This window comes from Perca flavescens, chromosome 19 (genome assembly GCF_004354835.1).
Source record: "Perca flavescens isolate YP-PL-M2 chromosome 19, PFLA_1.0, whole genome shotgun sequence".
Classification (NCBI taxonomy): domain Eukaryota; kingdom Metazoa; phylum Chordata; class Actinopteri; order Perciformes; family Percidae; genus Perca; species Perca flavescens.
In genome coordinates this window covers 10,469,395-10,541,483 of record NC_041349.1, presented here as the reverse complement: position 1 = coordinate 10,541,483, position 72,089 = coordinate 10,469,395, and the positions used below count along the sequence as shown (strand labels likewise).

At 39.6% G+C, this 72,089-nt stretch overlaps 2 protein-coding genes, 1 long non-coding RNA gene and 1 pseudogene across 4 annotated transcripts in view; all 4 read left to right on the top strand.

Moving 5' to 3' along the window:
* LOC114546031 (uncharacterized) overlaps window positions 1–457 on the top strand; it is a 3,048-nt gene extending 2,591 nt beyond the window's left edge. The window contains exon 3 of the long non-coding RNA XR_003690975.1: window positions 172–457. This is a non-coding gene — a long non-coding RNA (uncharacterized LOC114546031). The remainder of the gene's footprint in view (window positions 1–171) is intronic.
* A 2,388-nt stretch (window positions 458–2,845) lies between these two features.
* On the top strand, window positions 2,846–17,361 carry LOC114546019 (uncharacterized). 2 transcript variants are annotated; one of them, XM_028564662.1, is made up of 10 exons: window positions 2,846–3,070; window positions 5,119–5,172; window positions 7,252–7,394; window positions 9,138–9,285; window positions 11,493–11,525; window positions 12,778–12,857; window positions 13,014–13,104; window positions 14,614–14,720; window positions 15,250–15,424; window positions 16,386–17,361. In XM_028564662.1, exons 1-10 carry the CDS (start codon window positions 3,040–3,042, stop codon window positions 16,445–16,447), a joined length of 924 nt encoding a protein of 307 aa, XP_028420463.1. In that variant the 5' UTR covers window positions 2,846–3,039; the 3' UTR covers window positions 16,448–17,361. The 2 variants fall into 2 exon arrangements, with proteins under 2 accessions (XP_028420463.1, XP_028420462.1); XM_028564661.1 differs by having other exon boundaries at window positions 14,614–14,733; window positions 15,251–15,424.
* A 13,030-nt stretch (window positions 17,362–30,391) lies between these two features.
* On the top strand, window positions 30,392–44,040 carry LOC114546006 (myosin heavy chain, fast skeletal muscle-like; annotated as a pseudogene).
* Window positions 44,041–55,696: 11,656 nt separating this feature from the next.
* LOC114546027 (myosin heavy chain, fast skeletal muscle) lies at window positions 55,697–65,752 on the top strand. The gene is made up of 39 exons (XM_028564671.1): window positions 55,697–55,905; window positions 55,981–56,124; window positions 56,221–56,377; window positions 56,479–56,506; window positions 56,593–56,689; window positions 56,794–56,886; window positions 56,976–57,039; window positions 57,121–57,219; window positions 57,306–57,409; window positions 57,503–57,641; window positions 57,755–57,873; window positions 58,016–58,165; window positions 58,269–58,439; window positions 58,530–58,830; window positions 58,965–59,035; window positions 59,146–59,233; window positions 59,358–59,475; window positions 59,555–59,678; window positions 59,995–60,131; window positions 60,222–60,477; window positions 60,563–60,805; window positions 60,890–61,066; window positions 61,150–61,295; window positions 61,386–61,476; window positions 61,577–61,966; window positions 62,077–62,203; window positions 62,293–62,411; window positions 62,501–62,697; window positions 62,968–63,151; window positions 63,261–63,426; window positions 63,555–63,679; window positions 63,789–64,097; window positions 64,191–64,394; window positions 64,501–64,626; window positions 64,711–64,881; window positions 64,968–65,072; window positions 65,169–65,264; window positions 65,376–65,507; window positions 65,717–65,752. Exons 1-39 carry the CDS (start codon window positions 55,699–55,701, stop codon window positions 65,735–65,737), a joined length of 5,796 nt encoding a protein of 1,931 aa, XP_028420472.1. The 5' UTR covers window positions 55,697–55,698; the 3' UTR covers window positions 65,738–65,752.
* The last annotated feature ends 6,337 nt before the right edge of the window (window positions 65,753–72,089 follow it).

The window sequence follows — 72,089 nt, the reverse complement described above, 5'->3', positions numbered from 1 at the left end:
ACAAAGGCACACAAGTAAACCTCGCTGTGCCACTCTCTGGTGTGATCAGGCCTTTTATTTATTCATAAAATGTTCTGTAAATTTTACACTCATGTTGCATTTTTGTGGCTCACCTGTCGTGTCTCTCTCTCTCTCTCTCTCTCTCTCTCTCTCTCTCTCTATCAACCACAGACATTTCATTGGTGGGAGCTGAAACGTCCTCCAGCTCATTTACAGCTATCTTCAACCCACTCTGTCTGGTCTATGTTCTCTTGCTGTTGTTATGTTAGCATAGTTAGAAGTTTAGATATTCACTCACATTCAACTGGGCAAAATAAGGATTTAAATTGCCTCTATTGTCGTACAGCAAGACTCATTAAATGGGTCACCCAATGCTACGCCCTTTTACGTCCTGCTATACCCTGCAGTGCCCTGCTACGCCCTGCTACACCCTGTAATGCCCTGCAGTGCCCTGCTATGCCATGAACTACTACAACTACTATTTCTAGTCACTGATCCATTATCTTTATTGTGACTATTATTGCCACTGTTCATCACCCCCCCAACTGGCACCGTCAGACACCGCCTACCAAGAGACTGGGTCTGTCCGAGGTTTCTTCCTGAGAGGGAGTTTTTCCACTATAGTCGCACTAAATGCTTGCTCTTGGGGGAATTACTGGAATTGTTGGGTCTTTGTAAATTATAGTGTGGTCTAGACCTACTCTATCTGTAAAGTGTCTTGAGATAACTCTTGTTATGATTTGTTACTATAAATAAAATTCAATTGAATTAAAACCATTAATTTCCTGCCAACCTTAAAGTCCCAGTTTCTCATTTTATCTTATGGTAGCCTACGTGTCTCCTGTGGCGTTGTTTGACGGCAGGGATTGCCCCGCTTCCCAGCATTACACACCACTGTCAGTTATCAGTTTCTCTTCAATGGCCACTGATAAGAGAAGAAAACAGGCTCTGCCCTCCGACAGCATCTGATTGGACGAAGGCTTCACGTGGGGGCTGTCTGCTCCCCCGGATTTCAAACCAGACCATCATGGCGGCTCGTTTGGAAACTTTCACTTATTTTACGTACATAGATCACTGAAATGGGTTTCTGTAGTGGCCTGGATTCAACGTTATGCAAATTGGTTGTATTTATTGACTTACTCTAGGTTTGTTTGCTGTAGTTTTGGATAAACAGTATATTTTGTGTATGTGTGTGTGTTATATGTCTACATATATTGCTTGTTTTGTTTTTGTTGAGTAATTATATCATTCTCATTTTTGTTTTGTTTTGTGGGAGGAGTTTGAAAAATTACTTAAGGCTGCCTGTCTCTTTTGCACTTACATTTGCTTTTTCTCCCTATGATATGGATTTTTTCATCTTCTTTGTACACATGAACTAAACTAGGCATAATAAATCCTCATACACAGTAAATACAGAATTATTGTGTTGTGTGTCTCTAACTACAATTAACATTTTTTGCTCATAAGTTTTTAGGAATTCATGAGCAAACGTGTTTGATCACTGGATATGATAGAATCTCTGATATGTTTCTCTGATGTTGATTTAGTTCTGTTGGTTTCATGTTGCCGTTAGAGATCGTCTGACTCTGAGCTGCATGTTGACGCTTCAAACATGACAAAGTGCTCGGCAGGTTCTACTGCTGCGTTACCATGGTGAAGCATCGAAAACTGAGCTCGCATCCTGTCTGTATCTGGGGCTGACGCTGCGGTCAGTGACTCAGTTCCTGACTGATACTGAGAGATTGAGGGGGTAGAGAGACAGAAGGGGGGGGGGGGGGGGGGGGCAGAGAGGGGGGGGAGGGGGGGGGAGGGAGAGAGAGAGAGAGAGAGAGAGAGAGAGAGAGAGAGAGAGAGAGAGAGAGAGAGAGAAAGGGAGGTAGAGAGACAGCGAGAGAGACAGAGAGAGAGACAGAGAGGGAGACAGAGAGAGAGACAGAGAGGGAGACAGAGAGGGAGGGAGACAGAGAGAGAGAGAGAGAGACAGAGAGAGAGAGATAGAGAGAGACACACAGAGAGGGACACAGAGAGAGAGGGAGAGAAAGAGAGTGAGAGGGAGGCAGAGAGAGACAGAGAGAGAGAGAGAGAGAGAAAGAGAGAGACAGAGAGAAAGAGAGAGAGAGAGAGAGAGAGAGAGAGAGAGAGAGAGGGTTGGGCGAGACGTTGAGAAATGGAGGGAGGGGGAGAGGAAAGATTAGGGTAGAGAGAAAAACAGAGATTGTAGAAGACGGAAAGTACCAGAGGCCAAAAAAATATAAAAAATATATATATATATATATATATATATATATAGCAAGAGGAAAATATGATACATGGCCAAAAGTATGTGGACACCAAATATAACGACCATATATGTGCTGCCAAACTCTTTCCAAAACCACGTGCAATTAATCTGCTGCTTCAGCACCCTCCACTGTTTGAGATGTTTGGAGCTCAGGCTGAAAGGATGTGATCCCATTCAGAAATAAGAGCATCTGTGGGAGGTCCAACACTGATGTCGGTTGGTTGGTACTAACTATTATTGTAATTATTCTATTCTCTCTCACTGTTGTATCATCTAAGGAGGAAAGTTGAACGAACAATGTATTATTTTATGATGTAGTATCGTCTTAATGGGCTTTCACTAAACTACTGTTCTCTGTCCGCAAACTTTTGGCCATGTAGTGTTAAAACAGACCAAAAAGAGAGACAGAGAGAGAGATAGAGAGAGAATGAAGCAAAGAAGAAAGAGTGGCAAAGAGTGAGTAGCAGGTGCGATGAGAGATGAAATAAGAGAGAGAGAGAGAGAGATGGGGGAAGCAAAAGGGTTGAGCGAGAGAGAGGAAGAAAGAGAGAGAGAGAGAGCAAAGCAAAAAGCTCATCAAGAAGTGAGAGTTAAAGAAGAGGAAGAGGGTTCGTGGAAAAAGGAACAAAATAAATTAAAATAAAAGGACACTCAAACAGCGAATGAGTCGATGACCTTCCATCATCTTTAAGAAACGTTTCAAGAGACAGAGAGAGAGAAAGAGAGGGAGAGAGAGAAAGAAAAGCAAATTCGTCACAATGAAGTTGTGCAGTCGACTCTGCTTCCTCGGTGAGTTCCGCCTCAGATTTCAAACTTTTTTGTTTACTCATGTTGCTCTCCAGGGTGGAAACTTACATAAAACTTAGATTATATTAGTAAAAAAAAAAGCCCAAAAGGACCGCTAAGTTTGTTGGTGAATTTGTAAGAGTCTGCACTCGCTCACAGTTCAAAATTTTCAAGAAGTGAGTTCAGATTGTTTTCGCAGCCGTTGAATCGGACGCTGCAGAAAGCCTCGTGGCTTCACTCCTGATCGCGATGATGAAATCTCCGTTTCAGCAGCCTATCACTGCCTTTCATTTCACTTAATAAACACTTCCAAGGCTTTGATTTAGAGTTAAATCTACACTTGGATCTCTTTGAAAAGTCTTCAAAGTTAATTCAAGGACTCGGAGGGGGGACTGACGTATGCAGGAAGTAACATTCAGCACACAAGTGTGGTGATATAAGTGACAACTTAGTGACAAAGGGCCCTATCTCGCACCCGGCGCATCTCGCATCTCGCACCCGGCCCTATCTCGTTGGGCTTTGCTCCGTGCCGTGCTGCGCCGCGCAGCGCAAAGCCCAACGCAAGTGTCTTTGCCAGTTTAAGACCGATGCAGTTGTCAGTTTCCCCGTCCATCTTTGCGCCCATGGGCGTGCTGGTCTTACAGGGAGGTGTGTTCAGGTGCATTCTGGGTGTGCTGGTCTTACAAGGAGGTGTGTTCAGGTGCATCCTGGGCGTGTTGCTATCTTGAGGCAGCGAAAAGTGATCGCACCATTGACCAACAAAAACCCGGTCTGAAGTCAGTAACGCAGCATTTCATCGTTATTTTAACAGCAAATTAGTCGAATGCTCCTAGGCTTGTGCACAGCGCGCGCAAACTATGCTTGTTACACACACAGGGACGCACAGCAGCACACACACACACACACACACATGCAGAAGATTACAAATAAAAATATTACGGTGCAAATCCTCCATCATAACAGCAATGCGCCAAGGTCCAAACGCGCCTGGCTTTTAAAGGGAATGGGAGATGATCTCTGATTGGTTGATTGCATGTTACGCCCAAAACACACCTCTGATTAATGAAGACACTAAGAACAACCCTTTTGGACCATGCGCCCGGCGCACAGACCATTTTTAAAAAAGGGGATTTGGACACGCCCTAAACGCACCTGCGCCAGGCGCTTTATGGCCCTAAAAGTATATTATCAGGAAATTAGAAAGAAAATAGAAATGTCCACGTTATTTATTTTCTTTTTTACACGCCAAGGCTCATTTCTCCTGACTTTTATACCTAACTGAAATGTACAGTATAATGCAGGTGTTGCCAAATTTATTGATATTCTCTATTCGATATGACACTAAAAACATATATATTCCTTATAGAGGCATCAAGCAATCATTTCATCCATTAACTTCTCAACGAGTCTGATATGTTAAGCCACAGATAACATGAGACCGTGGGTAAATAAGAAGCATTTTTCTTGTAAATATGGGGCGTAAAACTTTCCTCCATTACATATTGAAATATAAAATGAATCAGATGATGTCAACGGATGATTAGGTTCCAGTTTCCAGATCACTTAGCAACCGACAGAACAGAAGTCAAAGGTCGGAGGAAACAGTCGGTGGAACAAATGTGCAAATATAGGATTTGTCTTCTCTCTTCCTTATCTGCTCACATTTTCACACCAGCGTTTTCACACGTTTGAAAACTTGTTGCAGCAGCGGATCTGTGAAGCAAAAGTACAACCTTAGCAACAAACAAATAGACCTTTAACTGCAGTGTTGTGGTCATTTAAGTTCCGTTTTACTTTAGCTTTAGCATTAGCCAGAATCTAAGTATTTAAAGGCACACTATGCAACTTTAACAGCTTTGGTCCCCCTTCAGGTTGTCTCATTGGAACTACAACTTGCGAGCTGCAGTTCCAATGAGACAACCTGTAGGGGGACGAAAGCTGGAAAAGTTGCATAGCATGCCTTTAATATACACTCAGTTGTGTCCGGTACAAAGTACAACATCATGTCCAATGTCCCATTGTTGTTTCATGATTCTATCTTTCTGTCTCAGTTTTAGCAATTTCTTCAATATCCAAAGGACAAAATGGGACTGCAGTTACTCCAGGTAAGGAAGGAAGTTACAGAAACAACAGACTTGACTAACAGTTAACTGTCCCGTCATTTATCATCTTGTCCCGTCTTGTCCTCTTCAGCGTCCTGTCCTGTCCTCTGCTGTAGTAAACTGTCCAGTAGTGGAAGAAGTACTCAGATCCTTTACTTCAGTAAAGTACTAACACCAAACTTTAAACATACTCTGTTACAAGTAAAAACTCCTGCATCGAAAATGTTACTTCAGTAAAAGTCTGTTAGTATCATCAGGAAAATGTACTTTAAGTATTAAAAAGTAAAGAACAACCCTCCCATTTTAGAAAGTGTAAAGTTTAATGGTCTAATCCTTTCAGCTGGACTTGTAGGCCGTTATATTGTTGGCTAGTTTAATTTATAATAAAACATCAGATTTCATAAACTACATGTGGTTTGTGTGCAGAAATCTGAATGTGTAAAGTAACTAGTAACGAAAGCTGTAACTGATGAATGTAGTGGAGTAAAAAGAACAATATTTTCTCTGAAATGCAGAGGAGTAGAAGTAGAAAGTGACATGAAAAGAAAAGACTCAAGTAAAGTACAAGTACCTCAACATTTGTACTTAAGTACAGTACTTGAGTAAATGTACTTAGTTACATTCCACCGCTGAAACTGTCCAGTCCACCCCCACCAATGTTGTATTGTTTTGTACTGTCCGGTACTCTCTTGTCCTATCCTGAACTTTACAGTCCAGTCCCGTATCGTATCGTAATGTACGGTATTTTGTAAGGCTGCCCCTGTGGGAGTTGGTTAGTCGACTAATTGATTCATTTGGTTTTAGTCAAAACGGGTTTTCTCCGGAAGGTACGTCCGGCTGGTAGGAGGCCTTGGGGAAGACCCAGGACTAGTTTGAGGGACTATATCTCCACCCTGTCCTGGGAGCCTGTCCCCCTACTATGGCCACGCCAAGACCCGCCCTTCAATAGCAGCTTGATTGGTTGGGGTTAGGCATTTGACCTTGGGTGTTTAAGGTTAGGAAAGCCGATTGGTCAGGGCATAGGACCTGAACAAATCGTGTTACGTTACCTTGCGTAAGCATTGACACCCGGCCAATAGTAATGTGTGAATGCTATTGAAGGGCGGGTCTTGGCGTGGCCATAGTAGGAAAAACAATATCGCATCCTGGGAACGCCTCGGGATCCCCCTGTCAGAGCTGGCTAATGTGGCTCGGGAAAGAGAAGTTTGGGGTTCGCTGCTGGAGCTAGGTAAGGGCTACTAGCCCGTCAGAAGCAGAGTATAAGGGCTTGCCCTGACAGTACCTAGGTAAGGACTACTAGCCAGTCAGAAACAGAGTATGAGGGCTTGCCCTGACAGTACCTAAGTAAGGACTACTAGCCAGTCAGAAACAGAGTATGAGGGCGTGCCCTGACAGTACCTAGGTAAGGACTACTAGCCAGTCAGAAGCAGAGTATGAGGGCTTGCCCTGACAGTACCTAGGTAAGGACTACTAGCCAGTCAGAAGCAGAGTATAAGGGCGTGCAAGGCTAGCAGCTAGGCGAGTATTTTAACGTGTGTTACAAAGTGACCTCGTTTGTCTCTGAAGTAAAGGCTGGACTACAATAGAGCTGTTTGGAGCAGTTGGTGAACAGTGTTTTCTGTTGGAGATGGTAAGTCCCTTTGGGGGGGACTTTGGGCTTTTTCACTTTGTAAACCTATAACATGCACAAAAAGATATATAACACAATAAAGGAAAGGGAGAAAGCCAAAAAGCATAATATGAGCACTTTAAGACTCAACGTAATCACTCAGTTAAAAAGTTTAAAGTTTTCAGGGGCCCAGAAATGCCAGAAAATTGTGGATCTGAGTCAAAAGATATTTGTTTTTTAAAATTGTAGTATGTAGATGTAGCCCTAATGTGCTTTTACACGTACTATCTGTCGGTGCTGCAGGCCTTGAAGTCACCTTCTGCATCTATTCTTCAGTATCATCGGTCATGGTGGCAGTGCCCACATCCTGCTTCTGTTCTGTATCGGTGTTTATGGGGGAGGGGAGGGGAGGGGAGGGAGATGGTCTGAGGCCTTCTGACTGATTCTGTGTGTCTCTTTCACGTCTGACACAGAGCCTCTTACCGCCCCTACTCCTACCCCGCGGTTGCCATCAGATGAGACTGTAAATAAGACTGATGGCGCCACGACGCCCACCTCTTCTCCTCAGAGTAACACATCAGCGAATGCAACAGATCTGCCTTCAACAATCTTCACGGTAAGCCACCCTGAGACAGTTATCCTGCAGTTTAAACTCTCTGATTTACGTTCCGAATTCTCAAAGTGAAACAAAACAACATCCAGCTTGGAAAAGAATGATTATGAACAAAAAATAACCTGAAGTTATTTTCTCACATTAAAAGTAGCCTTTGTTTCACGTTAAAGAAATGGTTTGACATTGTTTTGTGAAATATGCGTTTCTCTTTCCTTTCTCTGACAAAAAAAAAAAGTTTGGACAGTTTATTATCGAGTGATACCGAAAGGAAACTTTTCTAGAAGATGGAAAATGTAACTAAACATCTGGCTCACTCGCCGGATGTCGGGCAAATATCCTGGAAATGTACTTGCATTGATCCAGACTACAGCAATGCATCAAATTTCATAAGATCATCATATGTTTGTAGCGTCGCTGTTCCGTGAGAACCACGTATCTCTAAAAAGTTTTAAAACTTTTCATGGTGTTAGAAAAACAGCCCCGATTCTAACTTTGTGATGATGAATTTTTTTCCCAGCTGATTCAAGAGGCTTTTTAAAGACTTTACTTAGGTTAAAGGAACACGCCGACTTATTGGGACTTTGTCTTATTCACCGTATCCCCCAGAGTTAGATAAGTCCATACATTCCCTTCTCATCTCAGTGCATGTTGTGACGCACCCACCACTAGCCTAGCTTAGCTCAGATCCTGGAGGTAACTGGCACCAACTAGCCTAGCTTAGCACAGATCCTGGAGGTAACTGGCTCCATCTAGCCTACTGCTCCCAATAAGTGACAAAATAACGCCAACATTTTCCTATTTACATGTTGTGATTTGTATAGTCACAGCGTGTACAACTAACAAAGTCACATGAGACACAGCCATCTTCTAACCATATATATACTAAGAACTATATTCTCAAGAACTTTTTTTATTCTCAGAAGGTGAAGCACTGCTACTTGGGGCGGAGTGATTAGTGCAACACCTTAAAAGCACCGTTTTTTACTCTCTGCTCCTCACCACGGGGCTTCTCAGGTACTGAGAGCAAATCACTCCGCCCAAGTAGCAGAAGTAGTGAATAAGCTATAGTCCCAATAAGTCGGCGTGTTCCTTTAAGAAGGAGGAGAGTTTACTCAACACATAAAGGAAGACTTCATCCTTCAGTTTATCACACACATTCAACATCAACACATCTGGAGATACAAGCTTTTCACTGGACAGGAAGGGGAGGGAAAAACTATCATCTGAAAAGGAACTAAAGCTGTCAAGACAAATGTAGTGGAGTAAAAAGTACAAGATTTACCTCTGAGATGTAGAGCAGTACAAGTAGAAAGTAGCATATTCAAATAAAAAACAATAGTACCTCTAATTTGTATGTAAGTACTTGGGAGTACATATACTTAGTTACATTCCTTCACTTCTGATACTGTAGTTAGTTATGTGAAGCTACGGCTGTGCAATTAATCCAATTTTGATCGCAATTTTGTCTCCTAACGATAACAAATAAATGTATGTAAATTTAGTGTAACATTTTTTATTTTTATTTTTTTTCAAGGTGTTTTCACTGTTAATTTGTTTAACTTTTTTTCGCTGTTTTTTAAATTCAATAAATGCAAAATCTTTCCAAAAGTCAATAAGAGTCAATGTTGTTAAATAATCTTGATTTCAAAATTGACCAAAATAACTGTGACTAAGATTTTATTCCATAATCTAGCAGCCCCATGTGAAGCTTTAATACAAACTGTCTCCCACCGACTGCTGTTACAGACTGAAACGCTAGATCCTCAGAGTACAGATGACTTGAGCGAAACAAGAAAGGAAGCTGAGGACAGCAAAGCGGCAGAGACAACCACCTCGGTCAGCGCGCCTGAGAGCGGAAAGGGTGATGTCACAACGACAGGCGGTACCAAACCAGGTAGCTTACAGACGACATGTTAGCGAGTCAAAATCTGTCTTCCTGTGTGTTAAACCACAACCTTCACAAGCTCATATTCTTTAACTGCCATGCAAACACACTCAAACACACACTCTAACACACGTACACACACAAACACACACACTAACACACACTCTAACACACACTCAAACACACACAAACACACACTAACACACTCAAACACACACTCTAACACATGTACACACACAAACACACACACACTCTAACACACATTCAAACACACACAAACACACACAAACACACACTAACACACTCAAACACACTCAAACACACACTCTAACACACGTACACACACTAACACACTCAAACACACACACTAACACACACACAAACACACACAAACACACTCATAAACACTCTAACACATATACACACACTAACACACACAAACACACACTAACTAACACACACAAACACACACTAAGACACTCAAACACACTCCAACACACACTTACACACACAGGCACACTCAAACACACACTAAGACACACTCTTAACACACTGACACACACTCTAACACACACACACACACACACACACACACACACACACACACACACACACACACACACACAGACAGACAGACAGACAAACACACACACACTCAAACACACACACTAACACACACACAAACACACTCATAAACACTCTAACACATATACACAGACTAACACACACAAACACACACACTAACACACAAACACACACTAAGACACTCTAACACACTGACACACACTAACACACACTAACACACAAACACACTCAAACACACACTAACACACTTACACACACAGGCACACACAAACACACACTAAGACACACTCTTAACACACTGACACACACTCTAACACACAATCACACACACACACACACAGACAGACAGACAGACAGACAAACACACACACAACACACACACACACACACACACACACACACACACACACACACACACACTCAAACTGTCTCACACACACAACGCCTGCACGTGCAGCCAGACCAATCAAGCTTAAAATTGAATCTTATTTTTTGATCATCAGGATTCGATCTGAAATGAGAAATTTTTTTATAACTGATTTAATAATTTCAGTCAGTTTTTGAAGCAAAAACACCAAACATTTGCTGGTTGCAGCTTCTAAAATGAAACGATGTGATGCTTTTATTTGTCACATGTGATAGTAGGGCTGCAACTAACCATTATGTTTGGTCTAGAAAATGTATGAAAAATGTGAAAAGTTTTCAATCCCGGTTTCTCAAAACCTGAGGTGATGTCTCTAAATTATATACCAATTGTTTTCTTAATTTATCGTTTAGTCTATAAAATTTAAAAGTTTTGATAAGTAAAGGGTGTTGCCTTTAAACACCTTGTTTTGTAAGTCCAAAACCCAACTATATTCAGTTTAATATGATATAAAACAGAAAAGAGCAGGTAATCTCATTAGAGAGGCGGAAAAAAGGCGGAAAAAAACATTTTCTGCCATTTTTGTGTAACCAATGCCATCTCTGCGTTGTGTAATAATTGAAGACTTCACACCTGCTTCTCAATCTGGTCTGATTTATTCTGGTAAACAAAGAATGATATCCTGGTCAGCCACGTAGGACACAGCGTATACACCCAGTCATTCACGGGCACACTCCTCGTGCACTGGCACCGCTAAGTTACGTACAAGGGCATATATCTACAGAGGAGATACCCACTGACCAATCACCATACAGAATGTCAATAAAACCTCTTGGTATTGGATGATTAAACCCTGGCAAGTGGAATCCCTAAATAACTCTGTTGCATTTGCATGAAAAATGACTTTCATGCAAAAATTGCTTTATAGCAATTATCAAATTTTTCGGTCAATTAACTAATCGGTTAGTCGATTACTCTATATATTATATATACCTATATAATAGTAAACGGAATATATTTTGGTTCTGGACTGTTTGTCATATAAAAACAAGCAATTTGAAGATATCACCTTGGGAAAATGGAAAATCATTTTTTTTTTTGGGACATTTAAGAGCCAAACAAATACTAGATTAATTGAGAAAACAACTCTGTGAATGTATTTTGCTTCTGTTCTCCACTAGAGGGCTTGAACTGACAGTGTAATTGTTTGATTTGAGTCACTAAGCCTCAGAGTGCTGAACAGTAACCAGCTGTCTCTTTCTTTTAGAGTTAATTGAAGACATGGGTGGTTCGTCCGCCGGTAAGATGTTGTACTTTTATGTTTTTGTATTATTTATCCGGCCAAACCACCATATTCTACCCATCTTCATTCTGAGGAAACATCCCCTTTAGTGAATAAAAATGTGCTTCTATAAGGAGTCCCAAAGTGTTCAATATTAAATAAATAAAACATTACTAGGGTACCGTCTATTTGCTGGATTGTTCCGAGGTAACCAATAGTAGCTAACGTTAGCAGATAAGCCTGTTGACAGCAACGGTAGTGTTCATATATACAATGACACATAAAGCAAACCTGCTAAAAAAGGAACTACACGCTGTTTTCAGGTAACGTTACTGCACACACAGGGCTGTCAAACAGGCCTGTGTGTGTGTTTTGAGAAATATCTTTATACTGCATTAAGGCTATTTATTTCATTTTTATTTGTTATTTATATATTATTTTATTGCCATTACCTGTTTTCCCTGTTTTCATACACACAGAAGTTTAGTTTGTTAAATATATATGTCACATTTTTTTTAGTTGGATATTGGATGTGAAAAGAAGGAAATGGTTCCTCCAACATTGCACTTTAGATGTGTGTTAATGTCCCACACCAGGAGTAATTTACATAGTTCTATTTCATAGCGATCAATTATCTATTCAAAAAATTTTCTATGTTCTATGCTAAATGTAAAATTTTCTATTAAAGAAAAGATATTTGTTGTGTGCTGTAAAGTGGTTAGAAAAAATGAAATTGGAATCGGCTAAAATCGGTATTGGCTGGCCTAACTCAATGAAAAATCGCAAATCAGAATTGGCCTAGAAAGGTGCATCTCTAATTTCTATCAAGTGATTCTCTCTTTTATCAAATATTTTCTTTTTTTATACTTGATAATGCAATAACCCTCCTGTTGTCCTCGGGTCAATTTGACCCATTTTCAAAAAGTTTCTATATCAGAAATTTGGGTTTTCTTTCAACCAAATTGTCAAAAAATAAATAATGTGGATGGTTCCGTAAAACGCTCTTCACAGGTAAAATAAATGATCAGTTCACTACTTTCATTGAATTTGGGTGTTTTATTCAATGATATAGCATCTAAAAAAGAACCGATACAAGAACGTTAAAAAAAGACGACCAAAACGTTGGGGAAAAAGTTTTTATTTCAAAAGTTGCATGTTCGAAGGGAAGGCAACACAAGGGTTAATTGATTATACAAGTGGCACAAATAAGCCCCTAAGTGCTACCTAATGCTAATAAAACTGAGTTGCACATCTCTCCCCATGTCTCTAGGTTATGTGATCCTCATATTCATCGTCCTGATCATCATTATTCTGTGTGTCATTCTCTACTTTCTCAGGAGAGCCGCCAGGGTAAGACAACAACATTATCAGCGACGTTTCCTTTTTGAAACACATTTTACACTCTACTGACATTGTATCATGTCACAGTTAAGACGGTCAGCTGATGCTCTTACGGTACTTTTTTTGTTATTGCTGACTTGCTTATTTGATTGTTTGCTTATCCAGTCGTACTCGTTTGACCTCCATCGTCAGGTTCCCGCCAACCATCACAACGAACCCCTCGGCAACTTTGAACCAGTCTACCTGGACGACCTGGGTACGTGTGTTCGGTTTCATTTAAATGACTCTAACAAGATTATATAGCCGTTTTTTTTTTTTAACATATGGTATATGTCCGACAAATCTGTATCCAGTATCGGGGGATGCCTTCAATACTGCCTAAAATGCTGGTATCAAAGTCAAAGTCTCTTTATTAGTCTCCCTAAGGAGAAATTCGTTTTGGACAGAGAGAAATTGCTGCAAGAGTAACATAGACACACATCAAACACAGGGTTAAAACAATTAGACATTGAACATGTAGGCTACTCAAGTAGCTGTGCAAAATTACAAGTTACCATTTTCTAAAAAGGCAGTTAATAAAAAAATAGAAGAAAAAAAAATGCAGTAATTCCTTCACTCCTATCCATACATACATTCAGTCACAAATTTACATTAATAGAATTCGTGGTCATACATTCATTGCTGCTCATTTATGAGCTTAACTACGAGAGGAACAAATGAGTGCTTATACCTATTATATTTGCAGAGAGGAACCCTGTACCTCTTTCCTGAGTTCAATAGCTCAAACTCCGAAAACAACACATGAGAGTTATCAGATAGAATGATCTTAGCCTGCCAGATTGTTGCATGATTAAAAAGCTCCTGCAGGTTGAGGGGTGCAGGTGTTCCCATAATTTTAGTTAAGAGTTAAGTTCTTTGGCTAAATGGAGAGAGGTGGCATTGTACAAGTTGGCCACCTGTGCAGAATACAGGGTTGTGGCAGAGACATTTGGTGTCAGCGAGACAACCGTTCACCGCTGTGTATACGCGGTGTGCAGGGCCGTACGATTCAAGCTGTTGAACCAATTCGTCAATTTACCCGACATGTCTGAGGCACAGGCTATAGTGCACTGCAACTCCACTTTGCACCTTGTGTCGCAAGTGTACAGCGCGCTGGATGGGACCCGTATCCCGATCCTTCCCCCATGCGATGGATACCAGGACTATAGTCATGTGAGTTACATGTTCACTACGTCACAACTTATTCGGCAAAGCTGTTTTCATCTCCCATTTTGCGCATTAACTATTTTTCGAAAAAGGCAAAAACCACCTCAAGCGAGTGTGAATTAGTTTTTACGAATTTGAGGACGTTTTTTTTCGAATTTTGCCGTTTCCGTCAACATTTTCTAATGCAATACTTCAAAATGCGCATAAAAATACGTTGATGGAAACACGACTGTTGTCTCTCCAGTTGCACAATTTTGCTGCCGTCTTCGTGTAAATCACCCTTCTTCCTTAAGCTCAGAAGTTTGTTTTCTTTGGGTTTGTGTGTGCTGATCGAAACTTGCTTGCTGTGAATTCTCACACTTTGTGGGACATTACACAGACTTTGCACTCGGGAGCTGGCAGGGTAAAGACCGTTTGATGTCCGATCCAACTGATTCAGACATTTTCGTTCTCACATACAGCTACGCCAAATAATGTCTGGATAATTCCCGGTTTTAAGGGGCTATGCAAGCATATCCTAATGTGTGTGCTTTGGCTGTTTGTTTGTGTTGTGTTTCAGATCGACCAGCTCCTAAAGATGAAGTGACCACCGACGCCCCTTCACCTCCTCCAGTATCCAACGGCACAACTCTACAGTTGGAGGAGCTGATCTCCAATGGAGAGAGCGCTACAGAAAAAGGTTTTTGGTGCTTTTGGTGTCCAATATTTAACACTTTAAAGTCAATACTACTATAATCCTTTAGCTTTGAATTAAGCCACTTGCAGAACTTTTATCCATCACAGGCTACATGAGTCATGTACATAAAATTGTGTCAGTTGTATCAATCTAAACACAGGGGTTACTACAAGTTCCAGACTACTATGTATTTTCCTATTTTGCATTAGCAATGCCAGGCTACTCTAGGTATTGTAAGAGCCAAGATGACAAAAGGGCAGGTAGAAAATAAAAGACAACACAGTTGTGGGAAAGCAGAAGAAACTCTTGACTGCCACAGAGAAAATGAATCACTTTAACATGCATTTCAATCATTTCTTGTGCAAATAACCTGAATGATATACATTACCCAGCATACACTGAACAATTCACATCTTCACGTTTATCAAGTCTAAATCTTTACAATAACTCTTGTGCACCTGAAAACGTACTCGTCTTACCTTTTCTTCTCTCTTACTGCTTGGACTGTAACTAACTCCAGCTCCACAGAACCAGCCAGATGCAAACGGTCTGGAGATTTCGCCCCCCAGTAGTAACACCAGTCCCTCACTGGGCCAGGACGCAGCTGACAAGACATCCAGCCCATTCAGCAGCACCAACATGCTCTTCGATGCTATCGGGGAGGAGCAGCAGAACGAAAACAACAACAACCCATGTAAGATACTTTATATGTATACAAACACAAAATACAAACACAAAAAGCAGCATGGTAGTATTTGTTATGATAAGTAAACTGAACTTAATGTGTGTAATTAGTAGAGTGCCCCTTTAAAGGAAAAGAGCCTGGCAGTCATGGAAAAACAGAAATGTGTACATATTAATCATTCATGCTCTCAAATAACTGAGTGTTGCACACACATTAACTAGACTTTATAGAATAAGGTATGTCAAAGACAATACAAAATGTTTTTTTTTTCATGTATTACGTTGCAAATATTGCGCTGCATTAGGTTAATGTTAGCAGCCTAAGATATTGCTGATATAACACCCAGTGTAACGTTAGAACTGTTTAAAAAATGTTAAAAAAATAAGGATACTTAATAAATGTGACAGCATTAGGATATAAATAAGAAGAAATTAATTCAGCATTTGTAGATGCAGAAATACAAAAACACAGCTGCTAGCCTGAAGGCTAACACTTGTGCTAACACTCACCTTACTAAATTTCAGTTGCTCAGTAAATCAGGTACTGTAAAAACTAAAAGCGGTTTCATGCTTCTTGCTTTCAGTGCGGCCGCCGCGGTGCGTACGGCGATATGACGCAAGCATGGCCTGGCCCACTGTGGGAAATGCTAAACTCCACCAAAAGCAGATTTAAAAAAAACATAAAACATATTCAAAACTCACATGTTGTGTCTTGTTACATTTGAGCTACCGTAAGCTAGGAGTTGTTAGGTGCCACCTTTTGAAGAAGCTAAGTTAAGAAGTTAAGATAGCTGTTTCTTAACTGCATCTAGCTTTGGTGCTAAAACATGCTAAAGTAGTAAATTAGCTAATCAATCTCAGCTCTGTTAATTCCGAGGAAAGAGAGGTAAAAACGGTGTATCACTTGATATTTGTGGATGAATATTTTAGGAAACTGTTAGTTATACTTGTGTCCTTCTCTTTTTCCTTAGCGATTTCTTCCAGTGAGCCGTTTGTTGAAATAAACCTTGACGATCCGGCGTGGTGCGATTAGCTCCTTACCTCCTCTGAAGCTCCTTCCTCTGTCCTCCCCTTCTCTCCTTTCTCCTGCTCCTCTTCCTCCATTTCTTCTTCTTAACATCTTCACCAGTGACCCCAAGTTCAACATGGAAAGAAAATCAACAAAAATCTATTTGTTGTATGTTTAGATGTATTTAGAAAATTTAGCAATCTGATAAGTTAGTATCTTTCTCGTCTTCAGCCCAGTCAAACAACAGTGAGCTCAATTAACCCAAACTAACCGTTAACTTAACAGTTAGTTAGCTATAGCTAGCTGGGTGACTCAGCATTTTCTGCTGTAGCCTTTTGTATATATGTCTATGGTAGCAACCCTTTCTTTTATCGCATTTGAAAATGAATGAAGAGTATTTTAATGAAGCGGTTGTCACACTTTAGCATGTTTCTCAAACTACAACAAAATGTTGTTAGCAAGCTATTAAAAAGCTTGTATTTCTGTTGTCAATCCTAGCAACAAAAGAATGTTTTACCTGCACACTTAACGGTAAATGTTTTCTATGATACAAAATGGCTGTAAAACATTAATATACACTTGTAATCAGAATTTTGTGGTTATAAATGTCTGTATAAGTTGAAATGCTTTGTTGTCATTTAGCCTACAGTGAATACATTTTTTGTAGAAAACAATGCAAGAGAAAAAACTAAAAAAATATACATTCGCTGCTGTTAATTTGCTTTTGTTAAGTAATGCTTTAAACCAAACTGACATACAAATGTCTTTATCATTTTCAATTCGTTGGGATACAGTTGATGTCAACCATTTTAATTGAAGAGCCTCTGTCAGGAGCTCATTATAAACATTTAGTAACTTGTTCTCAGCCAATAGACTGAGCTGTCATTATTTTTTCCACAGTCTGTATGGTATTTTATTAAAGAATTGTTGGAAATTTGTTTTTCAATTTTCTTATTCCAAAGTGCACCGATTATGCCATTTTGCACTGATCCAGCACATATTTTGCATGAGTAGAATTAGTTTGTATATTTTATTTGTTTCTTTTCTTTTACCACAATAGTGCAGTGCCCCTTTGGAGCAGGTGCCTGGTTGGGTACGAATGCTTGGTTCTCAAATAATATTATGTTTTTTCCACAACCTGAACCATAAACGTGGTTCAAACAGGGTCGAACAACACAGGACTTTCATCCAGGAGACCAGGTTCGTAGTCTCGCATTGCCAGACCTTCCTCCACAGTGCTCTGGAGGAAGGTCTGGCTAGTCCACATAGCATTGCGGGGTTGGGAGATAAACATGCTCTGGTTTATTGGCATTTCTTTAAACCAATCACAATTATCATGGGCAGTGCTAAGCCCGGCCCGGTGCCACTGGAAAATAGCCTCGGGAAGGAACTTGTTTTGGTTGAACATGTGTATATTCAAAAGTTGTTTTAGTCATGCAACAGAAAACTCAGTTAACGATAGTCCTCATAAATCCACTGCAGTTTAGAACGCCAACAATAAGAAAGAGGAAGGTAACGGACATCTGCCCAAAAAAGAGGACATCCAGCGGAATTTCTGGTGGCACCGGAGCAATCTCGGAAGTAGAACGCCCTGGATAGGGTTCGTAGCAATTCTTGTCAATTGTTGTGCTTAACTTTTCTTACCATATCATGTGAACTCGTTCATGAGAATGTGTGTTCTTTTCCTTTCCCAAACCTATTACCAAGTAGTTTGTATTCAATTCCCCACCGTTTTACAACATGTACCTGTCGCTGGTACAAGGAAGTGTTGAAACAAACGTAATCCGTGAGAAAATACTTTTCCCTTGAAACAGAATTTAGACTGCAGTTTAGTTGTATGGGAACCTAATTTTTGTAAGTAGACAGAGTTGCTTCAATATACAAATAGGAACAACTAAGAAAACCAATTTAAACTGCCAATGGCCAGTCAAACAATTAAATCTGAAATGCACACTTCATTTAACAGAGAGAGAGGGAGAGCAAGATTGACTCTTGTGTTTTGTCTGGTGTGCAGAAAGATGTTTAAATAAAACCATTCAAACCCCATTACATAGTTGTTTAATCATGATTAAGCAGTGAAGCAAAAGCTACATAACAGATTGTATGTGTTGTTTTACAGGTGCTGTACAGCACATATAGCATGAGCTGAACAAACTGCTTTACAAACATAGGCAGAATAAAAGCAGCCAACTAAATCATGCATATACCAGGCAGAGATTAAGATAAAATCCATGACTAAGGAAAAAAACTAATAAACAACCATCATAAAAGGCCAATAGTGGCCAGAGGTTTGGCACTGAGCCGTGCTTTGAACGACTCAGCAGGAGGGGCAGATATGATGTGAGGGGGCATTTTGTTTGTTCAGAAACATAATAAAAACTCCCAATTAGATTCTGCCACAGGATGATCACAACTATGAAATTGAATAAAAAGGAAAAAAAGCTTAGAAATCAGTTTTATAGGTACAAATATGTGAGTGTAGCAAGGGGTTGGACAAATTTTAGGAAGGTTTGATTTCTGCAAGTATTGCCCAGCTCTAAAACAAAACACTAAATATAAAGGCTCAACAAATTTGAATGATTAAAATGCCTCTGAAAGTATTGAGAAAGAGGTGTGACGAGATCTCGTCCCAACGAGATTAAACGTGACAAGATTTCTTGTTGAGGTAAAAAGTGTCTTGCGATATAAGTACACAAGTGCAGCGCAGAAGCCTTGAAATTAGCATAGAAAATCCCCCGCCCGTTCTATAAAGTTGACTCTGAGTTTACTTTACTTTTAATGATATTTAACAAAGATAAATATTCGTCCTATAGTGGTCATAAATCAATACTAAAGTAGCCTACTTTATTGTTTAGTGCTGCAATGAATAAAATGCAGAGGAGGAGAAAAGAGCATCTGTCTTCCCAGAAATCATCTGTTGAGTGTTTGATGGTAATTCATGTGTGCTTTAGAAAGTAATTAATGTGAAACAATAGTAAAATAAGCTTTATTTCTCTCTGTCTACTGTACAATGACAAATTCAAGTACAGAACATGTGGTCTCAATTTCTTATTTCTTCATTGATGTTTTCTTTAAAATAGTGTTAAAATCTCCTCTCGTGAGCTGGGTGTCTCGTCACACCCCTAATTATCACCCAACTCTGCAGCTCTGACGGGCTTCTAAACCTCTTGTTTCGGCTTCACACTCGTCACATTTACTGTGAAACCAAAACTGTGTGTTTTAGTGTCAAACAGCAGCCAGCTCTGGTAAACCCAGTGCACACTGCCTCCCCAACATCAATCAGCAGACAGACATAGGTATGGTGTTTTTCCACCACACGGTACCTGCTCGACTCGCCTCGACACTACTCTACTCGCCTTTTTTGTTTTTCCATTATGGAAAAAAGTCCCTGGTACCTGCCAACAGGTACTTTTTTTAGTATCACCTCCGTCAAGGTTCCAAGCGAGCTGAGGCGATACAAAAAGGTGACGTGAAAACCTGCAGACTACTGATTGGTCGGAGAGAGTCATCACAAATCACTTAATCATCATTGCTAGCGACAGACGGGGTGTCCTGAACAACCCCCCCATTTTTAAATAGTTTAGCCTGAGGTGTTTCTTTGCTGCCTTCAGCTTCTTTTGAAACAAAATGTGTCTTCTGGCAAACAGCCACATGCCGAGAATCAAAAACACAACACACCTTCAACGTTCTGTGTGTGTGTTGCGTCAGGTCACGGCAGTTTGCTGCGGCGTCGCTATGACGACCAGCCACGCTCTCCTCACGCGAGAGGCGGTACTAAATCTGCAATGGAAAATGGAGGACAGGGCACCACGGCCAATCCGAGCTGGTACTAGCAGTGGGTAAGCGCCATTAGAGACGAGCCGGCTAAGAACGTGGAGCAGCTAAAGGGACAGGTATATTTCTCAGCAGCAGGTGATGGATTGCTTGTATCTGGAGTGCCTAAAAGCAAGTCTAATCCTGATCCTCGTTAGGTGTTGTTCTTACGACACACTAATGTTCCTGCTCTGTGTAGAAACAGCAGAGGTAACACCAGACTGCTGGGGAGATTAAACCAGAATAAAGACATTGCCAGCACACACTCAACACATTTGCTCAACACACTAACAACAAGGACAACAAGCACAACCAGATTCGCAAAACACCTCAACGTCAGCACTACCAGTATGGCCATGATGGTGTAGAAAGCCCTCTGCTTTGATTGGTCAACTCTTTCCCTGTCCCCGCCCTGTTCCCCTGGCCCTGGACGAATCAGAACGCAGAGAACAGAAAGACGGCAGAAGGACATGACGAACAAGGAGAAACTTGTGAGGCTGAAATCTTGACAATACTGTGTCAAAACGCATTAGACCTGTTGCTATAAAGCAAAGCAGCCGTACCAGGTGATGTTTCAAAGATAGAACCCCACAATAAATACATTAACATGATCCCCGTAGATACCACAGCAGCAGAGGGCGTGCCCGAAGACACCAATCAGCTCCATGGCGACCATGTGGTAGGTGAAGCTGTCTGAGTGACTCGTTGTTGCTGCTGCGGAGGTGGAGCGATGTCCCCGCCATCGTTGGAGACCCAGGTAGAGGACGAGGATGCAGAGGTAGGAGGAGGAGGATGTCGGTGATGTAGAAAACAGTAAAGATGAAGCAGTTTGGTTTGATGAAGAAGCAGTCCACGCCAAAAGGAAGGTCAGGCTGGAGAAGGGAGTCATTGGAGGAGGAAGAGTTTACTGCCATATCTGGAGGAGTAAAAGACAATCAAATGAAGAAAAATACACACAAAAATATCATTATACTCACAAAATATTATAGTTAGTGATATTATAAAATCAGTGGAGTGCTCCTTTAAAGTTTCTGAGGTTAGTCTTTAGGAAAACCACTACGTTTATAAAGTACAGTCAATCAACTGTAAGCGCTAAAGTGCTATCAGTAAGACAAGCAGGGCACATTGTGCAAAAAATGAAAATAAAATCTTCTACAACCCTGCACCACATATGCAATAAGAAGCTACTGTTTGTATGTCTGTGTCTTATTGGGTTGCATGTGTTCATACAAAAAGGAGCTTTGCACACATTATCAGAGCTGATTTGATGACTGAAGCATTTTACATTTTATGTAGTCTTGATTTGGGGGTTTACAGTGCTCATTTACATTTAAAATGTTTATAAATCTGGTTCTTCAAGTCAATTGTAGCACACAATATCCCACACAATAGTGGCTAGTAGCATCATATAACCACTAGCCACAGGGGCTGGTGAGCAAAAAAGTAAATGTCAAGTTTTGCCTTCTGTCGTTTTTAGTTCAGTCATGACAATAATGTGGATATAAGAACGTAATGATATTAAAAAGAAATAAGAACACCAACCTTATCTTATTTGTTGCTGGTCTTCCTCCCTCTGTGGACTCCTGTGTCTGAGTATCTCCTTCAAATACACTGGCTGTATATCACAGCCCCACTTCCCATCCCTGTACAAGTTCAATTCATATATGTCTCGGTGTGGTTTCGGTAGCCACCACAGAGCGAGACAACACAGCTGCCGTCATGTTTTCATAGGAAAACAAAAAGTCTGCGGTGGTGACTGCCTGCTTGACCCTCCTTGACCTAATACATAATTAATCATCACACCTGCATGTCTAACCCCAACACTTACGCTAACTCTAATCTAGGACATCATAACCCAAAATCTCCACACTTTCCAAAAATGTCCTCACTTACAAAGACAAAAGTATAAGATCACACTCAGATTTACAGACCAGGCGGGTGTGCTGGGCTGCATGACACATTTTGATTTGAATAAGCACCAGTTTTAGTTACAAGTCATTTGAATCTTGAAGCTTTGTTAGTTCTGTTGGAAATCTGTCAATACAACTATTGATATAAATATCTACAACTCAGTGTGTATTCAAAAAGTAGTCTAAAAATCCAAAACTGATTAACAGTTTATCAGTGCAAGACACTCAAGGCCAGATTCACTAAGGTGCATAACATACCACATTTTACACCTCCTACTCCTCATACATACCTGCACAATCCTGTGGTCACACATACAGTATTTAATGAAAACACAATGGACGTTTATACATGCACAGAAAAACATACAAATACTAAACTCAACTCTTAATCTCTGTGTTTTAAGACTGGTTTAAATTATTTTCTGCACATTGTGTTACACCTTCCCATTGTACTAATAAAAGATAACTAAATTACACAACTATACTCACAGGAGCATATTTTTAACAAGGGAGTGATGTCCATCATTAATGCATGTCAAGGGCGTAACTTTGGGTTCAACATTGGGGGGTTTGAGAGCTCCACTTTTGAGCAAAATTGAAATTTTGAACAATTTATGGTGCAATACACATAAACCACTGAACTAAACGATTAATGAGATCATATTAATGCAGCAACAATTGTAGGGAAACAATTCAGTTCACAATTCAACTTTTTATGTCGTCACTTGATTTGAATTTCTTAGTAGCTGAACTAGACTTTAACGCTGTATCAATATTAACTGAAGGACACACACTGAGTTGAAAGCATTTCATTCATCAGTTTGATTAGTTTTGCACATTTTGGGGATGCATCATGAAAAACTAAGGAGAAAGAAACTTCATGAAGCCCTGAATGGATCATTTTATATTAAATGTCACATGATCTGAGTAATCTATGGAAGTTTGTTTCTTAGTAAAACTTCAGCAGCTTTTGGAAAATAAGTTGTTCTACAGCGCCACCATCTGGCCAAGCTGTGTAACTTCTGTTATATGACTGCTGTTAAAACCATCTGATGTGAGACAGATATTTTTGTTTTGTTTGCTCTTCCTTTAGTCTCATGTCTCCTCCAGCAGAACAAGTCAGATCCAGAACTGCTCTAGGGGTCCGTTTCAGGAAGGAGGTTTAACAAACTCTGAATCTAACTCTAATGTCTGAGTTGATTTACCCTGAGATGGGAAACTCAGAGTTTTCGGTTCCAGAACAGCTGATATGAGTTGGTTCAATCAACTCATAGTATGTTCACACATGTGTACCACCACAATAAAAAGGCAGCATGAATGGAGCCATGATACTACGATTCACCATGGTAACAACCACAAACAAACGGGTAGGCGGAAATACTCATGCGCACAAACAGCGAGTTTGAACATGTACAGTACAGGCCAAAAGTTTGGACACACCGTCTCATTCAATGCGTTTCCTTTTTTTTATATATATATATATATATATATATATATATATATATATATACATGACTATTTACATTGTAGATTAAAAGTGTGAAATAAAACATGGCTTATATTTTAAATTCTTCAAAGTAGCCACCCTTTGCTTTTTTTATTAATAAGGGAAAAAATTCCACTAATTAACCCTGACAAAGCACACCTGTGAAGTGAAAACCATTTCAGGTGACTACCTCATGAAGCTCATTGAGAGAACACCAAGGGTTTGCAGAGTTATCAAAAAAAGCAAAGGGTGGCTACTTTGAGGAATCTAAAATATAAGACATGTTTTCAGTTATTTCACACTTTTTTGTTAAGTACATAATTCCATATGTGTTCATTCATAGTTTTGATGCCTTCAGTGAGAATCTACAATGTAAATAGTCATGAAAATAAAGAAACATGTTGAATGAGGTGTGTCCAAACTTTTGGCCTGTACTGTATTTCATTAAAAAAGCAAGACTGCGGTTGCCAATCTGACTATAATTACACTTTTGAACTGTCGTTGCTTTAGCCTTTCATTTCAGTTGAAACCCTGGCAGTGGTAAGTGATCGTGAGAAAAAAAAAAAATATCAAAACATAATTCTAACCAATGTGTGTATTGGCAACACACGGCTGAAGAAGCTAGAAGCTAGCCTATATGTAACTCCTAGGGGTGGTACGGTTCACACAACAATCTTCTTATTCTTCTGCTAAACACTTCCTTCAAAGTAACTATTGTTTTCTATGATGTGAAATAAACCTTAGTATTTATTATTTACTGTAAATGTATTGTGAGACTGTTTTCATATATATATATATATATATACTGTATATAAACTGTATATATACATATATATAACCTCTGAATGTTTAAATTATAAGTTGAATTACTCAGTGGATCAAGTCAAGTCAACTTTATTTGTCGATTCTGCAAAATGTGCCAGACATTCAGAGCTATTAAAAATATGCTTCTCTCCAACCCACGGTTCAATAAGGACATGTTCAACAAGTGTAATATAAAAGATAAGAAATATATACAAATAAAGATGTTTCTCCCATTCGTGGTTCTAATTCAACAAATCATCAGAAGTTTAATATGATCAGTTAGAGCTGCAACATTTTCAGATAGCACAGCCAGCAAAGAACATTTAAATTAATAACATTTAAATAACTTTATTCTCTTCAAGAAATTGTGAACTCTTCAAGTTTAACATCTTATTGAAATGAAGTTTTGAAATACAACGGAAATATTTCAGTTTGTGACAAATTAATGAATGAGATCAAACATCAGATCAAACATTTAAAACCTGTCAGATAAAATCAGAGCAGAAGATCTTTGTGATCATCAGTTCATTTAAATATCCTGATGGTCTCAATGATCACAGCTGGAACCTGCAGACAGACAGACAGACAGACATAAAGCTGGAACCTGCAGACAAACAGCTCTCCCAGAATTCATTGCCATTTACAGCATGGTCCTGTAAGCACCTTTTTTTAATAAAATGATTAGATATTGAAAGAAAGTAGAAATATTATATAGCCATGTCTACAAGTTCCTTTCTTGACCTGATCAATGTTTTTGATCAACTCAAATAATAAATCTACTAGTTAACACTACAATAGCTGCCTCTGCAAAAATAGAAATACATTTTTGGTTTGAATGCATATGAATCAGAATCAGAAAGGGTTAATACAAAACACAATAAATACATAAAAAACAAATGCATACATACAAAGTAACTGTTGAATAAGAACAAAGAATTTGAACCAAATACAAAAAGATCTTAACTAACATTAAGAATAGGGGCAATTGTAACACTCTGACTTTTGCATTCAATGTATTATAGTCTTGTCATTGTTACTCTAAATGTATTAATTGTATTCCTAATTAGAGCACATATATATGTTTCTTGTATCAAAAGATGACGAGAGTATTTCAAGTCATCTGTGAGTTATGAAGGAAAATGTAAAATTACAATTGCCCCGGTCTCCCTTAACAGTTTGACGAGATATCCCATAAAAATAATGAGAACATTGTGTTCCTCCATAATTATTTTCATGATTTCTTGATTTCATGTGTTTGAAACATCAACATCGCTATGGTTACCTGCTGTTATATTACCTGCCAACGAGAAACTAGTATTTTCTTTGTGTCTGTGATATAAACAGTTAATTCTAACAGTTTTGCCTCAGTTGTTAATGATTAAACTCTAAACCATCATCTGCTGATCTTATATTTGCTGAACGGACAGAGCTGCTGTCAGTCCACAGTAGAGACCGATCCATCCCCGACTCTCTGGTTGTTGTGGACTTGTTGTGTTTGGTGGACTTGTTGTGTTTGGTGTCTCAGGTTCGGTCCGATCTCTCGCTGCTGTAAAGAGACCAAACACATCTGTTTCATTCATGTGAAGGAAAACATTTCACTAAAAGAGAAGAAGTGTAAGGATTGTGGATTTCCACAGTACTTCTCAGGTTCTTATTAATCTAAATCATTAGTATTGCGCCCCCAAGGCCTGCTTGGTTCTTCAGATTTTTATGTGGATCAGATTTCAGGATGATCTGTCTTCAATGAATCAAATGTGTGTTAAACTGTTGTTGTTTGTTTCTTTACTGAAAAGAACCGACCACATTATTATCTGTTAACTTCTGGTCTAATCCACCAACCCTCACACACTAAATCTGTACAACAGGATTCATATCATGACAACACCAACATCATCACATTCACACATTACCTTGTGTGTCTTCAGTCATTTAAGATCCAAACAAGGAGACCAGAGGACAGAGTTCCAGTTTGTGTCTGTCTTCTCTGCAACAGACAGCCAGTATAGAGTTAATGAGCACATCCAAACACAAACCACACCATGCAGCAGCTGTGGGAGGGGATCAAAGCTTGAGTGTGTAGTGTGAGGCTGAGTTGGATGACTCCGCCTCCCCGCCAATCCGTGGCCAGGAGTGAAGCAGTCCAAGAGGGCTCAGTCCCATGTTCTCAAATTCCCACATTGTCACAACAAATCTCTAAGTCATTAAAACTGAAGACAGCTACCGTTTCCTGCTTCTCTCTACCGACCACTATGGGGTTCTGTTTGTGCCAAAATGACTTGAGTTCTGGCTCAAATTGTGCCGCTATTCAGTTTGACTTAATCCACCCATATTAATACATACTGCCATTCTGTGAGCTGTCCCTTTTATGGTCTTTTGTATGGACATAAATAGGTTAAAACATGAATGGTCAAAGTTTTTCCACATCATGCTATCTCACTCTTATACTGTAACTAGCCAGCAGACTGGCATTTTTCAGAAGCTTCAACAAATGCCATGTGCTTCAAATGTCCACCCCCCCCAACACCAGGCGTCCTCTGACCTCTCTTCCTTCTCAGGACTTTGACACATACTGTATCTAATTACATTGAGTTGGCGCAATGCAGCACACAAAATGTTAGGAGAGGTATTAAAAGAACCCGTAAAACCAAACAAACAAAACTGATTGATTCATGGGCTTGCTTTCAACACTGGCCGAGCGTTGTACAAGATGAGCAGACATCTCTTTTGTTTTTTGCCCCTTAGAGGGAAACAACTAGGAGCCACCATACCTTTTAATTAATTAGCTAATTTTGTCAGTTAAGACTGGATTATTAAAAGGTCTCTTGCTTGAATGCAGTAATTATTTCCACAATCATCATGTTTGGTGAGCATAAATTATAAAGAAAACAAAATAGTAGCTTTGATCATTTCTTTTCTTTCAAAGTAGCCTAAATAGCATGGCTCTGACATCTGACCATGTGAGGTAAACTCTGGAAGGGGGAGTGTTTTGCTGTGAGACATCAATCAGCTGTGTGCTCACTGCAAACAGTCATCTGAACATCAAATAATCTTAAACATTTGATGAAAAATAGGACTAAGAAGCATTGTAGGAGCCCATATCTGAAACATTTTAATAATTGCTTGAAACTGTGTATGTGTTTAAGATTTTATTACACAAAACATATAGTGAACATCCTATTAAATGAACTCTTAGAAGAGATGCATGATGTATTTTCACTGTACAGTACCTTACACTTGATGTGACCTAACTATTTCACTACTTTGTTTCTCTCTCGTCTAACATGCAGTACAGTAGCTTGTGTAAATTGTACATTTGTGTGAAAATTACATTTTGAAAATTCTTTTTGGGCATTTGATCATTCCCAGAATCGACAAACATATTTTCAATCAATTATATCTGTATATCAATAGTCCACTAAAAGACAATTTGTGAATCTGAATCAAATCTGAAAGCATGGTAAGATGTTCTGGTAACACTTACAGTACAGTATGTACAGTATGTTTCCTAATGTTTAAAGCCATATTCGGTTTTGGCCAAAGCATTCTTTTGCTTAATAATATACAGTCAACCAATCCAGGGCAGGCTTTTCACACTCCCACTTCGATGACATTCCCACTTTTCTCATCTTCACACAGCAACTTTTGAAACCACTCAAATTACAAGATGGATCTTGACAGAGGGGCCCCTAAAAAATGTAGCTCACAGAAGATAGCATATGCTCTACATCGCACCCCTAGTTAGCTGACAACTGGCTCACTCTGACTGCTTAATCCTAATCATTCTATAATGTAGACGGAATCTCCTTTAAAAAGATCTCAGAGCCTGAATAAATTTTTTTGAGGAGACATTGACATTTCTGTAAAATCATGTTAAGTTAGTTTAGAAAAGGCAATGATAAATGTGCAATTGTAAAAATATAATTACATTTAATAAAAATGTTGCTATCTTAGTGATTAGAAATACTACATAGTAAGTCATATCTGGGTATGTTTACATATCCACACTAACAATTGCTTTAATAATACCCATAATAATCCCCATAATAATCCAATTCACATGACTAAAAAGAGGCAAGTGTAAAAAGTAATTTTTTGCTCTTTTGTCTTGCATTTTCAGTAAAGGTTGCCAATAGCTTGGAAAACTAAGCCCAACATCACATCATGTCAAAACAAGTACCAAAACCACTGTTGCTCTAATCTATATGAAAACTAATCTCATTGAGTCAAGAAATTACCAAACAAGCGCAAGCAAGAAATACTTTAAGACCATAATGTCAATGTTCATCTACCTTTGATGCATTTGCTGTCTGTCAGATAACAAACTTTAGATTCCTCATATGAATTTAAAATCTCACAACATAGTCTGAAATTAAAAAATGTCAATCAATCATCAAACATCTAATGGTAATCTTCATCTTAAAATGGGTCAACACCAACATTTCCTACTAGAATCTTTAAAAAAATGTGTGTATATGTGAATGTTTTAAAATAACTCAAAAGCTGCTTTCTCAGGGTAGGGATTCTTCCAAATATAGAACCAGCAAAAAATGCGTCAAGTCTCAACTGTCACCCTTACCATAATTGGCATGTAAATCCGTTTCAACCTCTGCTTAGTAAGCACACCAGACTGAATATAAGGGGTCCATGTGGGTGCCTTAGACAGCGTGGTGGAAGGCGATTGAAGTTCCAGCTTGTGGTGAGGTGGTCTACTACTATGCATCATACCATTTAAATGTATTTCTCATTTTGGAATTTATATGACATTATATTTAGTCAAAATCTGAATCTGAATCAGCTTTATTGGCCAGGTTTGCGTAAACAAACAAGGAATTTGACTCTGGTTAATTTTTGCTCTTAAAGAACAACACTCACTTATATAAAGAATAAAAACAGAAAGAACAGTAAGAAATATAAAAAAAAATACTGTTAAGTAACAATACAATGGAATTTTCAAATTTACAAAAAAAATATACATAACAATTTAAGAGAGGGAAAGAATAGTGCAATATCAGTATAGTCGAGATTTAAGATTTAAATATAAATATAGTGCAAGGAAGTTCAGTGCAATAGTGAATGTATGTATTCAATGCACTCTGTGCATCTTTGACACTTTTTTTTTTTTACGTATTTCTACAATGTAATATGTGTCAACAAAGTTTTCAATTAATTTGAGGTTGTTTTCTGCTCTGACTAACCCATGATGTTTTCAATAGGATTGTGGAGTGCAACATTCTTTTCACAAGGGGAAAGGATAAGGTATGTACAACTTTTATTTTAAGTATTTGTGTGTTTAATACGTGACCTTAGGTGTTTTGCATCCAATTAGAAAAAAACTCAAAATGACACCTAGTGTTAATTCTAACAACAATCAGCCAAGTAAAGTCAAGTACTTTTTTTATATAACCTAATATCACAAATTTGTCTCAAGGGGCTTTACAATATGTACAGGATATGGCACTCTCTGTCCTCAGACCTTCAATTTGGACCCCTTTAACGGGGGGAAAACAGGAGCAACCTCAGGAAGAGAAACTGAGCATGAATCTCTCTCCCTAGATGGAGAGACATGCAACGGATGTTGTGTGTAAATTATAGAGCAACGTAATGAAATTACAGCATAGACAATCAGTCTGAAAGGCTTTAATTAAGATAAAGGTATCTTTTAATAATGTAAGAGATATTTTGGTATTGATATATTGTGGATGTTTAGTACAACACCAGGCATTTAGGAACTGTTCAATGATATGAACAGAAATCATCATTCTAAGATTGCTATTGGTTGGCTTACTGACTTGTGATGATGCCCAGAACTCAATTTGATAGGTATATATAAATTATTTAATTGAACTTTATAATTCTGAGCTGTCCAGTCATATGGCTAGAAGACATTAGTTTTAATGTCTAAAAAATAAAATTATATATGTATATAGATTACTGTTATTTGTAATTACTTCACAGAAGTAAACCGTCACCATGAGTACGGACGCGGAGATGGCCGTTTATGGCAAAGCTGCCATTTACCTTCGTAAGCCAGAAAAGGAGAGAATTGAGGCTCAAACTGCACCATTTGATGCCAAGAGTGCCTGCTACGTTGCCGATACCAAGGAGCTGTACTTGAAGGCAAAAATCCTCAAGAAAGATGGTGACAAGGTCACCGTTGAAGTCCTGGACACTAAGGAGGTTAGTATCATGAAGTCAGAGTCAACTGGAAGTTCAATATGATTAGGTCTCATTGTGTCTAATGTCCTGTTGCAGGAGAGGACAGTGAAAGAAGCTGACGTCTATCCAATGAACCCTCCCAAGTATGACAAGATTGAGGACATGGCCATGATGACCCATCTCAATGAAGCCTCTGTGCTGTATAACCTCAAAGAGCGTTTTGCAGCATGGATGATCTACGTAAGACAATCTGCCTAATGAGAAAAGAACTATTGTGAATTGCTAAACTTGTAGGAAACATAGAGTTAACTGTAATCTCTATGATCCCTTTCAGACCTACTCTGGGTTGTTCTGTGCCACTGTGAACCCCTACAAGTGGCTCCCAGTGTACGATGCTGAATGTGTAAGTGCCTATAGAGGCAAGAAGCGTATGGAGGCTCCACCCCACATCTTCTCTGTCTCTGACAACGCTTTTCAGTTCATGCTTACTGGTAAGTCATTACCAAAACAATGTAGAATTTATCATTAAAAGGGCTTCTGTTGCATTAAAACTTAATTATTATTACATATATATATGTTTTTTTAATTTACAGATAGGGAGAACCAGTCTGTCTTGATCACGTAAGTTTGTTACATTTACATTTGTTTACTTTGTTTAACATAGTCATATCTTTGATCAAATTCTTAAAAGTCTGTGTCTATACCTAGTGGAGAATCTGGTGCTGGAAAGACTGTGAACACCAAGCGTGTCATCCAGTACTTTGCAACAATCGCAGTTGGTGGACCAAAGAGGGACACATCAAAGGTATGTTACTGTATGATTACAAGTCAGGGTTCTTCCTGTATAGAATACAGTTTTTTACAATCACTTTGCTACTAATTTCAGAACCTTGACGTCATTTTTCAAAACTCTAGACACAAAACTCACAACCAATGATCAAAATACACATTTTTCAAAACTCTAACACTTTTTTCAATTGCTTTGATACAATACACATAAACAAAAGATCATTTGTTCATTTAACAAAGATCACTTGTTCAATATGACACAACTTAACATCAAAGTACTACTATTTCAAAAAGCAATTCACACATTACATTTCAGATAATTGTCTATTCATTTCATTACAATCTTCTAATTATCAATCCATACAACTACAAAAAATGATAAGTAACTGTTGCATTACATGGTTAATACATGGTTGTATGGAAACTGACAAACAATATTCCATGTTTAGATCATGAAAGTTTCAAGATACAGAGATTCATTGTCACCAGTTAGCGTGGAGCAAGAACCAATTAGAATACAGTATCTATGGATGTAATATTTCATCATCATTCTTTACTGTAATGTACTACTGTTTACCAGACACTGTTTCTATGGTCCCATGTACCAACTTTTCAGACTATTTACAGTATTGACAGTATTGCACTGTATGGATTCAGGCCCTTGGAATTTCTTGTCCAAATCTTCCAACTCGCTACTGATGATTGAGATATATAAGGCCAGTTATTTCATGGATCCAGGATACTATGCATCCTGATAAAGTTCCCTATATATATATATACATACTTATACCACATTGGTCTGTAGTATTCTCTCTACTACTGCAGTACTTTTACAGGGATGTATTTACTTGTAGTACCATAATGAAACATGTATCACCTATTTTGTACTACAATATTTAATGATTGTAAGAACGATGACCCAGTGAAACTATGGGTAGCTTGTGTGTGGGTGATCTAAAGTAATGTTTCAATGGTATTTCACAATATATTTGTTTTTTGAACCAGTGATTGTGCAAGTGCGAGACTTCTTTAGAGATATGAATGCACAATCCAATGTTTTGAACATTGGATAGCCTGTGTTACAAGTGATGACTGTTTTGAGTTTTTTGTCTAGAGTTTTGAAAAAAACACATCAAGGTTCTGAAATTAGTAGCAAAGTGATTGTAAAAAACTGTATTTTTCAAGGGGGAAAAATAAAGTCATTTTCTGACTGTAATTCTAAACCTGGATTATAGGGGTCACTGGAGGATCAGATTATTGCAGCCAATCCCCTGCTGGAGGCCTATGGTAACGCCAAAACTATTAGGAATGACAACTCTTCCCGTTTTGTAAGTATGGAACAATTTCTACACATAAAAGAGGTCTTGTTACAGATTGCCAATGTGGAGGGACATTAAAAATCCTTTGTTCCAAACAGGGTAAATTCATCAGAATCCATTTCGGCACAACTGGCAAACTGTCTAGTGCTGATATTGAGACATGTAAGTAATTATACTCATAGTACATACAAACGACTGGAATTGAGAATTGGTCAGACTGTAATTTATGAACAATGTTTGTAGATCTGCTGGAGAAGTCAAGAGTGACATACCAGCTTTCTGATGAAAGAGGCTACCACATCTTCTTCCAGATGATGACCGGCCACATCCCTGAGATACTTGGTAAGAAGATTGAGAGGATGCACATTGCTTAACCTGTTTTCATAGGAAACCAATGTTCTGATGTGTTCACCCATTTTTTGATCTCCAGATCAGGCACTCATCACAACCAACCCCTACGACTTCCCCATGTGTAGCATGGGTCAGATCACTGTGGCCAGCATTAATGACAAAGAGGAGCTGGAAGCCACTGATGTGAGTGATTTTTACTTTCAAATATTTAAATATATCCACATGAAAACTGCCCTTTTAAGTGCATTTTTCTAAAGGGATTATGTTTATGTGGACCTCTTTGAACTCAGAATGCCATTGATATCCTGGGCTTCACTGGTGAAGAGAAGGTGAGCATCTACAGGATGACTGGTGCTGTGCTCCACCATGGTAACATGAAGTTCAAGCAGAAGCAGCGTGAGGAACAGGCTGAGCCTGATGGCACAGAGGGTGAGTATTTAATGCCAGCTCAGAGTGAATAGCTTTGGGGAAAACAGTAATACAGTTCTTAATCAAACTGGTTTCTGTTAATATCATGATGGAAATGTCTGAACTATTTTCAGAGGCTGACAAGGTTGGTTACTTGCTGGGTCTGAACTCCGCTGACATGCTCAAGGCTCTGTGCTATCCCAGAGTAAAGGTCGGAAATGAGTATGTCACCAAGGGACAGACTGTACCTCAGGTAATTGAAATAAACTTGTATAACTTCTATTTATCTTTTGTGTCATTTATTTCATTAGAAAAATTTAAAACACCAGTATTCCATCGTTTTACAAGATGGTTGACGGTTGATTTTAAACAAATCACATCGTTGTTTTTATTCAGGTGATGAACGCAGTGCCTGCCTTGGCCAAGTCTATCTATGAGAGGATGTTCTTGTGGATGGTCGTCCGTATCAACCAGAGTTTGGACACTAAACAAGCTAGACAGTTCTACATTGGTGTCCTGGATATCGCTGGCTTTGAAATCTTTGATGTAAGCGTCATTTCAAACAATTCAGAGGCTGATGCTTATCATAACATAATCATTCTTATTGCCCTGCGAGAGATTATACTACTTATTTGTACCATCACAGTTCAACACCTTGGAACAGCTGTGCATCAACTTCACCAATGAGAAACTGCAACAGTTCTTCAACCACACTATGTTTGTCCTGGAGCAAGAGGAGTACAAGAAGGAGGGTATTATCTGGGATTTCATTGACTTTGGCATGGACTTGGCTGCTTGCATTGAGCTCATTGAAAAGGTAATCACTTCATTTGGTAATTTTATCTAATTGTTCTTAATTTGACTTAATGTATCCCTTAATAACATACTTCTTCACACTTTTGTCAAGCCCATGGGAATCTTCTCCATCCTTGAAGAGGAGTGCATGTTCCCCAAGGCCACAGACACATCCTTCAAGAACAAGCTGTATGACCAGCATCTTGGCAAAAACAAAGCATTTGAGAAGCCTAAACCCGCCAAGGGCAAGATTGAGGCCCACTTCTCCCTGGTGCACTACGCGGGTACCGTGGACTACAATATCGCTGGCTGGCTGGACAAGAACAAGGATCCACTGAATGACTCTGTCATTCAGCTGTACCAGAAATCCCCAGTGAAACTGCTGGCTGTTCTGTATCCTCCCGTCGTTGAGGGTATGACAGTAACTACAGTAAACTAAAACACATTTTAAGGTTATACTGTATATTTTTTAACTGTAGCATGTGCTCACGTAAATGCTGTGTCATATTTTAACATAACAAGTTTATTTACAAACATTTACAGAAACTGGTGGTGCCAAGAAGGGTGGCAAGAAGAAGGGTGGTTCTATGCAGACTGTGTCTTCACAGTTTAGGGTAAGGTTGCAAACTTATCTAATATACAGTATCTCAATTTATGCTCAAACTCACAGTTGTTACAGTTTTTTACAATCACTTTGCTACTAATTTCAGAACCTTGACGTCATTTTTCAAAACTCTAGACACAAAACTCAAAACGGTCGTCACTTGTAACACAGGGTGTCCAATGTTCAAAACATTGCATGCGTGCATTCATATCTTTAAATAAATCTTGCACTTGCACAATAATTGGTTCAAAAAACTAATTTATTGTGAAATACCATTGAAACGTTACTTTAGATCACCCACACATAAGCCACCCATATTTTCACTGTTTCATCGTTTGTACAATCATTAAATATTGTAGTACAAAATAGGTGATACATGTTTCATTATAGTACTAGATGTAAATACATCCCTGTAAAAGTATTGCAGTTCACATAAAAAAGTATGAGTTCACATAGTGAAATCATTGAACAAAACCTGAAATGTATTGATGAAAAACAATACAGTATGATCACAACATAGGTTTATTTGAATCAAAGCAAAATAATTAGCTAAAAAATAGAAAAGAAAAGACAGTACTCTACAACATCAAATGCAGTGTTCCTCAACTTGCTTGTAATGTAAAAAGCAAAACAAAGAAGTGATTACTGTACTTCTACATCTTCATCAACTCTGTCTTGTGGATTTGGCCACAGGTTCTCATCTACATTGCAATTAGCCAAACATCTTGGAAAAAACCTTCGGGCATGGGGAACAATGTGGTACGAGTATATATGTATATTTACAGTATATATATAGAGTATATATCTCAATCGTCAGTAATGACTTGGCAGAATTGGACAAGCAATTCCAAGGGCCTGCATGCAAACAGTGCAGTACTGTTAATACTGTAAATAGTCTCAAAGGTGGTACATGGGACCATAGAAACAGTGTGTGATAAACAGTAATACATTACAGTAAAGAATGATGATGAAATATTACATCCATAGATAATGTAGTCTAATGGGTTCATGTTCCACGCTAATTGGTGACAATGAATCTCGTTATCTTGAAACTTTCATGATCTAAATGGAATATTGTTTGTCTGTTTCCATACAACTATGCATTAAGAATAATGCAACAGTTATTATAATTGATAGTTAGATGATTGTAATGAAATGAATAGACAATCATCTGAAATGTAATGTGTGAACTGCTGTTCTTTGTTACTGTATTTGAACAAATGATCTTAGGTTTATGTGTACTGTATCCAAGCAATTGAAACAAGTGTTAGAGAACAAATTTGTATTTTGATCATTGGTTAAGAGTTTTGTGTCTAGAGTTTTGAAAAATGACGTCAAGGTTCTGAAATTAGTGCCAAAGTAATTGTAAAAAAACTGTGTATGCATGATATAACTCACCATTCTGGATCTACAGGAGAACTTGGGCAAGCTGATGACTAACTTGAGGAGCACCCATCCTCACTTTGTGCGCTGCCTGATTCCCAATGAGTCAAAGACTCCAGGTACATAGAAAACTTAATCTCAAGGGATTCTTTGAGGAGTGATTTGTTTTGTTGGTATGGTTTACTTAATTTTAGAGCCTAACTAATTTATTCAAGGAAGTAATTGAGAAATGTATTTTTTACAGGTCTGATGGAGAACTTCCTGGTCATCCACCAGCTCAGGTGTAACGGTGTGCTGGAGGGTATCAGAATCTGCAGAAAAGGTTTCCCCAGCAGAATTATCTATGCTGACTTCAAGCAGAGGTATCAATGGATATTTGAAGAATTTTGATAGATTATTGAAAGAAAATGCTCACACTGACCATTAACTCTCATAAAAAGGTACAAGGTGCTGAATGCCAGTGTCATCCCCGAGGGCCAGTTCATTGACAACAAGAAGGCTTCAGAGAAGCTGCTTGGGTCAATTGATGTTAATCATGATGAGTACAAATTCGGACACACCAAGGTAAGCCCCTTCATTGGATTTATATACTTTAGTGGTACTTTCCAATGATGGTCAGTGCATTTTGTCTGTTAAAAAAAAAAAGAGTATCTTAAAAAAGTCTTTTCCCATTACAATTTTATGTATTCTAATGGAAAATTAGGCCACTGAACGAGTAAAGGATAGAAATAGATAATTTGCACCACCATGTGGCCATTGTTGGAGCAAGTTACATTTTGTCTTATGCACCAAGTAATAGTAAAAGACTACTAAAAGTGCCCATATAGGATTGAAGTTTCCTAGAAAAAAACAGAACTGCCATCAGCTATTTAGAATAATTGTGTTTCACTGTCTACGATAGTTTGCTACATATCCTGATCCTGATGAAGATAAAAAAGTTTTCATAATAATATAAGACATTTACATGATTGTGTGGGGTACATGGTATCTGAGTCATTTCTGAATAGTCATTTAGAATAGTGTATAGTGCAGACATGAAGTCAATTTCTATTTTCTCCTTGATCAGGTGTTCTTCAAGGCTGGTCTGCTGGGTGTCCTAGAGGAGATGAGAGATGAAAAACTGGCATCTCTGGTCACCATGACTCAGGCTTTGTGCCGTGGTTACCTCATGAGAAAAGAGTTTGTGAAGATGACAGCAACGAGGCATGTTGAAAACAACAATTTTGAGTGCACAGCCGCGGAATAAATAATGAGGAATAACTTTGTCCCTAACAGCAACTTCTTTTCAACAGGGATGCTGTATATACCATCCAGTACAATGTCCGCTCATTCATGAATGTCAAACACTGGCCATGGATGAAGGTGTACTACAAGATCAAGCCTCTGCTGAAGAGTGCTGAAACTGAGAAGGAGCTGGCAGCTATGAAGGAGAACTATGAAAAGATGACCACTGACTTGGCTGCTGCCCTGGCCAAGAAGAAGGAACTGGAGCAGAAGATGGTGTCCCTTCTGCAGGAGAAGAATGATCTGCAGCTCCAAGTAGCATCTGTAAGTACACACCAACGGACAGTTCTGCTTTTTCATGTTTTTTAATGTTAATGTGCTAACATATCTTTTTGGAAAATTAACTAGGAATCAGAGAATCTGAATGATGCTGAAGAGAGATGTGAGGGACTTATCAAGAGTAAGATTCAGCTCGAGGCCAAACTCAAAGAGACAACCGAGAGACTGGAGGATGAAGAGGAAATGAATGCTGAGCTCACTGCCAAGAAGAGAAAGCTGGAGGATGAATGCTCTGAGCTCAAGAAGGATATTGATGACCTGGAGCTTACCTTGGCCAAAGTGGAAAAAGAGAAACATGCCACAGAGAACAAGGTTGGTAAATAATCATCTGTCCAGCAGATCAAGTAAGATTATAATGATGACCGTTTAAAGACAAGATTTTTCTTGCACACTTAGGTTAAGAACCTGACTGAGGAGATGGCCTCTCAAGATGAGAGCATTGCTAAGCTGACCAAGGAAAAGAAAGCCCTTCAGGAGGCTCATCAGCAGACTCTTGATGACCTGCAGGCAGAGGAAGACAAAGTCAACACTCTGACCAAGGCCAAGACCAAGCTTGAGCAGCAAGTGGATGATGTAAGTTTACAAAGTCTCTTGGATTGGCAAAGCAAGAGTATTCTTCTTGAATGTGATGGTTAAAAACTCATCTTATTTCTTAGCTTGAGGGTTCTCTGGAGCAAGAGAAGAAGCTCCGTATGGACCTTGAGAGAGCCAAGAGAAAGCTCGAGGGTGATCTGAAACTGGCCCAGGAATCCATAATGGATCTTGAGAATGACAAGCAGCAGTCTGATGAGAAGATCAAAAAGTAATGTCATTTTTGAATTTCTAAAACCATTCTTTTAAAAATTGTGGTCAACTGCATGAATTCTATGTACTTCATCTATAATTCTCACAGGAAGGACTTTGAAATCAGTCAGCTCCTTAGCAAGATTGAAGATGAGCAGTCACTGGGTGCTCAGCTTCAGAAGAAGATCAAGGAGCTCCAGGTGACATATCGCATTACACAAAACATTTCTGCATGTGTTCCCAATTTTGTGTATTAAAAGTGAAAGTTTACTGAAAGACATCACATCTATAATCAACAGGCTCGTATTGAGGAACTGGAGGAGGAGATTGAGGCTGAGCGTGCTGCTCGTGCCAAGGTTGAGAAGCAGAGAGCTGACCTCTCCAGGGAACTTGAGGAGATCAGTGAGAGGCTGGAGGAGGAGGGGCGGTGCCACTGCTGCTCAGATTGAGATGAACAAGAAGCGTGAAGCCGAGTTCCAGAAGCTCCGTCGTGATCTTGAGGAGTCCACTCTGCAGCATGAAGCCACCGCTGCTGCTCTTCGCAAGAAGCAGGCTGACAGCGTAGCTGAGCTGGGAGAGCAGATCGACAACCTCCAGCGTGTAAAGCAGAAGCTTGAGAAGGAAAAGAGTGAATACAAGATGGAGATTGATGACCTCTCCAGCAACATGGAGGCTGTTGCTAAAGCAAAGGTACACAATGGATTACATGCTATTTTATTAACTAAATAAGTATAGTAAATAATGTGATTAATATTATAAATAAAATCTGATTACTGATCTCATCTCTATTTACTCATTAGGGAAATCTTGAAAAGATGTGCCGTACTCTAGAGGACCAACTCAGCGAACTGAAGACCAAAAATGATGAAAATGTCCGTCAAATCAATGACTCAAATGCACAGAAAGCACGTCTCCTCACAGAAAATGGTATCTAAAACTTTAAACTGAATGATCTATTGTGTATATTATTAAGAAACATGACAAAAACTAATGTATCATGACATCTTTCACACAAGGTGAGTTCAGCCGTCAAATTGAAGAGAAAGAAGCTCTTGTCTCCCAGCTGACCAGAGGCAAACAGGCATTCACACAGCAGATTGAGGAGCTGAAGAGACAGATTGAAGAGGAGGTTAAGGTAAGACACCGTTAAGTGAGTGTGTATTGGTATTATTAGTTTGGGATTACGGAATTTTGTAAATTTAATCATATGTCTTACACCAGGCCAAGAATGCTCTTGCCCATGGACTGCAATCAGCCCGCCATGACTGTGATCTGCTGAGGGAGCAGTTTGAGGAGGAGCAGGAGGCCAAGGCTGAGCTGCAGCGTGGAATGTCCAAGGCCAACAGTGAGGTGGCTCAGTGGAGAACTAAGTATGAAACTGATGCTATCCAGCGCACTGAGGAGCTTGAGGAATCCAAGTGAGTAAGATTCAAACAATTCAATGGCCAGTTCAGAAGTGTAGCATTTTAGTATAACTCAAAAACAGTACTTGCATTTAAACACATGTTCTTAACAGGTTTTTCAATTGTTGTATTTAGTATCTTATTACGAAAATAACATTTTAGATTAAAGCAGTGCTTTCTTATATTCATCTATGTTCTGTGACTATGTAATGATTTGTATTTCATTCATGAAAAAATATCTTGAAAAAAGTAGTTTAAGTGGAAAAAAAATCTCATCCTAATCAAACAGGAAAAAGCTGGCTCAGCGTCTTCAGGAGGCTGAGGAGCAGATTGAGGCAGTGAACTCCAAGTGTGCTTCTCTTGAGAAAACCAAACAGAGGCTCCAGAGTGAGGTGGAGGACCTCATGATTGATGTGGAGAGGGCCAATGGGCTGGCTGCCAACCTGGACAAGAAGCAGAGGAACTTTGACAAGGTAGCATTGTTTACTTTGTGTGGCCTAGCCATACAAACAATTAAATCTACATTTATTTTTCCCCATATTGCTACATAACCAACTTAACTGTATTAATTATGTTATTCAGGTGCTGGCAGAGTGGAAACAGAAGTTCGAGGAGGGTCAGGCCGAGCTCGAGGGAGCACAGAAGGAGGCTCGTTCTCTCAGCACTGAGCTGTTCAAGATGAAGAACTCTTATGAGGAATCTCTGGATCAGCTGGAGACCATGAAGCGGGAAAACAAGAACCTGCAACGTAAGTTCTACATTATGTAACAGCTACATTGTATTCAACACTTGTGTTTCTTACATTGTATTCAATTGTGTTAGAATAAATTGTTTATATTATACATTGTAAGTCTTAACAATATAAAACACATGTATTTCTCTGCAGAGGAGATCTCAGATCTGACTGAACAGATTGGTGAGACTGGCAAGAGCATCCATGAGCTGGAGAAGTCCAAGAAGCAGGTGGAGACCGAGAAGGCTGAGATCCAGACGGCTCTTGAAGAGGCTGAGGTACTATTTTTCTCTGGGAAATCTTCTGATAAAATCTTAATCATTGACAAATATACAAAAAAGGTTTAAAGGCAAAGATTAATATTTCATTATTTGATATCATTAGGGAACTCTGGAACACGAAGAGTCTAAGATCCTGCGTGTCCAGCTGGAGCTCAACCAGATTAAGGGTGAGGTGGACAGGAAGCTGGCAGAGAAAGATGAGGAGATGGAGCAGATCAAGAGGAACAGCCAGAGGGTGATTGACTCCATGCAGAGCACTCTGGATTCTGAGGTCAGGAGCAGAAACGATGCCCTGAGAATCAAGAAGAAGATGGAGGGAGACCTGAATGAGATGGAGATTCAGCTGAGCCACGCCAATCGCCAGGCTGCTGAGTCCCAGAAGCAGCTGAGGAATGTGCAGGCGCAGCTGAAGGTATAGTTAGACACAGAGTTGTTGCACAGACTACACACAGACTGGTCAGTACATGCAGTACATTTTTGCATTCATGTGAATATTTTCCTGATATTTTTTCACTAGGATGCACAACTGCACCTTGATGATGCTGTCAGAGCACAGGAAGACTTCAAGGAACAAGCTGCTATGGTGGATCGCAGGAACGGTCTGATGGTAGCTGAAATCGAGGAACTCAGAGCTGCTCTGGAACAGACAGAGAGAGGTCGCAAAGTTGCTGAGCAGGAGCTGGTGGATGCCAGTGAGCGTGTTGGACTTCTGCACTCTCAGGTGAACAAGCCCGATCATTTCTTCAATAATTCAAAAATCTAATGACAATTAAATAACGTGAAAATCGTAATGTAATGCCTAAATGACATTTTTGGGGGGCTTTTAGAACACAAGCCTTCTGAACTCCAAGAAGAAGCTTGAGTCTGACCTGGTCCAGGTCCAGAGTGAAGTGGATGACACTGTTCAGGAAGCAAGAAATGCAGAGGAGAAGGCCAAGAAGGCCATCACTGATGTAGGTTTACATTTCATTTGTTCTTCCTTTCACTCCAATATGTTCAAGATATTTCTCATTAACATTTTATGCTGTCTCTTCTAGGCTGCTATGATGGCTGAGGAGCTGAAGAAGGAGCAGGATACCAGCGCTCACCTGGAGAGGATGAAGAAGAACCTGGAGGTTGCTGTGAAGGACCTGCAGCACCGCCTGGATGAGGCTGAGAACCTGGCCATGAAGGGTGGCAAGAAGCAGCTCCAGAAACTCGAGTCCAGGGTATGAAAGTCACGTTAAGAATTTGCACAACTAAAGCAAGACTTTTGTAAAAGAAAGACAGATACTTATTGTCTTGTTCTTTGAAGGTGCGTGAACTGGAGGCAGAGGTTGAGGCTGAGCAGAGACGCGGAGCAGATGCCATTAAGGGTGTCCGCAAATATGAGAGGAGGGTGAAGGAGCTCACCTATCAGGTACAGACATTTTGGTAGCTACCATGTACAGTACAAAAATCATCTAATATATTTACCATTAAAAATACACATGCAAATCTATATTGCCTATTACAGACTGAGGAGGACAAGAAAAACGTTGGCAGGCTGCAGGATCTAGTTGACAAATTGCAGCTGAAGGTCAAGGCCTACAAGAGGCAGGCTGAGGAGGCGGTAAGGACAAAATATACATTTTCAACACTGAAAGTTTGATAATATGTTATAGTTATTTTAATGTACAGTAGTACTATGAATATTTTTGAACATTTTTTTTTTTCTATGTCTTGTATTTCAGGAGGAGCAGGCCAACACTCATCTGTCCAAGTGCAGGAAGGTTCAGAATGAGCTGGAGGAGGCTGAGGAGCGCGCTGACATCGCAGAGTCCCAGGTCAACAAGCTGAGGGCAAAGAGCCGTGACTCTGGCAAGGTAAATACATACATCAGTTTAGTGACAAATAACCATCAATGCAATTATTCTTTGATGTACACTCACCTAAAGGATTATTAGGAACAGCTGTTAAATTTCACGTTAATGAAATTATCTAATCAACCAATCACATGGCAGCTGCTTCAATGCATTGAGGGGTGTGGTCCAGCTCTAGACAATCTCCTGAACTCCAAACTGAATGTCAGAATGGGAAAGAAAGGTGATCTAAGCAACTTTGAGCGTGGCAAGACCACACAATCTGCTCAGTTACTGGGATTTTCACGCACAACCATTTCTAGGGTTTACAAAGAATGGTCTGAAAAAGAAAAACATCCAGTATGCTGCACTCCTGGGGGGCGAAAATGCCTTGTTGATGCTAGAAGTCAGAGGAGAATGGGTCAACTGATTCTAGCTGATAGAAGATCAACTTTGACTCAAATAACCACTTGTTACAACCGAGGTAGGCAGCAAAGCATTTGTGAAGCCACAACATGCACAATCTTGAATGCGGATGGGCTTCACCAGTAGAAGACCCCCCCTCCCCCCCGGGTACCACTCATCTCCAGTAAAAGTAGGGAAATGAGGCTACAATTTGCACGAGCGCACCAAAATTGGACAGTTGAAGATTGGAAAAATGTTGCCTGGTCCGATGAGTCTCAATTTCTGTTGAGACATTCAGATAGTAGAGTCACAATTTGGAATGAGAACATGGATCCGTCATGCCTTGTTACCACTAGGCAGGCTGGTGGTGGTGATGGTGGTGGTGGTGGTGTAATGGTGTGGGGGATCCCTTTCGCCTTCAGAACTGCCTTAATTCTTTGTGTCATTGATTCAACAAGGTGCTGGAAGCATTATTTAGAAATCTTGGCCCATATTGATAGGATAGGGTCAAACACGGTATTAGTATGGTGTTCCTAATAATCCTTTAGGTGAGTGTATATCTGTCGATATGTTAGAGCAGATTCTTTACAGTATTATATTCATCTTATAAAGCATTAGGTTTAAATACTATAAAATTAACAGATCATAATTATTGTCCCCTATTGCTTACTCAAACTCACACAAACCATTTCTGTGTTTTTACAGGGAAAAGAAGCAGCAGAGTAAAACACATGAATGTTTTGATGTATTGAATCATATAATATGACATAATTCATGCCGAAACAATAAAGATTAAGCTGTTGATATTAAATTCTGTCTGTAATACTTTCATCTCTTTGCTTCTCTCAAAGGTATTTATTTTTTTTTGTTTTTTGGGGAGATGAAAAACACAAGATTAAAATCACAGAGCACTGGTTGGTTTTAACTTGTGTCAGGGAGGTTACTGACACTGACTGAATATGGCCCAGCCTCACCTCGGATATTTCCCCCAGCCGTCACTATAATGAAAACCCAGCCAGTGTCTTAGTGAGCACTGATATCAGAACAGGAACCAGATGGGTTTGATTTCTATATGCTTTTTTGTTTTTAGTATGGGAAGTGAGAGAAGCAGAAACTTCTAAAAAAAAACACATTTTAGTGAAGTCCCAGTATTACCAGTAAGAACCCTCCGCGCATCCACAGTTATTCATTCTAGCATCTTTTTGGGCCCTCCTCAAGTCCCCTTTTTCCTCCCAGTCCGACACCCCTGGGTCCCAGACATAAATAATGGATTCAGACTCAGATTCTCTCTCGTAGTGTTTGGTAAAAGCTCCCAGTCCTCCCAGTAGCCGACCCACACGCTGCAATGCATTATCATCAACGCATATTGGTATGATACTGCCACACACACCGAGGGAGGAACTGGAATCTGATCCCTGGCTGCTGAAGGCAGGACTAGAGTCTGAGAAACCTGAGTCCCCCCAGTTCCGTTATGGGAAGTGTATGTGTCAATAATGAGAAGAATAGCAACTAAAACGTGACAAAAAAGCCACAGAAACATAGAAAAAGCGACTGATATACACTTAAAAAGCAACAAATCGTCAAAAAAGACCTGATGAACAAAGTGATGATGAAGCGCTGCAGTTTGGTGAAGTGTCCAGCAGGTGAAGCCAAAGTCTAATCTTCTTTAACTTCCTGGAAACAAAAACAACAAAAGTCTGTAAAATAACTGACGATCAACGATCGACATCGACTGACCTCAAGATGAGCGGAAGAGGCAATGGAGGCATAAGAAAACTCGGCTGAGTTTATCTGTCAAACCCCCTTCCTCTGTCCGTTTTTGTGCGCGCCTGAAAATGGCTTCCTACTCTGACAAGTTTGGCTCACACTGGGAAAGACTGCAATTTAAAATAGATGGCCCTGCGCCCACTAGATACTTTGTTGCAGAAGAAATGTTATTCCAGTCATCATGGGTTAGCCACACGGACATATATTTGTTCATAGCCCTGCCGAATAGGAGAGATTTTGAGCTGGTAGTCTACCATGAAGCACCCCTCCGACGCTTCTTAGAAATTGCTTCCGCCAAATCGAATGAATTGAAATGGCGTGAATGGACCATGGAGACGTCAGTGGCGGTAGACGTCATAACAATCATAATAAAGTTCTGGACAGGTAGAGTGGCCGACCATGACATCGAGCTTTATTTACAACGATACTATGACATCATCTAATCAGTATATAAACCACTGGACAAATTTGGCATTTGGTACGGTGTTCGTAAATACAAAATCCGTATATACAGACACCTCCGGTCACCTAGCTCAAATACCAAACTACATCTCTCTGGGTCCGAACAATGGCCGCATAATCTATACTGGACAGATAACCAAATGCTTCATTTGTGAAGCGACCGACCAACAGGTAAAGGATTGTCCGACAGTGAAGTGCTGGCGATGTGGGAATCGGGGCCACAAAGCCAACAGCTGCCAAAGTGAGAGCGAGTGCTCCCTGTGTGGCGAAAAGGGCCACACATTCTTCAGCTGTCCGAGTTCTTTCGCCAACAAAACCAAGGGCTTTGCTCAGCGGGGAGACACCACCACTCCTCTTCCCCGCTATGACCCCCAACAACAACCGCGGCAACAGCCCGAAAGACAGCAGAGGCAGCCTGCAGCCCAGCGGCCTGGAGGATCGTCACAACAACCAGCGACCCAGCGGCCTGGAGGACGGAGACATGCTCCGGCATCCCAGCAGCAACATCTCATCCAACCCTCTACTCTGCAGACCGGGGAACGCCCCTCCTGAGGTCTCCCGTCAATCAGGTGAGGAGAATGAGTTGAAGATCAGTGGCACTGTAAGCATGAGTGATGATAGTGGTAGCGATGATAATGAAGGCAATGAGCAGAGCTATGAAAGTGCTAGTGAGAGTCCCACTTCTGGCTTCAGCTCGCCTGGGTTGACAGTCGGTCAGCGAACCAGCAGCACCCCGGGGCTCTCCCACGGTGTTTCTTGTGACAGTAACTCTGGCTCGTTCTCGCCGACGCCGGAGTTCCCCGCTCCAGAGTCCCAGCATGAACTTCCCTTTAAGGAAGTTAAAAAGAAAAGAGCTTGTGTTACAACCTATAAAAATGATAATAAACGCCTGGGCGATAAACCGACGCCATAGGCTTAGCTTTTTCCCCCCAACCACAATGACCTGTCTTAAAATATCCACCTGGAACGCTCGCAGCATCCAGTCGAGTGCTTTTAGAGTTAAGAAATTGAAATATCTTTTAGACACTGACTTTAATATTCTGTGTACTCAGGAGCTCAGACTGAGCACGTATATAACGACGTTGCTGATGTGTGTAATATGTGGAACAAAGGACAAAGTGTAATATCTATTGGGGAAAGTAAAGCTGATGGTGTCGGTATATTCTTTAAAACGAATGATGTTGTTGTAATACGAAGAAGAGATATAATCCCAGGTAGATTACTTATGATTGATTGTTATTATAGGGGTGAAAAATATTGTGTCATAAATGTGTACACTGCTCCTGATAGAGTTAGAAAAACTCAACTTTAAAAGACTTTGAGAGCTTTTGAGAGTTGGCTACAAACTTATTCTGTGTGGTGATTTTAATACAATTACTGATGAAAATGACATAGTCTCAATGTTTTTAAATTACTAACTGAAGGTAAGCTTTTAAAAGGAATATGTGATGAAGCTAAATTAATAGATGTGTGTCGCACGTTCAAAGTTTTCGCAATTTTCCGGACTGACTGACCTTCATTTGTTAAAGTAATGATGGCCACTCGTTTCTCTTTACTTAGCTGATTGGTTCTTGCCATAATATGAATTCTAACAGTTGTCCAATAGGACTGTCGGCTGTGTATCAACCTGACTTCTGCACAACACAACTGATGGTCCCAACCCCATTAATAAGGGAAAAATTCCACTAATTAACCCTGACAAAGCACACCTGTGAAGTGAAAACCATTTCAGGTGACTACCTCATGAAGCTCATTGAGAGAACACCAAGGGTTTGCAGCGCTATCAAAAAAGCAAAGGGTGGCTACTTTGAGGAATCTAAAATAAAAGACATATTTTCAGTTATTTCACACTTTTTTGTTAAGTAGATAATTCCATATGTGTTCCTTCACAGTTTTGATGCCTTCAGTGAGAATTTACAATGTAAATAGTCATGAAAATAAAAAGGAAACGCATTGAATGAGAAGGTGTGTCCAAACTTTTGGCCTGTACTGTATTAATAGAATTAAAACAAGAAATTCATAAAATCTTACAATTAAAATGTTTAACTAAATCTAATATTGCATTGTGGGAATTATTAAAACAAAGATTAAAAGATTTCTTCAGATTTAAATGTAGAGAAATAAATAAGATGAAAAATATAAAGTTTAAAGCTTTACTGGAACAATATGTTAACTTAAAACAGATGAAGAAAAGATCAAATTCAGATGATGAAATCATGTTGGAATCAAAAACACAAATAGATAACTTTAATAATGAAATATTGTATAACACTTGGCAGCACGCTGGGCAACAGCAAATTCAAAGTATATGTATTAAATCTATAAAGAAACAGGAGGGTGATGTAGTGTTTGATGAAAAACAGAAAAGCCAAGTGATCAGAGAATTTTGTGCAGATGCATATAAACAAATAGAAATAGATAGAGGTTGTGTAAACATTTTAGGCTTCCCTCATACAGTTCTCTGAACTTTTCAGAGCTTGAGGGAAATATAAGAAGGGATGAAGTTTTGCAGGCCATCAAACAACTTAATGTTGGTAAAAGTCCCGGCCCTGATGGTCTGTCTACAGAGTTTTACCAGTTAAATATAGATGATGTAACAAACGTCCTTACAGAGATGTGTAATGAAGGTCTGAACAGTGGCTGTATGGGGGAATCCTTTTATCAGGGTGTAGTGTGTTTACTGTATAAGAAGTGGAGGAAAAGGAGAGGGAAGCCAGACAAGGTACAGAATATAACCTGATTTATGGTGATTTTATGTATGAATATGAAAAACTTCAAATAGACTGGAATGGCCTCCCGAGTAAAATGATTTTTTTTTTTAAATTAATGATTATAAATATGGTGGGTATATAAATTATAAACACCTAACACACAACGAAGGAACTCAGTTCCTGAAATAAGAACCTTTCCGAGAGCATACGTGATGTGAGATGGCTGATGTCCGTAAACAGACTTGCTGTCAGAGCTGTTGTGTATTGGCGTTGCTATGTAAAAAACAAATGTCCAATGATTTACTGCGATGAAGATGAGACACAACAGCACCTCTTAATGGACTGTTACAGAGCAAAAGAAGTCTGGGACAAGTTAAAAGTGTATGGTGTAAAATTTGATCTTTCATATAAATCTGTAATGTATTGTATTATTCATGAGACTCTACCAGAGAAACGCAAGGAACTGTTACGAATAATCATATGTATTGTATGCTTCAAGTTGTGGAAAAGGAGATGCTGTATGGTTATCCAACAGACTGTTATAAATAGTGATGACATGTGCAGCTCACTGAGCTCAGGAGAAGAAGAACTCTGGACAAAAAACAGCTCCTTCCTTGGAACACTTTGACCCTGTGAATTACAGCGCTTTATGAAAGACCCTAGATGCACTTTATGAGAGACTCTATGCACTTACAATATGCACTTTATGAAGGACTCTTTGTACTGAATGCACTTTAATAGCTCATCTTAGCACTGGTACATCTTATTAATTAAACCCGTTATTATTAATTATGTTTGCTTTGTTTTTTGTTTTTTTTGTGTATAGATTTTTTTTCAGATATGCTATGTAGCCTACTGTTTATAAATTGTATTTTGTAAAAACTTTAATAAAGCTCTTTAAAAAAAAAATAAGAAAAGAAAAGAAGCATCAAAATATGTCCAAAAACAACAAATAGGCTATGTGTGAAAACAAAAAAAAATGACAAAACATTGGGGAAAAAATGTCAAATGTCAAAAAACTAAACAAACATAGGTGGAAAAGCAACAAAAAAGTGACAAAAACATCAAAATAAGCGACATAAATGTCCAGAAAATAATCATCAAAAAAGCCTCCAAAATGTCAAATCATTTTAATCATTGTTTGAAACTGTGTGTTTCAACACCAGGCGTCCTCTGACATCTCTTCCTTCTCAGGACTTTGACACATACTGTATCTAATTACATTGAGTTGGCGCAATGCAGCACACAAAATGTTAGGAGAGGTATTAAAAGAACCCGTAAAACCAAACAAACAAAACTGATTGATTCATGGGCTTGCTTTCAACACTGGCCGAGCGTTGTACAAGATGAGCAGACATCTCTTTTGTTTTTTGCCCCTTAGAGGGAAACAACTAGGAGCCACCATACCTTTTAATTAATTAGCTAATTTTGTCAGTTAAAACTGGATTATTAAAAGGTCTCTTGCTTGAATGCAGTAATTATTTCCATAATCATCATGTTTGGTGAGTATAAATTATAAAGAAAACAAAATAGTAGCTTTGATAATTTCTTTTCTTTCAAAGTAGCCTAAGTAGCATGGCTCTGACATCTGACCATGTGAGGTAAACTCTGGAAGGGGGAGTGTTTTGCTGTGAGACATCAATCAGCTGTGTGCTCACTGCAAACAGTCATCTGAACATAAAAACATTTGATGAAAAACAGGACTAAGAAGCATTGTAGGAGCCCATATCTGAAACATTTTAATAATTGCTTGAAACTGTGTATGTGTTTAAGATTTTATTACACAAAACATATAGTGAACATCCTATTCAATGAACTCTTAGAAGAGATGCATGATGTATTTTCACTGTACAGTACCTTACACTTGATGTGACCTAACTATTTCACTACTTTGTTTCTCTATCGTCTAACATGCAGTACAGTAGCTTGTGTAAATTGTACATTTGCATGAAAATTACAATTTGAAAATTCTTTTTAGACATTTTTATCATTCCCAGAACAGACAAACATATTTTCAATCAATTATATCTGCATATCAATAGTCCACGAAAAGACAATTTGTGACATCCAGGCAAAATGTTCTGGTAACACTTACAGTACAGTATGTACAGTATGTTTCCTAATGTTTAAAGCCATATTCCGTTTTGGTCAAGGGAGGAACTGGAATCTGATCCCTGGCTGCTGAAGGCAGGACTAGAGTCTGAGAAACCCGAGTCCCCCCAGTTCCGTTATGGGAAGTGTAGGTGTCAATAATGAGAAGAATAGCGACTAAAACGTGAGAAAAAATCCCCAGAAACACAGAAAAGCAACAAAAACGTCAAAAAGACACGATGAAGAAAGTGATGATGAAGAGCTGCAGTTTGGTGAAGTGTCCAGCAGGTGGAGCCACAGTCTAATCTTCTTTAACTTCCTGGAAACAAAAACAACAAAAGTTCCTCTTTATCTGTAAAATAATTGATGATCAGCAGACAACAACAAATAGGCTACGTCTGAGAAAAAAATGTCAAATGTAAAAAAAAAAATGAAAAAACATTGGGGGAAAAGCGACAAAAAAGTGACAAAAACATCAAAATAAGCAACCAAAACTCCTGGAAAATAATCGTCAAAAAAAGACAGTAGCTGTTAAAATGTCCGACAAGAACTACTTAATGTGATAATATTAATGCAGCAACATGTCAGCAGACTGATTTTTCAGAAGCTTCAACAACTGTCAAATGTCCACCCCCCCAAAACACCAGGCGTCCTCTGACATCTCTTCCTTCTCAGGGCTTTGACCCCTATCTAATTACATTGAGTGCAATTCAGCACACAAAATGTTGGATGAGTTATTGCTGGCCGAGCGTTGTAAAAGATGAGCAGATAATAAATCTCCTTTGTTTTTTAGCCCCTTAGAGGGAAACAACTTGGAGCCACCACATATTTTAATTAGCTAATTTTGTCAGTTAAGACTGGGTTATTAAAAGGTCAAAATAGTAGCTTTAATCATTTCTTTTCTTTCAAAGTAGCCTAAATAGCATGGCTCTGACATCTGACCATGTGAGGTAAACTCTGGAAGGGGGAGTGTTTTGCTGTGAGACATCAATCAGCTGTGTGCTCACTGCAAACAGTCATCTGAACATCAAATAATCTTAAACATTTGATGAAAAACAGGACTAAGAAGCATTGTAGGAGCCCATACCTGAAACATTTTAATCATTGTTTGAAACTGTGTGTGTGTGTGTGTGTGTGTGTGTGTGTGTGTGTGTGTGTGTGTGTGTGTGTGTGTGTGTGTGTGTGTGAGTGAGAGAGAGATTTTCTAATACCAAACATTCAGTGAAGATCCTATTCAATGAAATCTGTATTTTCACTGTACAGTACCTTACACTTGATGTGACCTATTTCACTACTTTGTTTCTTTCTCGTCTAACATGCAGTACAGTAGCTTGTGTAAATTGTACATTTGCATGAAAATTACATTTTGAAAATTCTTTTTGGACATTTTTATCATTCACAGAAAAAACATATTTTCAATCAATTATATCTGCATATCAATAGTCCACTAAAAGACAATTTGTGACATTGAGGGCAAATCTGAAAGTAAGGGCAAGATGTTCTGGTAACACTTACTGTACAGTATGTACAGCAACTTTTGAAACCACTTAAATTACAAGATGGATCTTGACGGAGGGGCCCCTAACACATGTGGCTCACAGAAGATAGCATATGCTTTATATAGCACCCCAAGTTAGCTGACAACTGGTTCACTCTGACTGCTTAATCCTAATCATTCTATAATTTAGACTGAATCACCTTTAACCCTTAGATGCATGACCTACCAATACCTACACTCTTCCAGAATGAATGTGTTTTATGCGGTAAACTTAAGAAATTAGTTTCTTAAGTCAAAAAACGACTTACTACTTAACAATACAATATCACACACACACACACAAACACACCTCATGATTGTGCTCAAGAGTATATTTACATAGTGTGCATGTCTAAGGGCAACACAGTCTCACAGCCGATTGTGAAATGGTCACGTTATTTTTAATCTGTTGATTCGTGTACACGGACACGATGATCTTGTTTATTTTGTGTTGCTGAGAGCGTCATTTATTCGTGTGGTCAGCACATTATGGGAAGCATCTATACGGAGGTTGAGTTTCGGAAGAGAAGCACGGGGAAAGGACACACCACACGCCGGGACCCGATCCCAGGTATCTGGGATGCCGACGCACCACCACAACGGGACGGTTGGGGTTTACGCTGGGACGCAAAGTCTGGTCTCCGGGGTGAATGTCCTGTGTTGTTTGACCCATCCACCACCCCAACCAACCTCCCTACGCGGATTTTCGGCATTTCATAATACTCGCTACTGTAATCGTGCTGTGATCACGAAATATGCTTCCCATTGAAATTCATTAGTTTAAAATTCGAAACACGAAAAAAAAATTAGAAAAACGTGTCCTTGTACACAAATCCATAGATTAAATAACGTGACCATTTCACAAACTACAGAGAAGTGCTGTAAATGCTAGCAGGTTTAGAGCCACTACTAAAAATAATAAATCATATTGAAATAATTTTTGCTCTATTGAAAGCACATGACATTTTGCAAAACGTGCTTGTCTTTATAGCTTGTAACTATTGGTACATTCTATAGTCTACGGTTGCACCCCAGCTACTGACAAGAAATATAAACACGCCAATATTTAGTTGCATCGAGGCTGACTGTCATCGTGACACATTGTAATTGACTGACACAATGTTGAGCACAGAAATTAATTTTCAACTGGAAATGTCATAGTGCCAACAGACCTTGCTGACATGTTGGTGGTTACCAATTAAAAATGATATAACTAACCACATCACTGCCTCTTGAAAAAAACTACTTACTACTTAAAAATACTTCCAACTTAAACTTCAAAGTATTTGTATAACTTAACTCATGGTAAGGGAATTAAGGTAAAGTAAAAATGAAGGGATTTTGGTAAGCACTGTTTTGAATAAGAATACACTAATGCACTAGCAGTGATCAGATCAGTGACTGGTAGAGTATTAAAAATAATATTAACATTTAGTAAAGTAAGTAGTAGTAGTAGTAGTAAAAATAACCTTCAGGGTGGTGAGACTGCTGGCATTAGATGTGTGGATCAACAGTAGATGTATACCTGACAGTCACAGTTGATAAAAATCAAAGGCTCCAAGGGTTAACCTTTGAAATTCCATGGAAAAGTTTGGTACTGACACAAAACTACTTTCTTTGAATTTTGAGTTATTTATTCAACTTAGTCACACTAAAAAATGACTGCCATAGGAAATGAATAGGACAAGCATAATTTTTATCCAGGAGATAAAAGACATCTCCATACACACACTCCTACAACTTTCCTGTGCTTGTTTACCCATTCAATGCAAAGCTTCCATTTGCAAGGGACACTGCACCATCACTGCAATTTGCCATTTGTGCGTGTGAACCACCGATGTTCGCACACACATGCATGAACGCACACACAGAAACACACACCCACACACACACACACAAACAGACACACATACACCCACTCACACACACACCCACTCTCACACATACATACTTCATGTTGTCAGTTCATGTTGTCATGTTACCACCAATGTTCGCACACACATTCATGCACGCACACACAGAAACACACACCCACTAACAGACACACACACACGTACACCCACTCACACGCAGACACACAGACACACAGACACACAGACACACACACACATGTACACCCACTCACACGCAGACACACAGACACACACAGACACACACACAGACACACACACACACACACACACACACACACACACACACACACACACACACACACACGTTGTAGATGTCAATGTTCTACTAAGGTTCTTTTACAATAAGTATTCTATTAAAAACACTTTTTGTCATTTTTATTGGCATTTATGTTAAAATAAGAGCAGTTAAAACTGTCCGGTCAAATTTGACCGAAAACAGTAAATTAAGGGGGGTAGCAACAAACAGTTTTGAAAGGTTAAAGGTAATCTTCATCTTAAAATGTGTCAACACCACCATGTCCTATTATAATCTTTAAAAAATTTGTGTATATGTGAATGTTTTGAAAGAACTCAAAAGCTGCTTAATCAGGGTAGGGATTCTTCCAAATATAGAACCAGCAAAAAATGCATCAAGTCTCAACTGTCACCCTTACCATAATTGGCATGTAAGTCTGCTTCAACCTCTGCTTAGTAAGCACATCAGACTGAATATAAGGGGTCCATGTGGGTGCCTTAGACAGCGTGGTGGAAGACGAGTGAAGTTCCAGCTTCGGGTGAGGTGGTCTACTACTATGTATCGTGTAAATTATATGAAGTTATATTTTGTAAATTAAATATAATGTCATCAGAATCAGAATCAAAATTTTGTATTGGTTTATTGGGCAGGTTTGCGTAAACAAACAAGGAATTTGACTCCGGTTAATCTTTGCTCTTAAAGTACAACACTCACTTAACATATAAAGAATGAAAACAGAAAGGACAGTAACAAATATAACAAAAATACTGTTAAGTAACAATACAATATAATTTACAAATTTACGAAAAATATACAATAACAACTGAAGAGAGGGAAAGAATAGTGCAATTTCAGCATAGTCGAGATTTAAGATTTAAATATAAATATAGTGCAAGGAAGTTCAGTGCAAGAATGAATGTATGTATTCAATGCACTCTGTGCATCTTTGAGGTTGTTTCCTGAACTGACTAACCCATGATGTTTTCAACAGGATTGTGGAGTGCAACATTTTTTCACAAGTGGAAAGGATAAGGTATGTACAACTTTTATTTTAAGTATTTGTGTTTTTAATCTGTGACCTTAGGTGTTTTGCATTCAATTAGGACAAAACTCAAAATGACACCTAGTGTTAATTCTAACAACAATCAGCCAAGTAAAGTCAAGTCAATTTTTTTATATAACCTAATATTACAAATTTGTCTCAAGGGGCTTTACAATCTGTATAGCATATGACACTCTCTGTCCTCAGACCTTCAATTTGGACCCCTTTAAGGAGGGGAACATGGAAGAAACCTCAGGAAGAGAAACTGAGCATGAATCTCTCTCCCTAGACGGAGAGACATGCAACAGATGTTTGTAAATTATAGAGCAACGTAATGAAATTACAGCATAGACAATCAGTCTAACGGTCTGAAAGGCTTTAACTAAGATAAAGGTATCTTTTAATAATGTAAAAAAAATATTTTGGTATCGCTATATTGTTGATATTTAGTACAACACCAGGCATTTAGGAATTGTTCAATTATATGAACAGAAACCATCATTCTAAGAGTGCTATTGTTTGACTTACTGACTTGTGATGATGCCCAGAACTCAATTTGATAGGTATATGTTAATTATTTAATTGGACTATATAATTCTGGGCTTCCCAGTCATATGGCTAGAAGACATTAGTTTTAATGTCTAAATATAAAATTATTTATATATAGGTTTACTCTTATTTGTAATTACTTCACAGAAGTAAACTGCCACCATGAGTACGGACGCAGAGATGGCCATTTATGGCAAAGCTGCCGTTTACCTTCGTAAGCCAGAAAAGGAGAGAATTGAGGCTCAAAGTGCACCATTTGATGCCAAGAGTGCCTGCTATGTGGCCGATGCCAAGGAACTGTACTTGAAGGCAAAAATCCTCAAGAAAGATGGTGACAAAGTCACCGTCGAAGTCTTGGACACTAAGGAGGTTAGTATCATGAAGTCAGAGTCAACTGGAAGTTCAATATGATTAGGTCTCATTGTGTCTAATGTCCTGTTGCAGGAGAGGACAGTGAAAGAAGCTGACGTCTATCCAATGAACCCTCCCAAGTATGACAAGATTGAGGACATGGCCATGATGACCCATCTCAATGAAGCCTCTGTGCTGTATAACCTCAAAGAGCGTTTTGCAGCATGGATGATCTACGTAAGTCAATCTCCCTAATGAGAAAAGAACTATTGTGAATTGCTAAACTTGTAGGAAACATAGAGTTAACTGTTGAATCTCTATGATCCCTTTCAGACCTACTCTGGGTTGTTCTGTGCCACTGTGAACCCCTACAAGTGGCTCCCAGTGTACGATGCTGAATGTGTAAGTGCCTATAGAGGCAAGAAGCGTATGGAGGCTCCACCCCACATCTTCTCTGTCTCTGACAACGCTTTTCAGTTCATGCTTACTGGTAAGTCATTACCAAAATAATGTAGAATGTATCAGTATGAAAGGGTTTCTGTTGCAGTAAAACTCAATTATTATTACATTATTTTTGTTTTTTATTTACAGATAGGGAGAACCAGTCTGTCTTGATCACGTAAGTTTGTTACATTTACATTTGTTGACTTTGTTTAACATAGTCAAATATCTTGATCAAATTCTTAAAAGTCTGTCTATACCTAGTGGAGAATCTGGTGCTGGAAAGACTGTGAACACCAAGCGTGTCATCCAGTACTTTGCAACAATCGCAGTCGGTGGAGCGAAGAGGGACACATCAAAGGTATCTTACTGTGTGATTACAATTCAGGCTTCTTCCTCTATACAATATTTTTCAACGGGGAAAAATAGTCATTTTCTGACTGTCATTCTAAACCTGGATTATAGGGGTCACTGGAGGATCAGATTATTGCAGCCAATCCCCTGCTGGAGGCCTATGGTAACGCCAAAACTATTAGGAATGACAACTCTTCTCGTTTTGTAAGTATGGAACAATTTCTACACATGAAAGAAGTCTTGTTACAGATTGCCATTGTGGAAGGACAGTAAAAATCATTTGTTCCAAACAGGGTAAATTCATCAGAATCCATTTCGGCACAACTGGCAAACTGGCTAGTGCTGATATTGAGACATGTAAGTAATAATACTCACAGTACATACAAAGGAATGGAATTGAGAATTGGTCAGACTGTAATTTATGAACAATGTTTGTAGATCTGCTGGAGAAGTCAAGAGTGACATACCAGCTTTCTGATGAAAGAGGCTACCACATCTTCTTCCAGATGATGACTGGCCACATCCCTGAGATACTTGGTAAGAAGATTGACAGGATGCACATTGTAACATGTTTTCATATGAAACAAATGTTCTCATGTGTTCACCCTTTTTTTGATATCCAGACCAGGCACTCATCACAACCAACCCCTACGACTTCCCCATGTGTAGCATGGGTCAGATCACTGTGGCCAGCATTAATGACAAAGAGGAGCTGGAAGCCACTGATGTGAGTGATTTTTACTTTCAAATATTTAAATATATCCACATCAAAACTGCCCTTTTAAGTGATTATGTTTGTGTGGACCTCTTTTGAACTCAGAATGCCATTGATATCCTGGGCTTCACTGGTGAAGAGAAGGTGAGCATCTACAGGATGACTGGTGCTGTGCTCCACCATGGTAACATGAAGTTCAAGCAGAAGCAACGTGAGGAGCAGGCTGAGCCTGATGGCACAGAGGGTGAGTATTTAATGCCAGCTCAGAGGGAATAGCTTGGGGGGAATCAGTAATACAGTTCTTAATCAAACTGGTTTCTGTTCATATCATGATGGAAATCTCTGAACTATTTACAGAGGCTGACAAGGTTGCTTACTTGCTGGGTCTGAACTCCGCTGACATGCTCAAGGCTCTGTGCTATCCCAGAGTGAAGGTCGGAAATGAGTATGTCACCAAGGGACAGACTGTACCTCAGGTAATTGAAATAAACTAGTATCACTTCTATTTATCTTTTGTGTCATTTATTTTATTAGAAAAATTTAAAATACCAGTATTTCATTGTTATACAAGATGGTTGACGGTTGATTTTTTTTGATCACATCGTTGTTTTTATTCAGGTGATGAACGCAGTGCCTGCCCTGGCCAAGTCTATCTATGAGAGGATGTTCTTGTGGATGGTCGTCCGTATCAACCAGAGTTTGGACACTAAACAAGCTAGACAGTTCTACATTGGTGTCCTGGATATCGCTGGCTTTGAAATCTTTGACGTAAGCTTCATTTCAAACAATTCAGAGGCTGATGCTTTTCATGACAGGGCAATAAGAATTATTGCCCTGTGAGAGATTATACTAATTATATGTCCCATCACAGTTCAACACCTTGGAACAGCTGTGCATCAACTTCACCAATGAGAAACTGCAACAGTTCTTCAACCACACTATGTTTGTCCTGGAGCAAGAGGAGTACAAGAAGGAGGGTATTATCTGGGATTTCATTGACTTTGGCATGGACTTGGCTGCTTGCATTGAGCTCATTGAAAAGGTAATCGCTTCATTTGGTATTTATATATAATTGTTCGTAATTTGACTTAATGTATCACTTAATGACATACTTCTTCACACTTTTGTCAAGCCCATGGGAATCTTCTCCATCCTGGAAGAGGAGTGCATGTTCCCCAAGGCCACAGACACATCCTTCAAGAACAAGCTGTATGACCAGCATCTTGGCAAAAACAAAGCATTTGAGAAGCCTAAGCCCGCCAAGGGCAAGATTGAGGCCCACTTCTCCCTGGTGCACTACGCCGGTACCGTGGACTACAATATCGCTGGCTGGCTGGACAAGAACAAGGATCCACTGAATGACTCTGTCATTCAGCTGTACCAGAAATCCCCAGTGAAACTGCTGGCTGTTCTGTATCCTCCCGTCGTTGAGGGTATGATAGTAACTACAGTAAACTAAAACACATTTTAAGGTTATACTGTATATTTTCTAACTAACTGTAGAATGTGCTCATGTAAATCATATGTCACATTCTAACATAACAAGTCTATTTAAAAACATTTACAGAAACTGGTGGTGCAAAGAAGGGTGGCAAGAAGAAGGGTGGTTCTATGCAGACTGTGTCTTCACAATTTAGGGTAAGGTTTAACATTGCAAACTTATCTCATATACACTATCTCAATGTATGCTCAAACTGACAACTCACATTGTTATATGTATGATATAACTCCCCATTTTGAATCTACAGGAGAACTTGGGCAAGCTGATGACTAACTTGAGGAGCACCCATCCTCACTTTGTGCGCTGCCTGATTCCCAATGAGTCAAAGACTCCAGGTACATAGAAAACTTAATCTCAAGAGATTCTTTGAGGAGTGATTTGTTTTGTTGGTATGGTTTACTTAATTTTAGAGCCTCACTATTCATTCAAGGAAGTAATTGAGAAATGTATTTTTGACAGGTCTGATGGAGAACTTCCTGGTCATCCACCAGCTCAGGTGTAACGGTGTGCTGGAGGGTATCAGAATCTGCAGAAAAGGTTTCCCCAGCAGAATTCTCTATGCTGACTTCAAGCAAAGGTATCAATGGATATTTAAAGAATTTTTTATAGATTTTCAAAAGAAAATGCTCACACTGACCATTAACTCTAATAAAAAGGTACAAGGTGCTGAATGCCAGTGTCATCCCCGAGGGCCAGTTCATTGACAACAAGAAGGCTTCAGAGAAGCTGCTTGGGTCAATTGATGTTAATCATGATGAGTACAAATTCGGACACACCAAGGTAAGCCCCTTGATTGCATTTATATACTTTAGTGGAACTTTCCAATGATGGTCAGTGCATTTTGTCTGTTTAAAAAAAGAGTATCTTAAAAAAGTCTTACACAATGTTATGTAGTGTTATGGGAAGTTAGGCCACTGAATGGGTAAATGATAGAAACAGAGAATTTGCACCACCATGTGGCCATTGATGGAGCAGGTTAAATTTAGTCTTGTCTGTGGGGTACATGCTCTCTGATTCATTTCTGGTTTAATGTTTAATAATGTTTAATAGTGCATAGTCCAGACATGAAATCAATTTCTATTTTCTCTTTGATCAGGTGTTCTTCAAGGCTGGTCTGCTGGGTGTCCTAGAGGAGATGAGAGATGAAAAACTGGCATCTCTGGTCACCATGACTCAGGCTTTGTGCCGTGGTTACCTCATGAGAAAAGAGTTCGTGAAGATGACAGCAACGAGGCATGTTGAAAACAACAATTTTTGAATGCACAGCCATGGAATGAATAATGAGGAATATCTTTGTCAATAACAGAAACTTCTTTTGAACAGGGATGCTGTATATACCATCCAGTATAATGTCCGCTCATTCATGAATGTCAAACACTGGCCATGGATGAAGGTGTACTACAAGATCAAGCCTCTGCTGAAGAGTGCTGAAACTGAGAAGGAGCTGGCAGCTATGAAGGAGAACTATGAAAAGATGACCACTGACTTGGCTGCTGCCCTGGCCAAGAAGAAGGAACTGGAGCAGAAGATGGTGTCTCTTCTGCAGGAGAAGAATGATCTGCAGCTCCAAGTAGCATCTGTAAGTACACACCAATGGACAGTTCTGCTTTTCCATGTTTTTTTAATGTTAATGTGCTAACATCTATTTTTGGAAAATTAACTAGGAATCAGAGAATCTGAATGATGCTGAAGAGAGATGTGAGGGACTTATCAAGAGTAAGATTCAGCTCGAGGCCAAACTCAAAGAGACAACCGAGAGACTGGAGGATGAAGAGGAAATCAATGCTGAGCTCACTGCCAAGAAGAGAAAGCTGGAGGACGAATGCTCTGAGCTCAAGAAGGATATTGATGACCTGGAGCTTACCCTGGCCAAAGTGGAAAAAGAGAAACATGCCACAGAGAACAAGGTTGGTAAATAATAATCTGTCCAGCAGATCAAGTAAGATTATAATGATGACCGTTTAAAGACAAAATTTTTCTTGCACACTTAGGTTAAGAACCTGACTGAGGAGATGGCCTCTCAAGATGAGAGCATTGCTAAGCTGACCAAGGAAAAGAAAGCCCTTCAGGAGGCTCATCAGCAGACTCTTGATGACCTGCAAGCAGAGGAAGACAAAGTCAACACTCTGACCAAGGCCAAGACCAAGCTTGAGCAGCAAGTGGATGATGTAAGTTTACAAAGTCTTTTGGATTGGTAAAGCAAGAGCATATATCTTGAATGAGATGTTTAAAATCTCATCTTATTTCTTAGCTTGAGGGTTCTCTGGAGCAAGAGAAGAAGCTCCGTATGGACCTTGAGAGAGCCAAGAGAAAGCTCGAGGGTGATCTGAAACTGGCCCAGGAATCCATAATGGATCTTGAGAATGACAAGCAGCAGTCTGATGAGAAGATCAAAAAGTAACGTCATTTTTGAATTTGTACAACCATTCTTTTAAAATTTGTGGTCAACTGCATGAACTCTATGTACTGTATCTATAATTCTCACAGGAAGGACTTTGAAATCAGTCAGCTCCTTAGCAAGATTGAAGATGAGCAGTCACTGGGGGCTCAGCTTCAGAAGAAGATCAAGGAGCTCCAGGTGACATATTGCATTACACGAAGCATTTCTGCATTGTGTTCCCAAATTTTTGTATCAAAAGTGAAAGTTTACTGAAAGACATCACATCTATATTCAACAGGCTCGTATTGAGGAACTGGAGGAGGAGATTGAGGCTGAGCGTGCTGCTCGTGCCAAGGTTGAGAAGCAGAGAGCTGACCTCGCCAGGGAACTTGAGGAGATCAGTGAGAGGCTGGAGGAGGCCGGCGGTGCCACTGCTGCTCAGATTGAGATGAACAAGAAGCGTGAAGCCGAGTTCCAGAAGCTCCGTCGTGATCTTGAGGAGTCCACTCTGCAGCATGAAGCCACCGCTGCTGCTCTTCGCAAGAAGCAGGCTGACAGCGTAGCTGAGCTAGGAGAGCAGATCGACAACCTCCAGCGTGTAAAGCAGAAGCTTGAGAAGGAAAAGAGTGAATACAAGATGGAAATTGATGACCTCTCCAGCAACATGGAGGCTGTTGCTAAAGCCAAGGTACACAATGCATTACATGGTATTTTATTAACTAAATAAGTATACTAAATAATGTAATTAATATTATAAATAAAATCTGATCACTGATCTAATCTCTATTTACTCATTAGGGTAATCTTGAAAAGATGTGCCGTACTCTAGAGGACCAACTTAGCGAACTGAAGACCAAGAATGATGAAAATGTCCGTCAAGTCAATGACTCAAATGCACAGAAAGCACGTCTCCTGACAGAAAATGGTATCTAAAACTTTAAACTGAATGATCTGTGGTGTGTATTATTAAGAAACATGACAAAAACTAATGTATCATGACATCTTTCACACAAGGTGAGTTCAGCCGTCAAATTGAAGAGAAAGAAGCTCTTGTCTCCCAGCTGACCAGAGGCAAACAGGCATTCACACAGCAGATTGAGGAGCTGAAGAGACAGATTGAAGAGGAGGTTAAGGTAAGACACCGTTAAGTGAGTGTGTATTGTTATTATTATTAATTTGGGATTAAGGAATTTTGTAAATTCAATCATATGTCTTACACCAGGCCAAGAATGCTCTTGCCCATGGACTGCAATCAGCCCGCCATGACTGTGATCTGCTGAGGGAGCAGTTTGAGGAGGAGCAGGAGGCCAAGGCTGAGCTGCAGCGTGGAATGTCCAAGGCCAACGGTGAGGTGGCTCAGTGGAGAACTAAGTATGAAACTGATGCTATCCAGCGCACTGAGGAGCTTGAGGAATCCAAGTGAGTAAGATTCAGACAATTCAATGGCCATTTCAGAAGTGTAGCATTTTAGCACAACTCAAATACAGTACAGTTTAAACACGTTCTTAACAGGTTTTTCAATTGTTTGTATTTAGTATCTTATTACGAAAATAACATTTTATATTAAAGCAGTGCTTTCTTATATTCATCTAGGTTCTGAGACTATGTAATGATTTGTATTTCATTCATGAAAAAATATCTTGAAAAAAGTAGTTTAAGTGGAAAACAAATCTCATCCTTATCAAACAGGAAAAAGCTGGCTCAGCGTCTTCAGGAGGCTGAGGAGCAGATTGAGGCAGTGAACTCCAAGTGTGCTTCTCTTGAGAAAACCAAACAGAGGCTCCAGAGTGAGGTGGAGGACCTCATGATTGATGTGGAGAGGGCCAATGGGCTGGCTGCCAACCTGGACAAGAAGCAGAGGAACTTTGACAAGGTAGCATTGTTTACTCTGTGTGGCCAAGCCATACAAACAATTAAGTATATATTTATTTCCCCCCATATTGCTACATAACCAACTGAACTGTATTAACTATGTTATTCAGGTACTGGCAGAGTGGAAACAGAAGTTCGAAGAGGGTCAGGCCGAGCTAGAGGGAGCACAGAAGGAGGCTCGTTCTCTCAGCACTGAGCTGTTCAAGATGAAGAACTCTTATGAGGAATCTCTGGATCAGCTGGAGACCATGAAGCGGGAAAACAAGAACCTGCAACGTAAGTTCTACATTATCTATCATTTACATTGTATTCAACACTTGTATTTCTTACATTGTTGTAGAATAAAGTGTATTTATTTTAGATTGTAAGGCTTAACAATATAAAACACATGTATCTCTCTGCAGAGGAGATCTCAGATCTGACTGAACAGATTGGTGAGACTGGCAAGAGCATCCATGAGCTGGAGAAGTCCAAGAAGCAGGTGGAGACCGAGAAGGCTGAGATCCAGACGGCTCTTGAAGAGGCTGAGGTAAATTTTTTCTTGGGGAAATCTTCTGAAAAAAATTCTGAATCATAGACAAATATACAAAAAAAGGTTTAAAGGCAAAGATTAATATTTCATTCTTTGATATTATTAGGGAACTCTGGAACACGAAGAGTCTAAGATCCTGCGTGTCCAGCTGGAGCTCAACCAGATTAAGGGTGAGGTGGACAGGAAGCTGGCAGAGAAAGATGAGGAGATGGAGCAGATCAAGAGGAACAGCCAGAGGGTGATTGACTCCATGCAGAGCACTCTGGATTCTGAGGTCAGGAGCAGAAACGATGCCCTGAGAATCAAGAAGAAGATGGAGGGAGACCTGAATGAGATGGAGATTCAGCTGAGCCACGCCAATCGCCAGGCTGCTGAGTCCCAGAAGCAGCTGAGGAATGTGCAGGCGCAGCTGAAGGTATAGTTAGACACAGAGTTGTTGCACAGACTATGGTCAGTGCAGGTACAGTTTGGCATTTATGTGATTATTTTCCTGACGTTTTTTCACTAGGATGCACAACTGCACCTTGATGATGCTGTCAGAGCACAGGAAGACTTCAAGGAACAAGCTGCTATGGTGGATCGCAGGAACGGTCTGATGGTAGCTGAAATCGAGGAACTCAGAGCTGCTCTGGAACAGACAGAGAGAGGTCGCAAAGTTGCTGAGCAGGAGCTGGTGGATGCCAGTGAGCGTGTTGGACTTCTGCACTCTCAGGTGAACAAGCCCAATCATTTCTTTAATAATTCAAAAATCGAATGACAATGAAATAATGTGAAAATCAGGCATGCAATGACTAAAGTGCCTTTTTTGGGGCTTTTAGAACACAAGCCTTCTGAACTCCAAGAAGAAGCTTGAGTCTGACCTGGTCCAGGTCCAGAGTGAAGTGGATGACACTGTTCAGGAAGCAAGAAATGCAGAGGAGAAGGCCAAGAAGGCCATCACTGATGTAGGTTTACATTTCATTTGTTCTTCCTTTCACTCCAATATGTTCAAGATATTTCTCACTAACATTTTATGCTTTCTCCTCTAGGCTGCTATGATGGCTGAGGAGCTGAAGAAGGAGCAGGATACCAGCGCTCACCTGGAGAGGATGAAGAAGAACCTGGAGGTTGCTGTGAAGGACCTGCAGCACCGCCTGGATGAGGCTGAGAACCTGGCCATGAAGGGCGGCAAGAAGCAGCTCCAGAAACTTGAATCCCGGGTATGAAAGTCACATTAAGAATTTGCACAATTGAAGCAAGACTTTTGGAAAAGAAAGACGGATACTTATTGTCTTGTTCTTTGAAGGTGCGTGAACTGGAGGCAGAGGTTGAGGCTGAGCAGAGACGCGGAGCAGATGCCATTAAGGGTGTCCGCAAATATGAGAGGAGGGTGAAGGAGCTCACCTATCAGGTACAGTCACTTTGGTAGCTACCATGTACAGTACAACAATGATCTAATATATTTACCATTAAAAATACAAATGCAAATCTATATTGCCTATTACAGACTGAGGAGGACAAGAAAAACGTTGCCAGGCTGCAGGATCTGGTTGACAAACTGCAGCTGAAGGTCAAGGCCTACAAGAGGCAGGCTGAGGAGGCGGTAAGGACAACATAGACAACATATAAAGTTGGACAATATATCATAGTTATTTTAATGTACAGTAGTACTATGGATCTTTTTGAAAAAAAAATTCTATGTCTTGTATTTCAGGAGGAGCAGGCCAACACTCATCTGTCCAAGTGCAGGAAGGTTCAGAATGAGCTGGAGGAGGCTGAGGAGCGCGCTGACATCGCAGAGTCCCAGGTCAACAAGCTGAGGGCAAAGAGCCGTGACTCTGGCAAGGTAAATATATACGTCAGTTTAGTGAAATACAACCAACAATGCAATTATTCTTTGATGTATATCTGTCAATATGTTAGAGCGGATTCTTTACAGTATTATATTCACCTTATAAAGCATTAGGGTTAAATACTACAAAATTAACAGATCACAATTATTTTCCCCTATCGCTTATTCAAACTCACACAAACCATTTCTGTGTTTTTTAACAGGGAAAAGAAGCAGCAGAGTAAAACACAGGAGAGTTTCGATGTATTGAATCTTATAATATGACATAATTCATGCCAAAACAATAAAGGTTAAACTGTTGTTATTAAATTCTGTCCGTAATACGTTCATTTCTTTGCTTCTCTCAAAGGTAGTTGGGAGATTTGAATAATACTTTTTTTGGGACATGAAAAACACTAAAAACATCCTTAACATTTCAGGTAAAGGTGAGTAATATGGGCAGTTAAGAAAACAAGGAGAAAAAAAAAAACCAAATGTGTTTTCCTAATCTGGAAAGACATACTTTTGTATAATTTTTTGGCACAAAAAAGAATAATGAATTACCTAATCCAAGATGAGCTCTCACTTGTGCGCAATCTTTCGAGGCCACAGGCACAATTTAGACAGCAGAATAAACTCTGGACTCCTAGAACCACAGTTTGGCTCTGATAGAAAGCAGTCATTAGCTCACAAAACCAACAAATGTCACAATACAGGGTTTCTGCAGGTTTTACCAGTCAATATTTTCTCAATGAATTATTAAGTTGTGACTTGGACGGACAGGCTGTTTCTAGTCTCTCTAACATGAGAATATGTTGTCCTACCTTGAGTTTGAGTTAGAGTTTATTTACAATACCACTTCAAACATTACAATAATACAGTTGGGGTACAAGATCAAATGGGTAGAATGAATGGACAATGAGGGTAGTGGTACAGACGATGGTATACACAGTTACCACCTGTAACCAGATGATGATGAGTAAATGCATGCAAAGAGCGCACCAGTACATACATGCCCGCCGATAGGGGGTGAGACAAACGGGTCTGTTGTCCCGGGCCCAGGGTAGGGGGGGGCCTAGAACTGGGCCCTCATTAAATTATGGAATCATTTAAAAAAACTTTTTACATAAAAGCTTTTTATTTGTTTCGTTCCTAATTGTCCTTGAAATAGTGGTCAAGAACCCCCCCCACCCCCAACACAAAAATGGTTTGGCCACTGATCAAAATTTTATGTTGTCACTTGATTTGAAGTTCAGTACGCTCAAAATGTCCGGTCAGCACAAGTCCGGTGCTCAGAAAAGGAAAGAGAAGAAGAAAATAGAGGCCTTAGAGATTTTCTCAACACATATTTAAAAAAAAGGTGGTTATGGTGAAGCTGGAACTAGTAAAGTCAACGTAGAGCAAGGTAAGAAACCGTGCAGCCAACGTTTACGAGCATTGTAACGTAACCTAACAGGCCAGCTTTAATGTTAACGTGCAGTAGCTTGTATAAAGCCCGACACAACTCGTTATCTATGACAGAAACAGTTGAGTTTGGTAGCTCCGTCAGAGAGGATGAGAGCCAGCTGCAGTCAGGAGACAGAGAGAGTGATGCGGGAGGGCCCGCTGCCCCATCTGAGTCTGAGCAGGATAGATCAGAGACTGATCACACAATAAATTTCAGCAACAGATGTGAGGAGAGGAGAGTAGAGGAGAGGAGAGGAAGAGCAGAGGAGAGGAGAGGAAGAGCAAGGGAAAAGATATCTGATCTGGGGCGCGGGGGGGGCATCTAAGATGATCTCGTCCCGGGCCCATGCAAGACTGTGAGCTGGCTTGAGTACATACATAATACATAACATTACATACACATACATCCCAGTAGTCCATGAGAGAACAGTTTCATATTAGATGTAGGTTAATAAGAAAGGATTTTTTAGTTGTCTTTTGAAGTTGGAGATAGAGGGCAACACCTTGAGGCCATCATCGATCCCATTCCAGATCTGCAGCCCCCTACAGACAACACTCATACTGGCCGGCACGCCGGTGACATTTTCTTGATATAAGTGGTTTGATTCTCGTTTGGTATGTATGCTGGGGGCTGGAGATCAGGCACGGCGCCAGGATTCCAGTTTTGGATAGGCCAGACAAATTGTGGGTGGGCCTTAAATTAAAAACGTTATCAAATCTCTGTTTAACCTAATACAAATGATTGAATAGATAAAGATTGTAATAGCTTGATGCTCTTTAAATATGTTGTTGCATTGTAAATAGTTTCGGTGCAAAGGACGGACCTATCCGCGATCGCTCTCCTTGGTTCTGACCAAAAGAAGAGCGCTTTGGAATCTCCATTACCCACCATGCCTGGCTGTGCTATAGCGCATCTCTCTTAACCTAAGTGCACTGACACACTAACCCAATAATATACAGTGGGGCAAAAAAGTATTTAGTCAGCCATCAATTGTGCAAGTTCTCCCACTTAAAAAGTGGAAAACTTAATCTTCATCATAGGTACACTTCATCTATGAGAGAAAAAAAATCCAGAAAATCACATTATGCAAATTATGGTGGAAAATAAGTATTTGGTCAATAACAAAAGTTCATCTCAATACTTTGTTATATACCCTTTGTTGGCAATGACAGAAGTCAAACATTTTCTGTAAGTCTTCACAAGGTTTTCACACACTGTTGCTGGTATTTTGGCCCATTCCTCCATGCAGATCTCCTCTAGAGCAGTGATGTTTTGGGGCTGTCGCTGGGCAACACGGACTTTCAACTCCCTCCAAAGATTTTCTATGGGGTTGAAATCTGGAGACTGGCTAGGCCACTCCAGGACCTTGAAATGCTTCTTACGAAGCCACTCCTTCGTTGCCCGGGTGGTGTGTTTGGGATCATTGTCATGCTGAATGACCCAGCCACGTTTCTTCAATGCCCTTGCTGATGGAAGGAGGTTTTCACTCAAAATCTCACGATACATGGCCCCATTCATTCTTTCCTTTACACGAATCAGTCGTCCTGGTCCCTTTGCAGAAAAAACACCCCAAAGCATGATGTTTCCACCCCCATGCTTCACAGTAGGTATGGTGTTCTTTAGGTGCAACTCAGCATTCTCTCTCTTCCAAACACGACGAGTTGAGTGTATACCAAAAAGTTCTATTTTGGTTTCATTTGACCATATGACATTCTCGCAATCCTCTTCTGAATCATCCAAATGCTCTCTAGCAAACTTCAGACAGGCCTGGAAATGTACTAGCTTAAGCAGGGGGACATATCTGGCACTGCAGGATTTGAGTCTGTGGCGGTGTAGTGTGTTACTGATGGTAGCCTTTGTTACTTTGGTCCCAGCTCTCTGCAGGTCATTCACTAGGTCCACCCATGTGGTTCTGGGATTTTTGCTCACCGTTCTTGTGATCATTTTGACCCCACGGGGTGAGATCTTGCGTGGAGCCCCAGATTGAGGGAGATTATCAGTGGTCTTGTATGATGTAAGCCATTTTCTAATAATTGCTCCCACAGTTGATTTCTTCACACCAAGCTGCTTACCTATTGCAGATTCAGTCTTCCCAGCCTGGTGCAGGTCTACAATTTTGTTTCTGGTGTCCTTTGACACCTCTCTTTGTCTTTTGGTCTTGGCCATAGTAGAGTTTGGAGTGTGACTGTTTGAAGTTGTGGACAGGTATCTTTTATACTGATAACAAGTTAAAACAGGTGCCATTAATACAGGTAACGAGTGGAGGACAGAGGAGCCTCTTAAAGAAGAAGTTACAGGTCTGTGAGAGTCAGAAATCTTGCTTGTTTGTAAGTGACCAAATACTTTGTCATAGTTTAAGTTTACCTATGATGAAAATTACAGGCCTCTCTCATCTTTTTAAGTGGGAGAACTTGCACAATGGGTGGTTGACTAAATACATTTTTGCCCCACTGTAAAGGCAGACCCCTCCACCTGTTCAATTTGGTCTGTTCTTAATGTGTAGATTGTACCCATCGAGGTTAAGTAAATTGGCATAGGAAAAATCATTCAGCTAGGTTTCACTACACCCAATATCAAAATGACAACTTGAGTTAGACAGTAAGGAAGCTAAATCAGAATGATGTTTGTTTAGGCTTCTGATGTTTAGATGTAACAATGAATAAGTACAGTAATATATATATATATATATATATATATATATATATATATATATATATATATATATATATATATATATATATATATATGATAGATATCTATCTATCTATCTATCTATCTATCTATCTATCTTATTTAATGGTTTTAAGTTATCAGGGTCAAAAACATTACAAGTAATATTGCCACCCATATCAATGCAGTGCTGAGAATCTCCAATTGTGTTGAAATCATTAAAACCCAATATAAACAGTACAGATTGTCAAGTCACCATCCAAAGGACACAGGGACAACTCAGATTTCCAACTCAAATCACTTTTATTTTGCTTTGTCAGTTGATTGGTCTGTTCAGTGAATTAGGTTGTAAACCTTTAAAGACAGAACAAAAGTTACCATTTTAGTTAAACATTTTAATTAAAAAATTTTAATGAACTTAAATTAGTATAAAAATTTAATTAAACAAACATTCTAAATAATTTTTAAATGAATTAACCACTTAAGACTGTACATGAAATAAAGAAAAGAATTTCATGAACTTCCAAATTAGCAAAGTTTTAACATTTAACAGAATTTTAACTTTGTACTATACTTTTGTATCTTATACTTTTACTTTCTCAAACTGAAACATTATTCTAGCAAAAACCCATTTATCACAAAATCAATTAAGTCATTGCTGCAATGTGTTCATTTACCAAATTACATAGCAGTTAAACATAACTCGAACATATTAAGCAGCATTTTAAACACCATAAAAGTAAATAAAACATTTCACTGACCATTGGCGTCTTTGGACTGAACATACGAGTGAACTTGGAGCATCTTCTCTCTGAAGTTTGTTTGTCTGAAGGACTGAGAAGCTCCATGTGCTCCAAATCAGTGATAAGGACTGATCAGGTGGCAAGCAGCAGGTTTGCTGCTGCTGGTGCACTCTGGGAAGTGTAGTTCTTTGAGGCTCATTCCTGGGATTCAGCTCAATACAGATTGATCATGGAGTTTTCTGGGATTACATAAAGACATTGACACGGCGATAGCCGCAAGCAAACTCATAACAACCAAACACACGCACATACACACATCACAAAGAAGTATTCTGGTACCATTGTGTAAGCAATTTGTGTCATCGCCGCCAGCTCGCAAAAATGTAGCCTCTTGAAAATGAAAAGAAAAATGTCTCTCACCTCTCCGCCCTCACACTTGGAAAAAAGGTTTGAGCCTCCCGTAAAGGCAGTGGCGTAACGAGCCAACACCGGGCCCTTATGCAGGATTATCAAGGCGGGCCTCCCTACTACAGTACGTGGAAAGGGTTTCCTACCTCCCGACTCCAGCTTGACGTAAAGCCTGGCTGGGTACAGCAGGACCGGCTTGAACCCTCGCTCGTACAACTTCAACATGACCGCCTTAAACTTATTCCGCTGCTCCACAACCTCTGGATGGTCCGGGCATGGTGGTTGATCTTGTCCTTTACCTGGAACCTGAGGAGATGAATGATGACCGGTCTTGGACACTGGTTGTGTGAAGGTTTAAGTGCCAGAGCTCTATGAGCCTTTTATAATATATAGTAAGTAACAATAATTTGGGCTCAGCTTTGGAAAGTGTCAAGAATATTGTTGTACTAAATGACAAAACAAGGAAAAATATTTTTTTTTTTACGGCAGATTCTACCCTGGCACAGGAGTTTAACAAGTTTTATTCTAGGTTTGATGTCCACGATTTTAGTAAAGAAACGGGTGATTTAAAGGATTGTCTGATCAACTCGGGCTTTCCAACTCTTTTTTTTTCTGAACGAAATGTTGTGAATACTTTTAAATATAGTAAGGCTTGTACAAGCGCTGGCCCCGACAACATTAGTAGCCGCATGTTGACCCTCTGTGCAGATCAATTAGGTTTTATTTTTTATTATATTTTTAATTTATCCCTTTGTCAACACAGAGTCCCAAATTTATGGTAACAATCAATAATTATTCCAATCTCAAAAAGCTAACACCCAAAGATTCTAAATGACTATAGACCAGTGGCTCCAACTTCATTAGTTATGAAAAAAAAAACCATGTTAGATTGCTTTTTGCGGATTTCTCGTCTCCCTTCAACAATTTCCAGCCCCATTTATTGGTGCAGAAGCTCATAAAAAATGTTGGGCTAAATTACAACTTGGTGAGCTGGATTTTGGACTTTCTTACAAATAGGACACAGAGAGTGAGAGTAAATGAACATCTGTCTGGAATTTCTGTGACATCAACCGGCTCCCCTCAAGGCTGAGTTCTCTCTCCTCTTCTCTACATTATGTAAATGATTGTCGTAGTGAACTAACCAATAACTATATTTTAAAGTTTGCTGATGATACTGTCATAGTAGGTTTACTGGACAACAATGAAACAACTTACGGCCCGGTACTACCTTATTTTTTAAACTGGTGCAAAGAAGCTTTTCTGGGCCTAAATGTTACAAAGACAAAGGAAATGTGCATTAATTTTAGACGTCACCATCCAACTCTTGAA

What these genes read in the sequence shown, in the direction of transcription:
- LOC114546019 (XM_028564661.1), top strand. Translation starts at nt 3,040, where the DNA reads ATGAAGTTGTGCAGTCGACTCTGCTTCCTCG. An exon ending in TGGGACTGCAGTTACTCCAG is followed by an intron (nt 5,173 to 7,251) that starts GTAAGGAAGGAA and finishes CGTCTGACACAG; the next exon opens with AGCCTCTTACCGCCCCTACT. An exon ending in AGTCTACCTGGACGACCTGG is followed by an intron (nt 13,105 to 14,613) that starts GTACGTGTGTTC and finishes GTTGTGTTTCAG; the next exon opens with ATCGACCAGCTCCTAAAGAT.
- LOC114546027 (XM_028564671.1), top strand. Translation starts at nt 55,699, where the DNA reads ATGAGTACGGACGCAGAGATGGCCATTTATGGCAAAGCTGCCGTTTAC. An exon ending in GAGGAGCTTGAGGAATCCAA is followed by an intron (nt 62,698 to 62,967) that starts GTGAGTAAGATT and finishes CTTATCAAACAG; the next exon opens with GAAAAAGCTGGCTCAGCGTC. An exon ending in TCCAGAAACTTGAATCCCGG is followed by an intron (nt 64,882 to 64,967) that starts GTATGAAAGTCA and finishes TGTTCTTTGAAG; the next exon opens with GTGCGTGAACTGGAGGCAGA.